Below are 72,089 nucleotides of genomic sequence, written 5' to 3'. Positions count from 1 at the left end.
GCCATCACTGACAGCTGTAAATACTGAAAGAAAGGAAAGAAAGAAATTCTAACTTTACTATTATCAGGTTCCCGGGCAACACGCCTGGTGCATATGTTAGCACTGAGGATGAAACTTGCCAACTCATAAGGACAAACAACTTAGATCCCGATGACAAAATAAAGGTAAAATTCTCAGGGGATGGGGCAAAAGTCAGCAGGATATCAGATTTTGTCACTCTATCCATTAGTTTTCCACATACCTCCAAATGCACTTCAGAAATAGGTATTAATAGGGCTGGATGGTATTCCCTATAAATATGTAAGAGATGTTGCTTCAATTATAGCTTGTCCTCTCACTCATGTTATCAAGTCATTGATTCAAGTTGTTCCTGATGATTTAAAATCAGCAAGGTTTGTTCCACCTTTTTAAGACAAATGATAAAACTGATGTCGGTAATTACCGCCCAGTGTCCATATTTAGTATTATTTCCAAAATCTTTGAACGGGTTGCGTATGACCAAGTGGAATCATATTTAAATGATAAAACGTTATTGTATAGATTACAGTCTGGTTTCAGAAAAAAGATTTTCAACTGAAACTTGTCTTGTACATCTTTCTGATTATATAAAATTTGAAATGGATAAAGGTCACCTCATTGGTATGGCTTTACTTGATCTTCAGAAAGCGTTTGATATTGTTCATCACTCTATCCTGATGAAACTTGAAGGGCTCGGTCATGCGGAATATATTATTCGTTGGTTCAGATCATATTTTCCGAGAGAAAAACAGCTTGTTGATGTTTCTGGTACATGTTCTAAGCCTAGTAAAATTACATGTGGTGTTATACAAGGGTCAATTCTAGGACATCTTTTATTTTTAGTTTACGTAAATGATGTGTCTGCAGTAGTCAAAAATAAATTATTACTTTAAGCTGATGACTCCGCTATCTTGGTATCTGGTAAAAATAGGTCAGCCATTGAAAAAGAGCTAACAGAAGATCTTGAATCAGTTAGTCAGTGGTTAATTGATAACAAGCTGTCCCTGCATTTAGGAAAAACAGAGTCAATTTTATTCGGCTCAAAGCCCAGGTTAAAGTCAGATAATAACCTTCATATAAGTTGCAATGGTCAAGCTATAAATTCCACTTCATCTGTCAAGTATCTAGGTGCAACTTTAGATCAGAGTCTTATTGGTGAATACATGACTAACTCTATTATCAAAAAGGCAAATGCCAGATTAAAATTTCTGTATAGGTAAAAGAAATTTCTTATTAATCATACTAAAAGACTTTTGGTTTTAGCTTTGATACAGTGTCATTTTGACTATGCTTGTTCTTTCTGGTTTCACGGCTTATCTCAAGTTTGGAAAAACAAGCTACAGGTTACCCAAAATAAATTAATCTCGTTTATACTCAATCTGGAAAATAGGTCCCGTATTGGCCAGGAACAGTTTATTTCATTGAATTGGTTACCCGTCTGTAAAAGAGTGGAACAAATAACATTGTGTCATGTTTTCAAAATTAAGAATAGTCAATCTCCTGACTATATGAGTCAATACTTTGGTACCCAAGACTCTGTGCATTCATATAGAACAAGGTCTAATGACAGTGGGTCTTTTATGCTGCCTAGGATGAAAGGCTTTGGTTTGATGTCTTTTTCCTTTTTAGGCTGTAAATTATGGAATATGCTTCCATCTCAAATAAGGAATCTGTCCAGCCTTGCTGTTTTCAAAAGTGCTGTTAAGGATCTTTTCTTAAAATATTAGATTACACATGCAGAAAATTGTCCTTTTGTGCCAAACTTTGACCTAGTCTTTAATTAAGTGCAATTTTTAATTAAATATCTTAAGTCTTTAATAATTAACATGGAACATTACATGTTTTATGTAATAACAGTTTCTTAATTTAGATATTTATTTTTATTAAATCATGATTCACGCCTCTCTATGTCAGAACATCACTAACAGGGACCACAATGGACATAAGTGATTTCTTCCCTTTTTGTGTTATCCCTGATATTGATTTACTGACATGGTTCATTACATATACATTTTTCATAAATTTTATTATTTTTTACCTTGCTGATAAATTTTAATATGAATGTTGTCACTGTTAACATGTTATCAATATCGCAATAAACAAACAAAATTAAAACAATTGCTATACATGTAGTAAAGTGTGCAGAAAATTACGACAGCATAAGCATTTCTTGCGACCCCATCCTCAGTGAACCGAAGTCTTTCATAGATATTGGGGGCATCACAGTGGACGGACTCGTTTATCAGGTAGAAATTCTGTTTGGTGGAGACATGAAATTTCTGCAAATTTGTTTAGGGTGGAATGGCTCTACAGCTAACTATGCATGTCCATGGTGCATTGTAAGCAAAACAGAAAGATTAGAACATCACAAATGAAAAGAACCTAAAACCAGACTGTTGACGAGCTCACGACTCTCAAAAGAATAGAATATTTGGCCAACACAGATTGCGTAAGAAATAAGCTAAAATATAACAAATCAAATTAGCAATTTTGGGAACAAGGAATTTTTGATCAAAGGCAGTCAAAGGTACAGAAAATAAAAAATGTAATTTAGAATGCCCATGCTGAGTATGTAAGTCAGCAGTCAGTCTCTGACCATGTAGAAAATCCAGAATTTGGGGATTTAGAGACAATGTCTGTCACTGAACTAAAAGAAACGTTGAAAGCATTAGGTATGACGACTCGCTTGTGATCAAAACCAAAGTTGATACAGTTTATTCAACAAAAAAAAAAAACAAAGACAAATATCAAACAGGGAATGCCACGTACCAAAAACACCGCCTCTCCAAAACGAAACCCACAGCACGCAGACCACATACACACACACACATACACATACACGCGCACACACACAATAAAATCTGGAAAGTAGATCCCTCGGAAGCACCGAGAACAAGGCAAATAGTGAAAATTGCAGACTCGGTTTGATTGAGTCTGTTCATGGGCAGTAATGGAAAAAGCATGAATATATTAAAACCAGTGTAAGACTATGTAGTGATACTGTGTGTATGTTAACTGTGCTTTAAATAATTGTCACAAATGACTTTAATATATGAAATTTTGTTACGATACATGTCATGCAATAAAATAAACGAAAACATAAATTGCAACTAAGGTTTGCTTTTTATATATTTATACAGGAGCATGTTTGTGTTTACATGCCATGCCTTTTTGTTTCCATTACGTGTGTTAGAGATTTACCTGTAGGGGATTACTTTTATTTACACTGACCCGTGTCTTTGGAACATGGTGGGGGTAAGAGTGAGGTTGGGTGCGCACCATAAGCCGGTTTAAGCTCCCCAGTGGTGTTTTTGCCACTGACCGTTCCAAGACGGTGCCCCACTGTGTTCCTTTATTTGTTCGTTTTGTCCTCGAGTGTTTGCTTTGTATGCGAGTGCGCGCGCGTGTGTTTGTGTGTGTGTTTGTAGTGTGCACGTCTGCGTGCTGTGGGTTTCGTTTTGGGGAGGCTGCGTTTTTGGAACATGGCATTCCCTGTTTGATATTTTCTTTGTTTTTTTTTTAACTAATCTTTGTTATTATTCATTGTCCTTAAGCAGTTGTGTAAATTTAATAAACACCAGGCTTTCAATAGGGTTGGAAAGACGGGTCGTGGGGGGAGGGGAATGGGAGTGGGTGGGGGACTAAACACTTAATATTTTCAGTAGTACAGAAAAACAAAGAAAAATATCAAACAAGGAATGCCACGCACCAAAAACGTAGCCTCCTCAAAACGAAACCCCCAGCACGCAGACGCGTGCACCACACACACACACACACACACACACACACACCCAAAGCCAACACATAAGGACAAAACGAACAACACACACGTACACAAAGCCAACACATAAGACGAAACGAACAAACAAAGGAACACAGTGGGGCACCGCCTTGGACGGTCAGTGGCAAAAACACCACTGGGGAGCTTAAACCGGTTTATGGTGCACCTAACCTCACTCTTACTCCCACCATGTTCCAAAGACATGGGACAGTGTAAATAAAAGTAATCCCCTCCAGGTGAATCTCTTACACACGTAATGGAAACAAAAAGGCATGGCATGTAAAACACAAAAATGCTCGTGTATAAATATATAAAAAACAAACCTTAAGAACCAAAAACGTATGTACTCAATGCCTTTTCAGAAGACAGAGCAACAAGAGAAACACCCTTAAGGGCCCGACGAAACAGGCCAGAAGACAAATATCAAAACAGTTCAGTCCTGGTAGGATTTAAAAACTGCTTATCACAGAGTCCTCCCCCTCTTCCGTCAGACGCAATCAAAGAGGGAAGCGTAGTGTCCAACTGTAAACGGGTTGAACACTATACATGCGGTATGTCTCAAAACAATTGGGTCGTAACCTCTTTTAAGAAAACGTTTGATAATCTTTCCAAATACATTTGGAAAGTTACCGTGACCTAAGATCTTACGAAGTTTGTAAACAACATCCCCATAAAAAACGGGTTTAGAAATACCTTCTCGCAGAAGTGTCTTTAAATTGCTATTGAATTTTAAAACTAACTCAGTCAAATGAGTATGCTAGTATTATGCTTGGTTATAGGCTTTCAAGAAATCTTAATTAGATTTATCTATTTGGCACATCACAATAAACTTTCTACACTTGTTAAATTGAATCAAAAAGATTTTTAAAACCTACAGTAAGTGTACAAACAACTTTTTCTACATGATCCGATATCTTCCTTTGAAACTTTATTGCGCGATATATTAAATACCTTTTAGATAAGAAATACAATATAAAATATCAATATACAATAAAATAATATCATTTGAGTAATAAGTGAATCTGCATTACAAATAAGTTCTTTTGAGATTAAAATCTAAACGTTAAACATAAAATCTCTTTAATGATTTACAGAGAACAGCGTGCAACAGTCAATAGGTCACTAAAAAAAAAGGCAAAATGACATTTCTACTCGGATAAGGTAGAATCTTGCCAAAAAGATTCAAAGAGTCTTTTCAAAATCACAAAGCATCTGTTAGGTGCTACAAATGACATCACTTTACCAAAAGCTGCATCTTCCAAGCAACTCGCACAATACTTTAATGGCTTTTTCATAAACAAAATAGACAAAATACGGACATACATAGCATTTGTATCTGACATTTCTGACGACACTGAAACACAACCACCAATAGAGGACTGACAGTTTTACTCCAGCCACACAAGAAGAAGTGAAAAATATTATTCAGGCATCTCCGTGTAAATAAAATTTGAAAAGTAGATCCCTCGGAAGCACCGAAAACAAGGCAAACAGTGAAAATTGCAGCCTCGGTTTGATTGAGTCTGTTCATGAGTTAGTCGTGTGAATTAGACCCAATACCAACTTGGCTTTTAAAGACATGCCTTGACGAGCTCCTTCCAGCTTTGACAAAATTTATCAACACATCACTGGAAACCGCGTATGTTCCAAAAGAATTCAAAAAGTCTCACGTTAGACCTCTTTTGAAAAAAAAAACAGACCTTGATTCCAATGAACTAAAGAACTACAGGCCTTTATCAAACCTACCTTTTGTCTCAAACGTACTGGAAAAAGTAGTAGATAAACGCATGGAGTGCCACCTGACTTCGAAGAACCTACATGAACAGCACCAGTCTGCATACAGAAAGCATCACTCGACAAAAAATGGCACTTCTCAAAGTACAAAATGACATTCTTCAATCCCTGGATCAAAACGAAATCACAATTTTGGTAATGCTTGACTTATCAGGTGCGTTTGATACTATCGACCATGAAACGTTGCTAAAACGCTTGGAAAAGGACTTCCAGATCACTGGCAAACCACTACAGTGGATGACTTCTTATCTGAATGACCGCTACCAAACAGTCTCAGTAAATGGCGAACTGTCTACTCCAGTCCACATGGAATACAGTGTACCACAAGGATCTGTCCTAGGACCGAAAAACTACATCATGTACACAAAACCCGTTGGTTCAATCTGCAGAAGCCATGGACTGAATCACCACTTTTATACCGATGACTCACAACTATACTTGTCGTTTAAGCCAAAATATATTTCCTACCGACATGAAGCCCTATCTCGAATTAAAATCTGTCTCAACGACATAGTATCTTGGATGCATAAGAACATACTGAAGCTCAATACTGACAAAACTGAGGTCATTTTGTTTCACACAAATCACACAAAAATACCCGAAGATATCTGCGTGAAAGTAGGACCCTCTCAGATTAAACCATCAATTTGTGTGAAGAATCTCGGTGCTAGAATGGATTCAAACATGGTCATGACACAGCATGTTAACTGTACAGCTAGTTATGCACAACTTCGGCAAATAGGCCACATTAGGCAGTACATCACAGCTGATGTTACCAAGTCTCTTGTGAACTCTCTGGTTACATAGAAAGTAGATTACTGTAACTCGCTGCTGTATGGAATCTCTAAAGACACACTGCAAAAACTTCAATGTGTACAAAACACAGCGGCCCGCATCATAACCAAGACTCCACGATACGATCGCATCGCGCCGGTCTTGAAGGAGTTGCATTGGCTTCCGGTTCAGCACCGAATTGAGTTCAAAATCTTGACTCTTACATACAAAGCCATGCACACTGAATCTCCCAAGTACATTGTCGATATGCTGGACATGTACAAGCCTCGTAGAGACTTAAGGTCGGCAAATGGTCCGGTGTCTTTGGTTGTACCGGGGAGTCGAACAGTAAAGTATGGTGACAGAAGTTTCAAGCATGCAGCTCCAAAGCTTTGGAATGCCCTTCCAGCAAGCATCAGAGATTCAAGTTCACTGTCCGCATTTAAAAAATCTTTGAAAACGCATCTCTTTCACACATGTTATATAAAATAACAAAATCTGAAATACTGTTGAAAATGGCGTTAAACCCAAAACAAATAAACCGTTGACAAAGGGATTGCTCGCGTAATGTAATTTAACGTTGAACATTATTTATGGATGATATTGTTTTAATTACTATTCCTTTTAATCTTTTACCAATATATTTACATGTATGTATATGTATGTATGTGTTTTTTTTTATATATTTTTGTGAAGCACTTTTGAACGCACATATTTTGTATGAAAAGATTTGTTTGTTCGTTTTGGGTTTAACGCCGTTTTTAACAGTATTTCAGTCATGTAACGTCGGGCAGTTAACCTAACCAGTGTTCCTGGATTCTGTACCAGTACAAACCTGGGCTCGTATTCATAAAGAATCTTAGAATCAACTCTAAGATATTTCTTATCTTATTTTTTGAGACTTAGCTAAGAGAAATTCTTAAGTTCTTATTCATAAAGCGACTTAGAAAAATCTTAGCGAAAAAAGGATAAGAAAATGTTTTTCTTAGTTTCATTTATATGTCTATATTTAATATGAAATTAAGTGCTACCTATGACGCGGAAAGCCCGTCACAAGTTAAATTAAGCTTTATAAAGTCTATACAGTAAAGATGCAATTCATGAAAAACTGTTAACTGCGGTCATTGGCGTCCATTTCATTTTTACTATTCTAAGATAATTCTTAAAAGTTAAGATAAGTGGCCACCTGTCTTAAATTTTAAGAGAAAAATCACCTACTTAAGATAATTTCTAAGCCAGATTTCGTTCTTAGAACAATTCTTAGGCAAAAATGTTTCTAAGACATATTTTAAGTCAAAAATGAGAAAAACTTAGAAAATGGTGACTTCTAAGATATATTTCTATCTAAGATTCTTTATGAATACGGGCCCTGTTCTCCGCAAGTAACTGACAACTTCCCCACATAAAAAGAGTACTATATAAGTGTGGTATAATAATAATAATAATAATTTTAAAATAGTTCAGTATTAGGAAGTAATATGAAATTACATTAAGATCTAATATTTTATTGCTATTTTCAGATATTGTATAATGACTTGCTGGAAAGTATTATTTGTTTTGTAACACATTATTTATTATTGTCATTATTATGACTTTTATCATAATTATACACTGAACAAATCAAAATATAACAAAAAGAATAAACATTTCAGTTCTTTCTTATAGACTATGATATTTCTCTGTATTTCCTGAAGGCCAAGTAGTTTAAGGGAGGCAATCCTATTAGAGAGAATTCCTTTATCGTAACAGATAATCAAGGGAGGGAATACTTGATATTTCTCGTTAAAAGCTGACCTTGGTCTACATCTAAATTTCAAACGAAGATGACCGGCAACAAAACTCTTAGAATTTGAAGGCGGTGAGGTTGGAATCCAAGGGAGGCGTTAATTCTCCATGATGATTGGCTTAATGTCATTTGTTCTTCACCTCTGATTCATGTGGGGAAGGTAACTTGTGGAGAGCAGGTCAATACAATGTGCGAATAAAGAACCTAGGAACAGTTTGATAATTGCACAAGTTATGGGACGGTCATTAGAAATTCAAGATGAATAAATGTGTTAATATTTTGCCGGTTCTTCTATTTCTTCAACTGTAGACCGATAATGTTCTTGCTTTGAAACAAACTATTTATTTACAAAAGTCAAACTTTTAATAAATGATAAGTAAGTTAATAAATAATGAATCACTTTGAATTCACTTCCTAATAAACACAGCTCCATATACATGTGCAGGCTGGTCTTGGTCTGCACTGGTCGCATAGGCAGAATCACTTGCCGCCAGCAGGCTAAAGGTTAAAGGGTATGCCCTAAAGAACGTCAAAACTCCTTTTTTTCATAATTTGTTTCCTGGGTGACTAACAAAGTATATAGTTTAATATATAGCAGGAAAGAGGTTTTAATACAAGCTTTTAGCTTACTCCTCAATCCTATCAAATTAATATATGTTTGTATGATACATATTTGGAAAATAAATATTGTTTAAACCAAAGTAAATTGGTTTTTTTTAAAATATAAATAATATATTTTACAGACGACGTAGAAATAAATACTGCCTAAAACTCACTGAATTTTACTTTACATTTTCTGCTAAATGTAAGTGTTCTTTTGATGTTTAGACGAGCCTCTTTATAATACAGTGGTGTAACACTAGTTCGTAATCTCATTCGGTCAAATGTCAAGTTGTCGCCCCTTGTGACTAACTCAAAAGCACGACATGAATAAATAATGGACGGATTAAATCCATTCTCTCTTAAATGTTCTACGAGAGTCTCAGAATCCTCCTAACACGCAATGCAGCTTTACATACTGTTAATGCCTGTGTGCTCAATGCAGCATTGTCACAACGGGCCATCGCAAACTCACAACTGAAATAAACATAAATGAACAATATATGACCATATAATTTCTTTATGAAAGTAATTTTGTATATTAAATAAGTGGTGATATTAGTTAAAACATTATTTATTAAAAACCCATATTCAGTAATTACTTAGTATCTTTCAGTTATTTTATACTTTGATATTTACAAGATATTAAAGAGTTTCCGTTCTAGCCATACAAGTAATCAGCCATTTGAGGTCAAAGTCAAACAAGAAGAGGACAAGCGTAAGCTGACAAAGCTTTCTGTCTAATTCCTAACTAATGTTCTGTAAATATTTCATGTATTACTGAAATAAAATATGTTTAAACTAAAGTCAAACATTATTAAACAGTTGTATATCTAATCTCGCTGACCTATTAGTGCAACGAAACATCTCAAACATGAAAATAGGTCGTAAATAAGATATATGGTCTAGATTTACTTGTTTTTGTAGAATTGGTTATCAGTGCCACATATGGGGTCAAGGTCATCCTGACACACAATGACGTCCTTGTTTGCACAGAAAGCGTCAAGTACTGGGTCAGTCGGGATGGCAGTAACCGTGTCTTTGGTGTCGTTGTACGTAATATCCGAGGTATTGCCAAGATCAGGAGCCGGGGTCGCAGATACTGGGACACAATGACCGGGGTAAAGCACGGTCAATGATGGGTCCTTACACTTTTGCTTTGCAAAAAAGCACCTGAAAGTACAGGGTTCACGTAACATGCCAAATATTTCATTTAAATTCTCTTTTCAGTTATTTTGGTTTGGAAATCAGTTGTGTGAGGTACGTAGATTCTGCAGGAATTGTTTACATGTTTTAGCAAATGTCGTATTTTCCAAACAGAAATAAATATTTTTAAAGAGAACGATGTTTGATTTACTCTCATTAGGTTCACAGGATAGTAAAGAAAACAAACAATCGAAAAAAGGACAAGTATCAATTTAAAAGAAAAAAATCATCTACGTGAAATGTCAAAATATCACAAATAACGACAGGAAAAAGGTGTCTAAGTGCAGAAAAAGCATATAATTTTATATTTGAATTTCTTAAGTTTACTAACTTTAGATAAAAGGTCAAAATTTGTCAATGAAAGTAAGGCGTGTGCCAAATTTGTTAAAGTTAATGACGCACTTCTATACGTCAATACGTTACAGATAAGGTGAAACATGACACACTGTCATCAAAATATTGTAACAAAAATAACTACATGAAAGCAAATTTTCAAGTGTTATTGAAGACATAGACCAATATGGAAGCCCTGGAGGGACACTTGACTTCCGTACTTACCACTTTTGACTTCTAACTTCTTGACTTCTTACTTCCTTCTTCTAACTTCCGAACTTCTGACTTCTAACTTCCGCGCTTCTGACTTACAACTTCTTATTTCCAATTTCCACACTTCTTACTGAGGGAAAGTTGGAAGTCAGACGTTTTGAAGTTGGAAGCCGGAAGTCAGGAAGTTAGAAGTTGGAAGTCAGAAGTGCGGAAGTCGAAAGTCAGAAGTTGGATTTCAGAAATAAGAAGTTTGAAAGTTAGAAGTCAGAAATCAGGAAGTTAGAACTTCGACGTTTGAAGATGGAAGTAAAAGGAGTGGAAGTTGGAAGTCAGAAGTGGGGAAGTTGGAGGTAAGAAGTGTGGAAGTTGGAAACTAGATGTCAGAAGTCAATAAGTTAAAAGTAAAAAGTGTGGAAACTGTAAGTAAGAAATGAGAAGTTCGCAAGTTATAAGTTAGAAGTGAAGACATTGGAAGTCTGTAGTCGGAAGCGAGGTAGTTAGCAGTTAGAATTTAGGAAGCTGGAAAAAAAGAAGTCGGAAAGGTGGAAGTCGAAAGTCAGAAGTCAGTGAATTCTGTAAAATAATGACATTTATGCATATGAACAGATTCTTTGGAATCATAGAAAGCAACCAAGAAAAACAATAGCAGACTCGGATTGACTGAGTCTGTTCATGAGAGGTAATGAAAAGTGCAACACCCCTCACGCCTCTCTAGCACCGGCTTAAGCGCAATTTTATTACATAGATATTGAATAGACTCCATGATCCCAGGTAAGGGGACCAGAAAATATAACAACACTGAATATGAAGGCGTGTAAGATTGATATCAAATATTAAAATACAAATCATACTGCAACGTGACCATCCATAAAGTTAAAACAATGTACATAATACATACAACGTAGAACTTACAAATTGTTGTAAACCTTTAAATCGGAACAACAAACGGTTTCGTTCCCTTCCGGTTTGTAACTATTTTCGCAGTCAATTGTTGACACCTGCTTACACTGGTCACCAAATAACGCGACTCCATTAGCACCTAGAAGAACAATATTATATTATGTGAATTACATCATGCGGTTTTGGACGCGGACGCTGTGGTCCTATGGTAACTTTGCCTGACTACGAAACCAGTCATCCGGAGTACGAACTCCACCTCTTCCGACTAAAAATAACTAACATTGGAATAAGAGTACCATATATGGGTGCTTTACACCTGGAACGCTAAAGAATCAGGGAAACTTCTGAAATTGGAGCGTCTTGAATATCTTGCACTATCCTCAGCACCACCTCTTACATGGATGCGATACAGTCAGACTTCTATTTAAAGAACATACTTGTTTTTGATTTACACTGTTTGTAAATGAAAGAGAACGTGGTAATGTTTTAAGACATGTTAATTAGCTATGATTATGGCTTTGCAAGGGTTGTTATCGGTGCAGATAAACAATACTTCTGTAAGTCTGTACAATCAAAGGAATAAAAGAAAGGAGAAAAACAGAGGTGCTTGGGAATGTATCGTATCAAATTGTCAGGCAAAAGACGCAGTAGGGCATATTCAAGTCTGTGTTTGATGTTTTGCATTTCAACCATACAGGTAAAATGAAATGTGACAATTATTTTTGACCCTTTGTCTAAAAGTGGATTATAAAGGTCAGTTCTGAACACCATATATGTGCAGTTTTTTCTGAATTGAGCTAGATGTCACTGCTTGTTTTGCCGTGTACGTAAGTGCATGCTATGTTTATCTAAAGTAACAGAGTACTAGAGACACTCCCTGAAGAAAACTATACATATGTGAGTGAAACAGGCGTGTACGCATTCGTTTTCACGCAAATATCATGCTGTCTGATTACCTTTTAATCAATCTATGTCTTGAAGGATAGATGCAAACGCCTTCTTTCCGCTTTTACTGGGAACAATAAATAATTATAATCTATGAAAAATTACTAAACGCCATCTCCTTACCCCCTAACTGTTATATATGAAATACCATCAGTCTTTACTATGATATTATCGTTTCGTTTTATCTTCTAGGTCTTAACTATTTTTCTTGTTTCTTTGCATGATATATTTGTCCACTCTTTGTCTTGTCAAACATGTGCATGTATGAATCCATTAAAATGTTTAAGTCCTAATTAGACTGTATAAGGTCTTCTCATTTCTAACATACCTATGATACCCTCTGGATCCTGATATTCTAAACCAGTATCTTATCGTATATATCATAGAAACCAATACCAAGTGCGACTGGAACGTTTCGCAGATTACGTAAATTATACACCTAATTCAGTAATATTTGAATCACTTTTAAAAATTAAAAGATAAGTGTTGTTAGCCTTTTCGTCAAATGCGCTAATTAAAAATGAATATATATTATTGTTTTCAAATTATTATGTAATGTTTGTAAAACGAATAAATATTCACTTACTAATAAGAGTCATGCTATAGAGCTGCAAAATGAAAATAAACAATTTGTATTCCATCTTAAGGTTTCCAATATTATTAGCCAACAAACTGGCAACTTATGATGAAATGTTGGAATGAAATGAACTTTTATCGAAACGGTCAATGGAAGACATATGTGTCCCACTTACCGATAATCTGTAACGTCAAATGTCACCGCGATTTTACGTAAAACAACGAAAATAGAAAAACAATAAACAAAACATAAATCCATCAGATTAACTGCAACATTTGTAAAAGTTAGGCTAGATAGAAATTATTATTTGGTATCCTGCATAGATTATTTGCCTAACTGTTTAAGATATTTATAGTTACGACTATGATGTCAATAATGGCAGCCAACCCGGATCAACACCGGTCTTGTATATGACAATGAAAGATGATCCCACAATAATTGTTTTCATGCATTCCCAAAATCACTCCGGATCTGCCTAATTTAAAATCAGTTAAGAAAAAAAACGTTAAAATGTTTCTTATCTTTATAATATATTGAATGACAAAAGCAGGTTACTGACTTCTTCTAAATATAACTACTAAGTATTTCGCGAATTGCGTGACTGAAAGGTCGTTGTGAAATTTTGTCAGAGAGTCATGATGGCCCTAGGTTGTTCATCTGACCTTGACCATTTGACCCGGAATGTATGCCAGCCACACAGTTTCGTGAAAGGCAACATTGGTTCTTCGTATGAAAAACTTTCACTACGAAATCTGATAGATATGACCGTGACAAGAGGGAGACAGTCAAGTGAAATCAATTGAATAAACTTGAAAATGGCCTATCCAATGATGCAACAGACCAAGTTCGGTGACGATCCATTATTCGATTCCAAAATCGCTTAAAAATCTTTCTATATATAGTTTAGATAAGTGCAAGCAAACGGAACTTTTTGAACAAACTCGAGAAAAAATCATCTGTGGATGTATATTTGTTGAAGATCAATGAAGTTGTTCATGAGAAAAAATGTTTAAAGTTTCACACCTAAGTTTAGTCAAAGCGGTCCTTAAATGTGATCAAACTATATGAACAAATCGGATGCATTCTTGGTGAAATGGCATTTACTCGTGTAAAGTTTTCCAAGTAAGTCCAAGCTGCCAGAGAAAAAAAGGATTATTTGTTAAAACAAATACCGTTACCGTTACCGTTTTGAGATAGAGCTATAAGAACTTTTTAAAAAATATATTTTAATTTTAACAGATCATTCGGTAGTCAAATCCGTTGTTTGGCCTGAAACTCAACCGAATAGACAAATATCCCTATTTATCTGACCTTTTGATTGGGCTTAATATAGCACGGATTCATGTTTAGAAGTGCGACAATGTTTGTTTTCTGATTGCAAGTAGCAAGAGGCCTTAAAATTGAAGTGGAATGCTAGGGTGTGATATTTACCTTGTCGATAAAAGATAAAAATCGCACTCTACAGTTGCTGCCCGCAAGACATATACTAAATTACATACCTGTTTGTTTACATACTAAATAACATACCTCTCTATATACATATTTAGATCAGATACTGTTATTGAAACGCGGCTTTCGATTGATTGAAAAAAAAATGTAGGGAAACCCGTAAGAGAAACGAGACATAATGTGATTGGTTAAAAAGGTAATGTTTACAATCATAAAATTTGTGTCAAAATCAAGCAAAACAGTATTTTCTGTAAAATTTGGAAATATTTTACAAGAGTCTGGCTGATGACTTTTTCAATTTTACTTTAAGATTGTAGGTGTTAGGGAGCATTATTCAACAAAGAGGGTAGTTGTGTCTGAAGAGAAATTGCAAAACATTAGATTGGCTAAGTCTATATAGAATAAATACACTTGGTTTCTGACATGTTATCTTATTAAAAGAATAATTTTTAATTGTTAGGTCTCAATTTCGAAGTATGTAACAGAGTAATATCATATAATGGAAGCCTGAGGAAAAATCAATAGCAGTGCCGGACCTAAATATACTTATATGGAACCTGAAACGTCAATATTTTTTCATATTGACGTTCAAATTTCATATCGGGTATGTGACGTCATTTGAGACGTTAGTTTCATGTATGTCGCCGCGTTTAAAAGTTCTTTTACGACTATATTTTCAATTTCACTTAGTTTTAATAACAAATTTGAATCATTTTTTAAATAATTTTAAGTGTAAATGCGTACGTAATAAAAAGGTTATTAGATTTGCATCGAGAAATATGCACTCGTTCTTTCGCGGAATAATATTGCGCTCCTAAAGTCGCGCAATATTTCCGCTGCAGTACTCGTGCATATTTCTCGATACAAATCTAATAACTTATAATTATTTACTTATTTAGTATTTACATACCTCTTTACATGCTTATCTGCATATCTTTTTATACTTAATTAAGAACTATAACTCTATATGACGCTATTTTTGAATTGCCGCCCCCTCCCCCTTGTACATTTGCTTCGTGGAGTATCCATCGGTGTTACCGGTTGCCTTGTTAATTCTGTTTCCAATTTTATCTATGCTCAAACGTCATCTGGTACTCTACTTTAAACTGTTATTCTGTGTGGTATCCGGTAAAAAGATTTACAAACCTTGAATGCTGTTTTATTAACAATTGTGAACAAAATGTCAAACAGGCATTCAAAAGGACAGCTATCAACTTACATTTTAAGAACTTGTAGTCCAAACCATTTATTAATTCATACCGTCTGTATTGATTGTTATATAGCTATGTTAACACTGAATAAGCAATAAAATATGATTATACTAAAAACCAGTTATTGTAAAGTAAATGCTGGACAAGATTATTTGAATATATTTCACATATTTTATCTTAGGATCTGTTTCGTATGACACTAGATTCTATATTACTAACAGGTATCAGACATAAAGCAAAATCTTGTCATCAAATGTAAGAACTTTAGACGGACGGATTCGTAATTTAGTTGGCATACTATAAAACATGGAGTGGAGTCATGAAGTGGAGTCAAAATTGGAGTGGAGTCGTAGAGTGGAGTCAAAATTGGAGTGGAGTGGAGTCAAAATTGGAGTGGAGTCATAGAGTGGAGTCAAATTTGTTTTATCAATAATATTTATTTATTGATATTCAACATAATAATGCTTTTGTCTTACATTGATTGTAGGTACACGGAACAGAGTTCTTTGTCAAATTGTTAATTGTCAGTATATTTTATCTCATTGTTTTTGAAAAGATTTTAAAGCATCACTAGATATGAAATACAGTTTTATTTAGTTGCCGATATATCAGATAAATTTATATGCTACATTAGACTAATGGTGGTAGTACAAAACAAAACTGACCAAAACTGTTCAACCGAAAGAGATATCCAGATGAACCCACGGACAGAACAGACACTATTGCCCGGAAGGTAAACACCTTGTGCATATCTGCATACATTTATGAACTAATTTTCATTGTCTCACTAAACTTCTGGATATATCTGAGACTATATTTGAAGGTAGGCTTTTTTTAATATTTATATTTTTTTAACAATTATTTTTAAACGAAATATAAAAGTTACGTCTTAATAGAACTTAAGTACTTTTATGTCTAATTCCTAGATTTTAGATAATAATGACAGAATTTTTAATTAATGATAATACCGGTAATAGTAAATATGAGTATGTTTTAAAATTATGTCTGGCTTTTTATAGTAGAAGTCAATTTTATCTGTTGCAGTCTCTTATAATTCATATATGAATGACATTGTACACTATATTAATGTTTTATGATCTATGTTGTATATTGATGTACAGTGAAGAGACTATAATAAAGAAAATAATAATAATAATCAGGAACAAATTAGCTTTTAAGATAGATTGTGTATGTTATAATATCAGACACTGTATTTTTTGTCAAACAACAGCAAACTGTTAAGTCCTACAAATTAGAAAACACGGAGCAAACTAATAGTTTTGGAGATGATTTCAGTTATTGTTGTTTTTTCTTCATATTTTTAAAATTAGAAAATAGGGTCCTGGAATTTTAAAAACATTACGATCATTATTCTTGTATGTATTTTTGTATAGTCAATTTATACTTATCTTAAGATCAGTATGGGATGGTACCCCGACCATCACTGACCATTCGACGGGGATAATAAATGGGGTTACCCTATTGTGGGGGCCCGAAAAGAATAGTTTTGGAGACATCGATACATTCAGTAATCTTTGTGTTTTTGTACTTACATTTTCATTTGTATTTCTTTTTTACTGAAAATTTTTATTTATCTTTCATCAAACTATATTATATTAGCAAAAGTAATGGCCTTTGATTTGCATGTTGTATATATTTCAGACAACGTACATATAAAAAAATGACGTCAATGTCACTTCTCTTCCTGTCTGTTCTTCAGCTGATCGGTAAGTTTACCGTGATTTGGTAAAACATGCAATGAAATCTGAAAAATACGTATCAAGGATAATAATAGCGTGTGCATTATGTTGACGAATACTGATATACTCAACAGACACTTGTGTTTCTAACAAATCTTATTTCAATAAGAAAACATCGTGATATACGTCGCTGCTGCTTTCATGATTTGACAAAATGTATACTTTCGCAGAAGCAACATCACAATAGAAAGAGCCTGTCCTAACTTTCCAAATAATGTGATATAAGTGTTTTGAAAACCATGATATATCACAGAAGCAACATCACCAATGAGCCCTTACTTTCCTAATAATGTGATATATGTATTTTGAAAACCATGATATATGAGTATAAAATTCGAAAATAAGAATTCACATGGGGCTGTTGTTTCGTCTTCCCAGTAGTGAATTTTTATTTTGGAACTTTGTACTTCATTCAATCAAGTGTGGCGAAACAATTACATTAAAAAAAGAAAGAAAAAAGGAAGACATAGAAAATGTAATCTTGTAGTATCTATCGCTACATTTTCTATTGATATTCAAAGAAACTTTATATTGGATGGCATATGAATGTATGGTCATAGATCTTATATAATACGTATTTCTTATCTATTTCTAATATCGCTTCTTTCCTACAGTTCAATGTTTTGCGGAAGAAGACTGGAATACTATGGCAACGCCAGGGTCTTGGAGCAGCTGGGTATGTTACTGATGCTTTTATGATTTACCAGGGCAAAAGTTTGTCTAGACCACTAGACATATAGATACACTAGATATATATATATATATACATATTGTTCATGGTTTTGATAGAACATTTGTTTGCGTATGTTTATTTTGACAATATTTTAATGGAACATGTGATATGCATGGGCCATGTCTGTTAATTTTGTTTAAATCCCTGAGGTTCTGTAACAAATCAAATATTTCATCCCTTGGAATATCAGACCAAGATACTTGTAACATTCAATTAAACAGAAGTAATGCATGGTTATAATAACGTCTAACGAGTTATACAAGACAACCAAGCGAAACCATAACATCAAATATGAATTTCAATATACCATCAAGTGATATTAGCTCACGTATTGGCTCTGTCAGATGGGGAACGCATTATACAACGCTGAAATAGGGAACAGTCTGGACATCGGACTTAGGATCATGTTTCAATGATCTTCTGATGGCAGTTATGTACATTTTGCATTTATTTATTGGTCATAACTGTCACGGAAAATTAATAGTTACAGAATATGTCGTGGAGTAACAAATGGAAACGCGCATGTGCAGACCATGACGGCTGTCATTTCAATTGTGAATCTCCTTTGTGATATTGTTCAATGATTCTAGTACATGAAAATCTTTAAAAAGATATTGTGTTATAATCATAATAATATAAAATCTTCGTAAACGAGTTCAATCACACAAAACAGTTGAATTTGTTTAATTTGTTAGTTAACAATTTTTATTTTTCAGAGTTCTATATCGTCTGCTCCTAGTAACTATTCCACGTTATATCTTCCATTGCTTGCGACAGCTCTTATCCTAGGAGCCGTCATCCGGTCAGCTACACGATAAAATGTTCTTGTGTCGGGTAGGGCAGGTGAGACCATGCTTTTGATTGTTCAGTTAAACAAACATACACTGTATGCCTAAGTGTCCGGCCAGTGGGAATACTACTGATATACTAGGAAAACATTTTTTGTTAGAGACCACAAGTTTCAAATCTACTTAAGAAGTCGTGGGCAAAACTATTTTCTGCACTAATACTTCGAACATACTGCTCGTACAATCATGTTGAGATCCTTTTGAGCTTTAAAAATAATTATCCTTTCAATACACATTTTAAATGACACAAATTGGAGTAACATGTGTGGGGTGTTAGATGGAATTTTCCAGCACCGGTGAAATTACAGGAAATCCCAGTCTGCTATGCGTGGAAAACATTCAAAGACATTTAGGTCAGAAAATTAAGGATATGTGTTTGGAAAATAAGAAATAAAAGTCAAATATATAAGATAAATTTATGAATAAAACATTTCTGTCTTTCAGAAGTTCCAGCAGTCTCGCAGCGATGAATGATGTGAAATCGAGCTCAGACTACAGTGTGCATATATCCTCACTGACACTTACATTTCTATATAATCTGAATTTGTTCTTTCTTTTCTTTATCACTATACACTGTATGATAATAAAATACTTGAAAAAAATTTACAACTAGCTTTTCTTTTTTCTACACTTTATCAAGTCTGAATAGAATTGAAGATATATTGAAATTAATTGACATCAAAAAATAAAGCTAATTAAATGATACTGTAAACTCGAATTACGGATACTACTAAAACAATTTGTGATATCTGTATTAATGGTGGCTATTTTCCGCCATGTCAATGCATGTTGTCGTGTTTGCGCTAAAGCCAGAACGACAACTCGACAGCATAAACCATCTATTTGTCGTGTTGGCGCCCCCGCCAACAGAGCAGCACGAGGACACGATAAAAGTAGGCTGACGACACAACAATGTTTTTACGTGTTGGCGCCCTATTTTTCGTGTCCTCGTGTTGGCGGGCGCAATACGACAGCATGATGTCACGACAAACTATCATTTTGTTGTGTTATTGTTCTGTCGTGCTGGCAGGTTTGCAAAGTGGTTACACGAGGACACGACAAATTATTTTGCCGTTGTTACGCCTTCGGTTTGAAATGAGCAGTTAAATTACCCATATGCTGATTTCAGTGATGTAGGTAAACGAAAGTATGTACAAGTACATGCATACATGTCAGTACGCCATTGAGCAAAGATGGTATTAATGCGCTAGATGAGCAAAAGATAGTTTCTATTGTAATAACCTTCTGCGCATTTGAACTGGAAGAGGAAAGAAATGCCGTTACCTCGTGTTGTTTCGAGGCACCCCAACTGCATGACAACACGACATTATGCAATCTTTTCGTGTCCTCATGTTGTCACATGTCGCTCCGTACGAACGAAGACAAAATCGGAGCCGCTAGCATGACAAAAATAAAATTGTCGTGTCGTCGACCTACTTAAATCATGTATAGTCATGCTGGCGGGCGCCAACACGACATGGCAAGAACAAATATCCATAGTAAATTCACTAATATTTTAATGACATAAACAAGTAATTGAGGTAGGTCTGCAAGCTTGATATACTGGAAGTCATGAAGAACAAAAATTGACACGAACTGGCATAGCTACATTTATGATTTTATAAAATTGAATTGCGATGAAAAAGAGTGAATAATCGTATGCTTGGTATATAAGCTCTACATACACAATTAATTTATATATTTAATAAAGCTAAATATATTTGATGATGTGTTTCTTCACTTGAAATAAATATCTAAATATAAACTGTTGTAGTGAAAGACAGCCATTGGCTATCTTTAAATGTTGGTGAAAATGGGCCTCCTTTGGAGTAATATATAAGTAATATAATTCAAGTAGCGTGAATATGAATGTGGTTCCGCATGTAAAATATGACTAGTCGCAAGAAAAGCTAAAATGAGTCAGTTGTAGTAATATACATGATGCTACTTTATTACCTATAAATGTTTCATTTTATGATTAACAGCTTTAAAATGCGTGCTAAATAGAATTCTTTCAGTATTTGGCGTGAAACATTAAGTAGTATTACGCGGTGCATTCTTATCAATAGTATGAGCTTTTTATTGTTTATATCAATTAAATGTTTGGCATGCGGATATTAGTTTGTTATATTTTATGGTCTAAATAGACAACAAGTATGCATAACAGAAAAGATTATACAAATGAAAAACTAATTTTGCATTTAATTATTGATATGTGTCATTTTGAAATATATTCATAGCGGATATTGCGCCTCGTAAAATCAGAATACTTTAATAAAAGATTGAAGAAGAACCGAAGCAATCCGAACAGTCAAGAGACATAAAACCGATAGAACATGACATTTACAGTATCTTTGGGAAATAGCATAATTCGGAGCTAGAAAGAAAGGGAAAATAGACACACATGTGTGAGTAACATGGCTTTAATGGTACCAAACAGTGTTAGAATCAGCATAAGTGTACATGTATACCTCTAATGAAGTAATATAAACATGATATCATATCACAAACATATAAGAAATCAAAAAAATAATAATAAATAAAAATCGTAGGCTCAGACAAGACAAATTAATCTTTCAAAAGACAGGCATTGTTCAAATTGAGACTCTTATAAATGTCGTTTGGTGTATTTCAATATATAACCTATACACAGTCTGTAAAAATATGGCATGCACTGACATATATCAAAAATCCGTATTGCACTTGGTAGAACTCCATTATCTGGACCTCTTTTAATGGTAGTCGTAACGCAAAGTTCTTTGTTTTTGACCCCACATAACCCAGTTTCGAACCTGGCCTAGAAATCATCAAAATAAACATTTTGTGCAAGTTTGTATCAAATAAAAGCATAAATAAAACCTCTTTATGACTGAAAGGGCCGAAATAGAAAATTTTGCCCTTTCAGGGGCAGTAACTCTAGAACCCATGATGAAATTTAGCCGGTTTTCAGAAGGAACCGAGATCATATTGTGACTTAAGTTGTGTGTAGGTGTGGTTAAAATTGAATGTTAAGTGTCACTTCTAGCGTGTTTACAAGGTATAAATTAACAAATTTTAGCTCTTTCAGGGTCGTAACTCCAGAAACTATGGAATCTAGGATCTATTGTTGTTAAATATATTTTTGTAAGTTTGTATCAAATAAAAAAAAAAGTGAAATTTCTATATGGATGCATAAGCCAAGATAGCAAGTTTTGTCCCTTTAAGGGGCCATAACTCTGGAACCCCTGATGGGATCTGGACCGAGATATTATGCCAATACAAGTTGTGTTCAAGTTTGATTAAAAATCGGTTGCAAAATGTTGTCTCTATCGTGTTCACAAGAAATTGTGGACGTCGAAGAAGGGCGATCGCTAAAGCTCACCTTGTCAGCTAAAAAGGTGGTGGTATGTAATAAAAGGATTATCATTACAATAGCTTATTGTGGGATATGTTAACCTCTCGTTGATTATGATCCAGGCCTTGGAAAATCCTCTACAGATCGAGCTACTACTATATTAACCCTTTCTCGTTGTAGACGAGTTTTTCAGGGTTAACTTTATGTGCCTTTTAACTACATAGAGGTCATAAAATTACTTTAAGATGTTTTAGCTATATGTTAAAAAACAAAAGTGATGCTGACGGTATTAACTACATTTTGCAAACCTATCTGCGACACTGTATATACATTCTGTCTTTTTCATAACAGTTTAGAAAAGGAAAAAACGAAAGAAAAAGAAAACAAAGAAATTAAGAAGTTTAAATTTATTTACTTTGAATTTCTTGTAGGTGGTCCGTAATTCATTGCCTATTGTCCATCATCAGCGTTTTAACTTATTCTTGCATAAAAACTACTTTTTTCACTGGTCCCGCCCATGTATTAACGGGAGAAAAATCGTGTGCAAACAAGGCAATTCACATGCTGTTAATATCCGATTTTTATTTTTGAAATGCTTTCCCAGGGACGTACATGTATTTCTGCGCAGATTGACATCAGGTATCTGCGTCTTGTTTCTTTCATAAAAACCTCTTCTTGAAGCAAAAAAAATTGCAAACTAAACCATAGAATGTTTTGCTGTATCAGTAACTAACGCCAAATGCGCTGCCCCCAACAATGTTCGTACTCGTTTCTTCCCTTGTTTACTCACCTTTTAGAACTGGGCGTCGATTCAGATTTTGTAGACAACCGTGAATATTAAAAAATCGCGTGTAACCTGTGCGATTCTTTGTTTTTAGGAATCATATTTATGATTTTGGTAAGTATCATTCGGTATGTTTTTATCTAATCTCTCGAAGAATTTATATAAACAGCTTGGAAGCTTGACACTACATTCGTACTCATCCGTACTCCAAACTGTGTCCGTACTCAATATAACTCGAATGTAAAGTTATTATTCTTGAAATTGTGCTCGAGTGCACCAAATTGTGAAGTGATATGAACAATTATTGGTAATTTTATGTTTGTAATAACAAGAGATAAAAAATCGTTTAAAAACCTTCAGGATGCGCTTTTGATAGTGTTGTTTATTTCTGGGCCCTGGATACGGATATTTAAAACATGTTTACCGTTTCCAAGAATAACAAGAATGGTAAATAAAACATGTACTGGAATCGTCAAGTCATCACGTATGAAAACAACACATAAAGTCGTCGTGTATTGTTTTTATGGAAGAATAGCAACAATACACGTTTGTTTTGTGTACTAGCGTCTGCAGAAGCCCTTGGGATATGATTGTGACCTCGACCTTTGGTCTCGGTCACAAACAATCCCACGGGCTTCTGCAGACGTTAATACACAAAAAAAACGTGTATTATCCCTACAGACACCTTCTTCTCTGAGACTGCTGGTAACAATAACATCTAATTTGGACTATAGCATAATTGGATGGACCTTCCTACGCTCAGTGGCCAATCAGAGATAAAAATAGAAAATGTTATTGACTTCTCATGTGTTTAATAAATAAATTGGTTTGACTACACTTCTGGTCAAAAGACCTAAAGTTTAAGCCGCATAAACGGGTGCTTTGATAACAATTTTGTCACTGTGAGAATACATTCTGAATTAAATGCCACAGTTTTCTTGTTTATGTTCCGGCAAAGTTTGCAGATCGAAGCCGAACGTAGGCTTTAATGTGTGGACAAGAGCAAATATGCGTCTTTATTATGACAACAGACCATAGTGGACTGACAATTCGCTGGGAAGTATTCATTCCCATAATTTCTTTCTACTCTATTTCATCGATTTGTGATGTTACTTTTATGACAAGTAGGTGGAAGAAGAAGTTATGTCCTATAAAGACACAAAAATTAGATCTGAAGTGGTCGTCTGTTATAGGAAAAAATTTAATACTCTGTCAGAATTAATATTCTTCTTACTTTTTCGAGACTTTTGCCTTTCATGCCATGCGTCATGACATAAAAGCAATAGATCAATGTTAGGTGACCGACTTTTGGTTTACAGGTAGTAATGTTTTGCCTGGTCATATGGTGACATTTCAGTTCATTTTGTATATTGTCTCCGCGTTGTTACATTTATTTGTCTTTTGATCTACACCAAATGTGTAATGAATGTATCATTTTATATAATATGTGATTTACTATTTCATACAAAAAAATCGGGTTCACCATGGTTTTATGCAATATTATTTTGTAGCACAGCTTGCAGTTTATTTTACCTGTCTTTGATGCTGAACTCTAGACATATCTGATGGTAACTATTGCAAATCTGAACGATTATATTGAAAACACAGTTGTAGACTTATACATACTTCAGCCGATGAGGAGATTTGCCAACCTGTCTGAAAGAAAACATAAACGCGAACCTAGTCGGACTTCTTTCAGAAAGGTCGACAAAACATCTTGACCGAAACATCAATCTATAATTGCTATATTATATACTCGTAATGCAATGCGTTACTTTTCTTTCAATGATCAAGTACTTCTGACGTCATTTCATGCAAATTCCAGTGGACCAGTTGCTGAATGTTCGTCTGCAGTTTAAAGTTTAAATATTTTAATGTTTTCTTTTTTTTAATTATTTTAAAACGCAATGCTTTAAGCTTTATAACTTATTATGTTATCCGTTTTGAGAATAAGGATTGAATTACGAGAATTTTTAAACATTTAAATTTAGAAGAAAAAACATATGGTATCGCATTAAACATTTTGAAAATACCGCCATTAAAAAATCTATATCTGTGAAATGATGAGTGTCTGCCTAGTCCAGCAGTTGTAAGAGAAGAGAATTTCATTATTTTACCTCACATATCCAATATCGCACGAAATTCACCGCAGATCAAAGAAATGATTCTATATTTAAGTCTTCCAATATATTTTTGCGCATGAATTATTTCAAAATTAAACATAACAAATGCTATGTAATAGGTTTTCATTGTCGTTTAGTGTATATACAAATACATGCAGTAGCATCATCTTCTAATGTTGTAATTAATATTAGAATGAACTGACGTGTAGAAAATTGCATGTAAACAACCTTCTCCGGTTTTTAAAACAGTTGTCTCGCCATTTTCATGTTTGTTAACCTCATGGGGCATTTTGCCTATAGGAAACTAAAATCTCAAAGCCATAAATTTTGTTTGATATACCATGGCATACAGAAAGATATGAAAACTGTTTACTACATTGTATATTATATATACTGTTTAGACAATACTACAACACAACAAATCTCTTTAAAAGGCATGCAAAACAAGATCAGTTTTTTTTATTTTGAGATTTTGTTTTGTAAATACACCATAATGATCACTGAACTGAAAAAAGACCACCGGGTATAGCGGAATAAATGATGTAGCAGAATATGTTATCCCTAGCAACTCGTGTAACAATTAACTGCTTCAGTATCACAACCTTTGATGTTAGTTTGACTGTACTGTAAACTGTCACTTTAAGGATTATTGTAGCATAAAACTGCTGTTTTTGTCACCTTTCGTGGGTGTTGTAACTGGAAAGTAAATGTGTGTTAACAGAGAGATTTTTGCGCTCACGTGCTATTTAAACATCTTTTCGTATCTGTGCGTTTCGTGGCAAAGCGTAAAAGTATTTCGGATTCAAAAGGAAATGACATCAATCCGATAAAACAACGCAGACATTTCAGCGGATTTCATGGAAATTTAATGACGCTCAAGAACAGTATATTCACTTATTAGTTTTTACACGTTTTATGCTACCGGGCTCAGACACCAACCAATCACTCGGGATTCTGCAGATGTTATAACACGTAAAAAACATGCGTTAGCCCTACATTTCTGTTAAAACATAATCTTCAACGCTGTGTTACTTTCCATTCTCGGTACTGTAAAATGTTTGCGGAGGTTGGTTAAAACGGTCAGTTGTCCCTCCAAAAAGGATTCACATTGTAACCTTGGTGGGCTGATGGATAATTTTGTTACTTAAACAAGATAGCAGACACATGCATTTCTTAAAGCTAATGCAATGTCGATGTAGTCTTTTAGGCTGTAAACATAAATAACTGCTATTTTGATTCCTTCAATATATTAAAATATGCTCGTGATTTTCTTGTTTCATATGACACAATTATTACAGAATCTGTTAAAAGGACTTACCTATACATTTCAGCTCAAAAATCCACCAAAAGTGGGTACTCTGAAAGTGACTAGTGGTGCAAACTTATTGACATAAGACTTTCCAGATATTCTTATAGATAATCAAAAATATTATGCAGAACTTAGTAAACAGTTGCAACGCTTATGAAACAATGCTGAACATCTGCATTCTTTTTGCATTTTTTTCCAATATCTAACATTTATTTTCACCCACTTTATTATTTTCAGTGTCATATATACATTTTATGCCAAACTTCATGGAAACGAACATGTTGAGAATTTTTACCAAAACTGTGGCCGTGTAGCTTTAAAACTTTACGTTTCCCCTTTTTCACGATAATCTATCCGTCGTGGGCAACCCCACTATAAGAATCTTGTTCATTTTAGGGGGCAGTGATGCTAATAAGGCGATAATTTAAACCGCCAAAGTTCTGCAATAGAATACAAAAATGTATACATTTTTCTGCTGAGGTTTTAACTGGTTAAGCCCTATCTATGACGGCCGTGTAAATCTTCAAAGCTCAATGAATATTTATCATAAATGTTTCTAATATTACGAGCAGACTTGTTTTTTTTTTTTAACATATACAGATGGTATAAATACTAATTTTTTAGCACTCGTCAGTGTTTCCATTGTTTTAAAAAGTCGTTTTTGAACGAGAAACCATATATTTGTGTATTCGAAGTTTATTCCACATTTCCGTTACTTTGGTGAACTAGTATATAAGAGTAAGGTATGTTTCAATATTTCCAGAATAATATAATATGTTTACTGACTTCTCTTTGATCAACACCTAAAATTCTAAGTTATTATGCTTGAATATAGGCTGTATTGACCTTGAAAGTGTACAATAGGCATCAACAATTATAAAGAAAAGTTATTTTGACTACAGGATTCTGTGGAAATGTTCCGCATATCATCGTAAAGAATTTTGAGTCATTTTGCGAATTTCCTTTTTTTGCAGTGGATGTCTCCTAACGAATATAAAAAACGTGGGTATGTTTTTCTTCTTTACGAAATTTTACAGAATTAAGAGTACAATTTCATCAAATAAAAGTTACCACAATTAATGCTTCAAACTGAAGTTATATTGAATAGCGATAGGTTTGCGTTTTCAACTCTGTTCAGTATACAAACATAGAACAAATTATTTCTGCATATTAGTTGCAATTTATGTTTAAAATTAATCTTTAGTGTACATTGGCTGTAAAACAAATCTTTCAGTACATTTTGCAGGCCCAGTGTATTTGGTTGACTTAGCAAAACCATGCCTTTGTTTTCTAGGGCATTTGAGTGAAGAATAAATGTGTCCTTATCCGTATCAATGTTTGACGACGGAGAACGTTCCATTTGATCTTCCATTTTATCACTTAACTGATTTAGTTTAAGTTCTTTGTTATTTTCAATTATGTTCTTTCTCCATTAGGTGTATGTCAGACTATATGCGTGTTCGCGCGAGGCAGAACATTTCAAACTTGGTAAACATTTAGGAAGATGAAATTAAATAGTTTCAAATTAAATCAATGAACAAAATGAATTTATGTAATTGACATAACACTACAATATGACTACGTTAAATAATAATCTTATCCGTTTTGTTGGCAGCAATGTTTTCGTCCGTCTTATTTTTTTCTTCTTATCATGTACGAATAATTCGAGAGTAAACCTATAAGAATAGAGGAAAATATTTAACCAATAAGATTTTATCACCTAACTAGCATCAGTTTTAAATAATTAATTCAATCACGTGCACTTTTTATACATATTCTATATAACCGAACATTTAACATTTAACTTGATCTTTCATTTCATAGCTTTTCTTTTAAGGTGAGTAAATACCTGATCAATGTCATTGCGTAAAAATCTATTACACATGTACTTGTATTAATTTGTAACGGGAGTTGTTAATTATGAGAACACAATTGTCATTTTATTAAGCGTTTCAACCCATCTTAACGACACGGCAGTTTTATTCATACGGTAGGGTATAGTGTATGTAGAGACAATGTGTTATTGTGGCGCGAAGTTGACGTGAACAAGACAAAGCCTTACCTGTCTACATCTTGACAGCTTAACTGACATCCAAGCACACAGAATAGCAACAGTCACGGAAAATTTAGACGCAGCGGAGCGTTGAATAAAATACAAAAACGGTACACTAGGAGTGATACAAGGTGCCATTATTGGAGGTTTACTATTCAAGAGCAGACATGGCCGTTTCAGTAGGATCCGTATTAGTTCTCTTGTTTTGTATTGGTAAGTGATTTCAGTATTTTGATACTAAACCTTTTACTCACGAAGTCACAGTTAATCAAAATAGTTTAGATTTAAACATTTGTATTTGTTGTTTCAAATAACTACAAATATTTTTGTAGATCATTTTTACAATAAAAATTCTATATTTGTCTCGAAAAGAAAGTTCAGCATAGTCTTAGAACTTGACAATTTTTTATCATAATACCTACAAAAATGATGTTTCAAATAACTTCCATTTGTTAACGAAGATGATTCACAAAAAATAAGAAGTAAAAAATGGCAAAATAAACAAATCTGTAATTGATTTAATAAGAATATATTACTAACTTTGACTATTAGCATAATACTATCATTATTTCGTAAAATAGTATATGTCTGTTACTAACTATTTCCTTTCAGCGAAAAAAAAACGCATTTCGGGATGCTACGCATTGGATGTTATCTTATTTTGAAATGTGACTTTTGTTATAATCTGGATATAAATTTATGACGATTCAGACGCTGGATTTAACAGAAATAAATAAAGGACTTATGGCATAATCAATGTGACATGAAGGTTTAGAATGTTGTTAATTTGTTTCAATGTTTAAGCGGCTTCCGGTCATAACTGGTATATTCTACAACATTCATTGCGTGTATTTCAATTACACCTACATAGGTCTCTATGCAGGAAAACTGTTATTTTGAGTACGTAATTGCGCCTACCTGTCTGTTGTGGTATGTTTGAAGGGTGTAAATGTCAGTTTTATTCAATCATATTGTCCATTTACAGTGCATCTAATCAAGTGAACTTTCAGCGTATGTATACATGTGTTACACGCATATTGTTAATTGGTTATGCTTGGCCGTAATAGTTCGCAAAGGAGATATGCGTAGTTTCGCATATAAAATCTGATTCATTTCATAAACATTTTTTTTTATATTCCATGACACCTATAATTAAATTGTTGTTTATGTCGAAAATGCCCGTTTGACTATTTTTTTTTCATTATTTTCTTGAACCATTTATCAACTTTTTTTGTAAATGAGCAGCAGTAGTAACAAAGGTCATAATTAGTGTAATATGTTTTCCGTAATAACTTTCATTAATGTTTGACATATCAAGGTCACGTGACCCTGTTATTGTTTCGACGTCAAAAACGTGTAAATAATAAATCCATGGCGACCTTATTTCTGCATATTAGAACAAAAAACCAATCCGAATACAAGCTTTACTTGTCGTGGTCAAGTTGCACTTGTTGTCTGTCATAACACTATTCAGTTAAAAAAAGAGATAAAAGGTAAGGAGAAATTTCCCCGGAAGCACAGAGCATAACATCCCAATCTCAGACATAGAGCCATGCATCGCAAATTAGGCCAACAACAAAAAATAGCTGTACATTTCGGACAAATATTGTAGACGAGTTGCTTCAAAAAATTCATCAACAAGTACATTTTAATTGTATGCAAAATACAGAAAGAGGATGGGGTGGTAAGGGGTAGATAAATAGAGGATATTTCTTTGTTTTGAGTTGATATGGTATATATACCATCGAGAAGTGATACAATTTTAATAATTTGCGCGAGTAAAAATGTTAAAATTTTATCACCACGAGATGAGATATATACCATATCCATTCAAAACCAAAAAAAAAAAAAAACTTTTTATTTTATGCTTATTCGGTGGCGAAGGGGGCGGAGCTATATCACCCACAGTGTGAGTGATAACCAGTGACTGATATGGAATTTATTTCGCTGATAGAATGCAGTATTTCAATAGTTAGCATAAAATAAAAGACCAAGTTCAAGGCAAACCATGATTTAAATGTGTGACTGCATAGGTTCGTAAAAATGGTTCCAAGCTTGTGGCCAAATGTTTGGCCATGCACGAAAAAACACGCTTTTACAAAGAGATATGCACAATCGCCTATAGCTTAGATAAAAGACAATTTCACAACACATACTGATAGATCATGAGATACTGTTTTTAACAGGTATCACTTGTAAACACCGAATTAGCTAAGATATATGTATTAATATATGGTAAACCGATATCTGTTTGTCAATTTATGTATTTGCTTCTATAAAGTTAGAGCAGTGAGAAAATGTTTCAAAGATATATTTATTTTGGTCTTGTTGGTCACGATGTATAATAATTATATTTGCGCAAAGATGTTGCACCTATCAAAGCCTATCGTGAACGCTTGGATGATATACGATCTAAGTTTATATTTATCAGTGGCATTGGTTAAGATATTACTTGTATACTGTATACGGTTTTTTTCCCCACCGTTTGTAAACTGACCTAGTAGTATCAAAGTGGAAGAATGAGTGAATAAGTCTTTTCATACGTATTTCTAAATTTGGATAGTAATTGATGTTGAATTGATAATATGAAATGTAACGTTTCTTCTTTAGTTTATACATACATATGATACAAAGCAGAAGCCAATAAATATTGCCTTGAATGCTTTAACACTTCAATTACCAGAAAGATTTGCAGGCTTTGCCCATATTTTCAATATATTGTATGTTGTAATATGCCCACTGTGATATTGCTGTACAAACTCGCATTTCCTTTGAAGTGATCACTGTTGATGTATTACAGTATATATGTATGAAACCCTGCTAATTTTTGACAGTTTGAAATGCATTACTTGTATTTGCTCTGTGCTCTCTATGCTTCAAGTCAGAGATATTTTATCAAAGTCATTTTGTATGCTAGACAAAGACTTGTCCTACTGTTAGTCCAATATTTTGTTTTTATTCAAAACACATCCAGACTGTTGATATAAACCTTAAGCATTATGCCAGCTTCAAGGACTGTATGGCCGCCCGTACTTTGACTGAGTGTTATTTCCTTTTCTGATCTTTTTTATTATCGACTCCATTCAAAGTTCCACTTAAATGGGTGCTAGGGGACGTGAGGGGTGTTTCATATTTTATTACTAGTCATTAACAGACTTAGTCAACTCGAGTCCGCTATCATTTTGCTTGGCTGCATTGGTCTCTTCCAATGGAACTTCTCATAGAATTTGTTGTGATGAATATTTTATATTTATTTATTTCAAGAGTTTACTGCTTTAACAATTCTTTCAATTTAATGATAAATATACAACATCTTCCCAAATTTGTTCGAATAGCGCAATAATTAAAACAATTATGTGACCGTTTTAGAAGACGGCCAGACATGAACTTCTTGAAACATAAAAAAATGCAACATTATAACCTGAGGCACTTCATAGTTAACTTTTGTACGCACTCGGCGGCTGGAATTCTTGAGCATGAAATATCGTTTAAGCTTTTTTGATATAAGACTTCCGAAGTTTCCTTGTCACAATTCTGACATTAAATACTTTACTGCTGAGGTGTAGTAAAATCATAAAAATATTTTTAAAATTCTACATAACAAGTGATATATGACTAGGAGTGGCATACTTATTTTTATTAATGAATGTATCTATTGTATATTTCACTTATATCAATATACACTTATATCACCTCGGACGTTTATACTGTTTCAGAAGTCAGATCTTTTTAACAGACTCATAATATAAAAGCCGTTATCTGACAAAATCGCGAAAATATGTGACGAAACGTTTAGTCAAAAATCCTATAGGTTAAAAGTCAGTAATTCAAATCCTTCTTTGTTTCATATAAAAAAACGACAACTTCAGATCGTCTTTACGTATCTTTAGAGAACATCACTTTTTCCTACACCTATTTTTCATGAAAGTTCTATCACAAACTAACGAAAAAATGAAAAGAAATTCAGGGGGTTAGTAGTCATGAAAGCAGCAGTTGTGGTCTGTCCTAAATGCGCATATTGCTCTGTCCGCGCAATAACCTACTCGTTGATCTGCAACATGCAGTGGTATATGAACATGAACCGTCTCATTCAGTAGAATGATTCTAGTAGTGAAATGGTGATTAAGCACTCGTTCTACACGAATTTGCGCGAAATGGAAAATAGGATCATTTTATGACTTCTTCGATAACACGACACATTTCGACGAATTACTGACCTTATTCTATAAGCTTTTTAGTGGTTCTTTTTTTAGTAAACTCTCTCAGAATCAATAATAATAACAATATTCAAGATAAATATTGAAATAATAATGGTTAAAAACATTCGGAAACGTAAAAAAAAATACATAAGTAGTGTATTGCAAAATATGTGTGTAGAATTTCAGACGAAATATTTACTGGCTTTATCTCCTACGTTAATTTTTCTCAGGATGAAGTAAAGCCTTAACATGTGATTTATTATATACAAATGCAGTTTCCTTATATAGTATTTTAAGTGAATATCTGTCATGAATGAAAGGTTTATGTCATCTGCACGACTACTTATATAAAGGGTAAATAAAGAATTATTTACTAATTATGTAATTTAGATACAAAACGGATCTTAAAGGGATTCGCATGTAATAGATTCATGATTAATCTATTCTGTTTTACTAAATTGATTATAGGACACAGAAAGGACCCTTTCGTCTGATGAAAACTTTCTATGATAGTCGCTATGACTTTATGAGAAGTCGCGAAAACATGTAACAAATCGTCTAATAAAAAAATTGACGACAAATCTAATCAACTTACCTTGACCGTAGTAAAAATGAGGAATGTCCAAACCGTAATGTGGAATATGTAGTATTTTTATGTAATATTCTAACTTCACATACTTAAGTCATGTTAAGAACTTGCGTTAACGAATCAACTAATATAGGTCACATTAAATATAATTCAGTTTACAGGAAGATCTTCTGGAAGAATAAAAGGCAACCAAGCAAAATAATACCAGACTTTGTTAGATTGGGACTGTTCATGAGCAGTAATGAAATGTTCAACATCCCTCACTCCCACTGACATCGTCTTCATTCTATACATGGAGGGTGACGTCACTATTTCTCTACGTATATGCGAACGTAGTGTAAAATGCACCGCTTAGCGAACTGTACGTGTTCCATCTGTAACGCTGCACCGCACTTATACTGGTGCAGTGTACGGTTAATGAAATTATTAGAAGATCCTTTAGGAAAATAGAACAAATGCAGAACTCCAAATAGCTTTTTTTCCAGTCTAGTTTTCATTTCTATTAAATTTTAAACACAATTTTATTTTCCCTTTTAGTGTTACAGCCTTGTTGATCTGGTTTACATTTCTTATTTGGCATATGGTGCTTATTTCTGTTAAGTATTATGCAAACTTTAATGGTCATTTTTAGTGTCATCCTTTAATGGTTTCACACTTTGTAAATGACACACTTTCGAAGTGATGGCACACCTATGTGTATATACAAATGTTCCATAGGCAAATAGTTGTTTCCTGTGCACAAATTGAAAACATAATTAACTAAATTGCACAAGGGCCGACATTTTGTTTAACTTGACTTATTTATTTAAGACCCACGTTTAAACAAATATATACGTGCTCATAAAAGACGGACGTGTATTTATTTTTTGTCAAAAATAAATTTGGTTATTTTCGTAAGAAACCCGTATGATTTATAAGAAGACGTCAAAACGCATGTGTTAAGGATGAAATATAATATATGTAAATCATTGTAGGTAATGAGGTCAAGGTCATCTAGATCAAGTACTTAAGAGATTCAAAAAAGCACTTGTCATCTTGCTATAAATAAATTTGGAATAACTACAAATCATTGGCTGATTTACTTCTTATTCTGTCTGCAGTGTTGTTTAAAGCCACTATTGCCACAAATCATCGGCTGATTTACTTATTTATACAAACTCTATAGTCACATGAATTAGGAATAAGGTAAGGTGTAAGTACAGATAAGAGTATCAGGCAGATTTTTCTCACTTTTAAAAGTTTCTTGGTTTGGAATTATTGCGAAATTAGGTGCAAACTGAATATCAAATTAATGCTTTAATAGCTTGACAGTCTGACAAGTTGTCGTTTATAACATTCTCATATTTGAACATTGATATTTAACTTCTAGACAAGTTTTATTAATTGTTAAATGATTAATTTATACTGCATTGTTACATCATATGTCGTGAAACATCCGGTGCAATTAGCATATGTCCGATTTGAACATATATATGTCATTTGAACAAAAAGACTTTAACCTGTCTTTACACAATTTAGAAATGCTGAAGACGTAAAACGAACATCAATATATTGCTTTAAACAGTTGGCTGCATCCAGAGATCATATTGCAGAATGTCTTTACAGTCACTAACTACAGAGATCGTTTGGCAGAATGCCTTAAAAATTTATTACATCCAAAAATCATAACGCAGAATACCTTAACTATATACAGTGACCATACTGCAGAATGTCTTGAACAACTCACTACATCCAGAGATCATACTGTAAAATGCATTAAACAAGCCATTACATACAAATATCATATTCGATTACTTCTTTTTCGGAGAAGTCGGATTTCTTTCGCCTTTAAAAGTTCTTTTATGACGATATTTTCAATTTCATTCAGGCTTTATAACACAATTGTATCATTTATATTATAGTTTTAAGTGTAAATGTGATTATTAGAGTTGCATCGAGAAATATGCACTCATTCGTTCGCGGACTAATATTGCGTTCCTGAAGTTGCGCAATATTTCCGCTGCAGAACTCATGCATATCTCTCGATACAAATCTAATAACCTATAATTAGAATTCGTGAGGTTGGTGGTGCGCCATTAATGAAATTAAATTCCCAAATTGTATTTTTCCAAAAACGGTTCCAAAGCGGTGCCCTAATGGATGGGTCCCTTTGTTTTGTCATCCTTGTCTGTATGTTTGACTTTGTGTATGTGTGTGTGTATGTGTGTGTTTTTAGTCGAGTGAAAAACAATACAAGAAACAATTCTAGTAATTCGAATGCTTTATATAACAGGTAAACACGTTTTCATTGTTGTTTCTTCAAATTCTAGGTGTCGTAGATGTAATCGTAAACATATCATAATCTTGACATTTAAAAGAAGATTGATATGAAACATTGGACAAAAATGACCTTCTGAATAGACTTGTTCTTTTGTCTTCTGTGTATTCTTATATCTGTCTTAAGGTTGGAACAGCTCGAAAAAAGGTCTTAAAATGCTTTCCTTGTCTGCTCCGTGTTTTTGTTACCTTCATTCCGATTTATATCTGAGTTCGTATAATTGTTATTATAAGATAGTTGATTGCGTTTGGCAAATTCCCACTCCTTCTTCCTCAATGTGGAAGTCATGAACGATGAAAACATGTTATAAATACTGCACTTTTTTGAACGAGTCTTTATTCCATTCCAATTTTTTTTTTATTAAACTTGGTATTAATATTAATCACAATATTGCGTTATGCTGTGCTTAGTACTCATCCGTTTTTCTACTAAGTCAAGGTTTTGAAGCTGTCATCGAGACTTTCATTCTCTACTTTTTGGTTCGGTCGTTATGTCACTTTTTTTCTGATATTATTTTAATGGTTGGTTTTAGAAGAAGTTATCAGATATAACTCGCTAGAACTTTTCTACAAGGTCAAGGTCATAAGATGTCAAACAAGTTTTTGATAACTTATTCTCTGTTTTAGGGTAAATCTGTATAGTCGAGGTGGTCAAAGAGTTTGACACTTCTGAGCTCAACCATACCCTTAATTATTAAAAGCCTGATTTTATTTAAGGCTTGCAGGAATAATTAGAACAGCATTGCTATTGATACTGCTTTCTCAGTGGCCTCTTGTGTAAAGTTCTCAACCGGTTTCCTTGGTCGAACAAAGTTATAGCCAAATACTATCTACTGTTTATACTTTTTATTGAAAAAGGTAATGACTGGATTTTCCCAAAAGTGTCCTTGTATCAAACTTGTTCCATTTGCTCAAGTCTATCAAATAGTTCATTAACTTATTTATACTGTGGCATATCCCTTAAAGGCGCATCCGATAGTTTCCATTGCGCATCTTTGTGCGCAAAGTTTATTTTAATATTCCCGTTTGGCTGTTACAGTTGGAAAATTAATATTTTTTGTAAAAGGGAAACAATAAGGATTTGACATATAATATATGCGCCACGAAGTGTAGCCTTTTGGTCTTGTTTAATAGTTGTTGTTTTGAGCCAGACGTATGTATCTGATATCAAAGCATGATTCCTTTATAGAATAATGTATTTCGGTTTCAAAATTTGTTCATCTGTTGTACTGCTACTCACATCACAACAATATAAACACAGATTTTTATCGTATTTATTTTATTTGTTATGCTTTGGTTTTTCTATTTTTTGAGGGTCTGCTCCCTTGAATGTTAGTATTATTGCCATCGTATTTATTGTATTTGTCATGCTTTGAAAGAAAATTATTGTTTTCTTTTTTTGTGGGTCTGCTCCCTTGAATGTTAATATCTCAAATTTTGTCACCGCAGAACGATCATTTTTACACTTACGTGTAGTTTTAGTATGCAGGAAAGGTACAGGGAAATTTAGAATATGGTAAAAATTTCACCTACGCACAAAACTTCATATTATCTTGACTCAACCAAATATATTATTTCCGTGTCGCGTAAATCATATAATCTTGGACAACCAAAAGTATAACTTTACGTGTTGCACAAACTTCATATAATCTTTATCCATGAACAAAAAATACTATTTTATGTAATTCATATTTATTTCAGTATTCATCCCGACCAGTCACCATTGTCAAAGACATATAAAAAGAGCACGTTAACAAATTGAATTAACAGATGAATTAACTTTGAAATCAGAAAAATCCTAATAACGGGTTGTATGCCACGTATGGATGATAGTGCACGACAGAAAGAAACCATCTGTCAGTTTTGTATGCCTTTACTTTGCTTGCATTCTCCGTCTTTGCAAAGAAAGGGACGGATAAAAACATCATTGATGCTATAAATATATGAGCGTAGACAAAAATCAACTTAGAAGTTCAAGTGCCAGTGTTATAGCTTTTGTTTATACACTGCATTTTTATCATTCATTTTTTTGTTGATATTATTTTCTACTGTTCGTTTGCCTTGAATGATTATTTTGAAAGCTATAAAACTCGGAAATATAAACATCTCCATACCAAGGAATGTCTGTTACTATAAACACGGTTACTTTATAGCCAAGATGTCTGAAAACCTCAGAAAAAATATTTCAATTCAAACATCAAAAATAAGGTCATACAAGTAAATGTCATAACATAAAAAATAAAAGCTGTATACATTTACTTTGATGATATAATTACTCATTCACACGTCATACTAAAGACAGTCTAGATATTAAGTTGACAGGTTTTCATAAAAACATATGTAGTATTTATGAATATTTGTCTTTTACATTTGTAAAGTGTGTTTATGAACAACAAGAGGTGACTGCAGTTTTGTTTAAAAATGTAAAGATAAATATTTTTCAAAAGTTGACATTTAATCTTTGTGTTGACATACAGTCTGGCACTATCTAATATAGTCAATGTCTTTCGGAAAAAGAAATGTTATTTTGCATTAAATGTGCTTGTTTTGTTAAACAAAATAAGTTACAACTTTTTTTATATACCTAAATAAATTCTGTCAAAAATACGTCATTATTTCACAAGGAAATACGAACAGGCAGAAAAATCCGTATTGTACCTTTGGTATTGTATGTTGCAGGACTACTTTCATTAAATATGCACGACCTTACGCAGTTCTGTTTAAAGTGCACACTAAAACTACACTCGTCGATAATCATTGAAAATTTCTTCATAACGAATTCTACAAAAAGGAAAGCTGATGAAATCTTTTTACAAATTGTCACAAAAAAAAGACATACAAAAGACGCACATAAAGTCTGTATCATGACTACCGTTATGGGAAAATTATTCACACACAAACAAATTACTTGGTGACAGGTGATTAACATTGTCCATTTGGTACTTACGGAATGTTATAACATCAAGCATGGGTCATTTTTTATGATTTTATACATTTGCATATTTCACGGTCATGTCATTAATAAAGACCTGTAGTACACTGTTCGTTGCTGTAGGCGGTCAGTTCTTACATAGATCGAATAAGCAAAATACATAAACAATGCCTTGGCACACACAAATCGGTAAAAGCAGTCAATAAAAAAATGCAAACAAAAACAAAATTATAAAAAGTGCAAAAAAAAACGAAATATAACGCACTTAACATAGTATAAAATTCTGTTGTTTTCTTTGATGTTATACATGTATCTAGTAATAAAAGCAAAAATATTCACACTGGTCTGATCATAAATGCCCTTTCTGTAAAAGATGTCATTCAAAGAGTGTTATGGTAGAAAATCTAGCGACTGTCAAGTGCATTCGGTATATAATAAAAAGGAATTCCGCTATTATTAACAACATTGAATTTTTTTTCTTCAGTTGTTGTTTCTTTAGCTCACCTGTCACATAGTGACAAGGTGAGCTTTTGTGATCACCCTTCGTCCGTCGTCCGTCGTCAGTCTGTGCGTCCGTCCGTCTCGTGCGTCCGTGCGTGCGTCAACAATTTCTTGTCTGCACGATAGTGGTTTCATTAATGATTTTATTTTAACCAAACTTGCACACAACTTGTATCACCATAAGATCTCGGTTCCTTTCTTGAACTGGCCAGATCCCGTCATGGGTTCAAGAGTTATGGCCCCTGAAAGGGCCAAAATTAGGTATTTTGACGTTGTCTGCACAATAGCAACTTTATTTATGATTTGATTTTTACCAAACTGGCACACAACTTGTATCACCATAAGATCTTCGATCCTTTCTTGAACTGGCCAGATTCCATTATGGGTTCCAGAGTTATGGCCCCTGAAAGGGCCAGAATTAGCTATTTTGACCTTGTCTGCACAATAGCAGCTTCTTTTATGATTTTATTTTAACCAATCTTGCACACAACTTGTATCACTATAAGATCTTGGATCCTTTCTTGAACTGGCGAGATTCCATTATGGGTTCCAGAGTTATGGCCCCTGAAAGGGCTAGAATCAGCTATTTTGACCTTGTCTGCACAATAGCAGCTTCATTTATGATTTTGTTTTAACCAAACTTGCACACAACTTGTATCACTATAAGATCTTGGATCCTTTCTTGAACTGGCGAGATTCCATTATGGGTCCCAGAGTTATGGCCCCTGAAAGGGCCAGAATTAACTATTTTGACCTTGTCTGCACAATAGCAGCTTCATTTATGATTTGAATTTAATCAAACTTGCACAAAACTTGTGTCGCTATAAGATCTCATTTCTTTTGTTGGACTGGCCAGACCCCTTAATGTGTTCCAGAGTTATGGCCCCTGAAAGGCCAAAATTAGCTATTTTGACCTTGTCTGCACAATAGCAGCTTCATTTATGATTTGATTTTAACCAAATTTGCACACAACTTGTATCACCACAAGATCTTGGATCCTTTCTTGAACTGGCCAGATTCCATCATGGGTTCCAGAGTTATGGCCCCTTAAAGGTCCAAAATTGGCTATTTTGGCTTTTGCAGCCATATAGAGACTTCATTTATGGTTTTATTTGATACAAACTTCCAAAATATCTTCAACAACAATAAATCTTGGATTCCATGACAAATCAGATCCAATCGTAGGTTATTTTATATCTGATTACCTCCCCTGATTGTAATCAAAATGGATTTATATCAGTAAGTACTTATAGGACTTATTTGAAATTTCATTATTGTCATTAGTTGGACTGAGCCAATCAGGGTAGATAACTATGGACATATGTTGTGTCAAATTACCTCCCTTTATTTCAAATTAAAATTGGTATATCTTCGTAACTAATGAAGATACTGATCTGAAATTTCATTTATGTCAACAGATTCCTTCTTTTGTTCACTTACAATAATTTTCTTTTTAATAACTTCCCTTTTACGTTACTATAAATGGCTTACTTTTAGTAACTTTTTTATTATTGGCTAAAACCGAGACCACTTTTCTGTGGTACAACATGGATGGTACCTCCAATTTTTAGGTGTATTTTGACATATCTGTACCTTTTAAGAATTTTTCTTTCTTTTTGGTTAACTTTCTTCCCTTTGTTGTTCCTATCCTTTGGACTTAGATATTTTTTCTGAGGACAAGAAGTGCAATGATAACAGGTGAGCGATATAGGGCCATCATGGCCCTCTTGTTTTTTTTTGTTAGATACAACCTTATGTAAATCATATGTATACAATAGAATATACAATATACAAGTATTGTTCAAACAATATTAGATTTAAAGGATTTTTACTCTACTTTGACTCGCGCAAATCAAAATATCTCTCCAACTTTTCAAAAATATCAAACAATTAACAACCATATAACGCATTTACCAGATTAAAACGGAGATTAATTCAGCAAATAGTCGTGAGCATTGTGTCATAAAATTGTCTTCTAAAATAGAAACGGTATAAGAGCATAATAAATAATATCATTTTGTCATAAACATGTCGTTGTTTATATCCGCCATACTACAATCTGTTTTAAGGTTTTGAGTTTTTGCCAGAAGTTTTTAGCTGAGAGTTTTATTTGTCGTTATATATTCGTAACTTTTAAGTTTGTGTAATGTATGCTAGAGAATAAGTGAAATTGTATTAACTTTGGTCTGATAAGAGAGTTAGTTAATAGCATTTCCTCTCTACTCTTTTGTAAGATACAGGCACTGTATATGCCATTTTTGGCTGTTTAGATTTAAAGACCCACCATATAATAACTTATTCTTTTATGTGCCCATGATGGTAACTATACATAATTTGCATGAACAAATTAAGAAGAACCAGTATCTATTTGATAACTGACAGTTGCAGTTACTAGGCCAAGACTGTGTGTTTAATTTCTAAACTGTTTATTGAATTAATGAAGCAGTGTGCACAGTATTTGATATTAACCCTTACCCTGCTAAATTTCTATAATGAACTTGTCCATCTTTCAATTTGGACAGTACCATTACCTGTTAAAAGGGGTGTTTACCAAAAAAGATACTGACTGAATAGGGAACAGTGCAGACCATGATCAGACTGCACGGATGTGCAGGCTGATCTTGGTCTGCACTGGTCGCAAAGGCAGAATCACTTGCCGCCAGCAGACTAAGGGTTAAGTAAGATAAATTTAGACAGTTACTTATAAAACTATACTGAAAGGAGAATGACTGAATAAGTAAGCAGAGGAAGTGAAAACGTATTTATTCAGGAATGACCTAAATTGTCACAATCAACTTGTAACATAGCTGTATTATTATTATTATTATTATTATACCAGATTTATATAGCGCCCTTTTCATGATCAATTTCACGTTCAAAGGCGCTTTATATAGTTTAAATGCAGCATCACAGTGCGCATAATTTATCCTCTACTAGTACAGACACAGAGCGATCTGACTAGAGGGACAGAGTGAGACAAAGCCCCCACGACAGAGAGATCAGAAATCAGATACAGGCTTGTCCGGCTAACTTAGCCTAGCTCGTTGCGAATAGACAGCCTGGTTCTTTAACGTGCCCAGTGTATAGCACTGATACACGCAAGGATTGCCTGGGTTCCTGACCAGTACACCTCTAGTTGGGTGGGAAACACTGAAAAGCGTTTCTGAAAATTCCCGAGTAACTGCCGGGAATCGAACCCCCGACCTCAGGATTGGAAGGCCAGTGTGCAAACCACTGAGCTATCCGTCCATTAGGTATTATACTTGTATTAACAGAAAATGATTTTCACGAAGTTCATTATGGTTAGAAAAAGTAGGTCATTATGTTGTGGTGGGTCTTTAACACGCTCTAAGACCACTGCTGGTTAGTATGGATATTCTGCGCATCTCTATGGCAGGAAATACATACTTTAATATATTGTTTAAGCGGAAGCAATCACTCTGTTGTAGCCTGAATAGAAACTTTAATCTGAAATTTCATGATACTCTTTAATTAACAAACATCCTATGATGAAAAATAAATCTTAGTTCCCCGGTTTGTTTTATCGATATCTAAATAAGCATTATACTGATATAACCTTAATTGCATTGAATTGTATTGTATTGTATTGTTTGTATTGTATTGTATTGTTTGTATTGTATTGTATTGTATTGTATTGTATTGTATTGTATGGTATGGTATGGTATGGTATGGTTTGGTATGGTATGGTATTGTATTGTATTGTATTGTACTGAACCGAATTCAGTTCAGTTCTATCCTGTTCTATTCTATTCTGTTCTGTTCTATTCAGTATACGTGCTCATCTACATGCTTAAACATTGCTTTGTTATTCAATTTCATACAGAGCAATTTGTTATAATAAAATAATAAATTCGTTATGTCGAATACCTTTACTTCTTCACTGAATATCTTCCACTGGACCACGCATAAATAGCAAAAGCTATAACGTATTCTTAAATCATAATTATTTCTGACTTTCTGACTTAATTATTCTCCGCGTCAATCTTTTGAAATGATCTATAGTGTGAACTGTCGCTATAATTTTTCATGAAACAAAACTAGGACAAACAAGAATATTGAAATGCAACGTGTTTAAATCATCCCTGTACAATGCAAAGGCCATTTGACTGTTTTAGTTGAACAAGCCAAGTAGAAATAAAAATTCCTAATAATACTACATTTATTTTGGAACTCTGCAAAGATCTGCAATCTTGACTGTATACAAAATATGTCATATCATACAAATGCCCTGGTAAAACTAAACAGGTGTTTTTCTCTATAAATTACGAGTTACTTGGGGAGGTAAAAGCAAAGATAATCAAAGCATTGAGATGTCTGGTGGTTGCGGGTTTTGCTAGATTTATTTTCACTTTAAATGCCAATCTATAAATATACATGTATAAGAAACAAATACTAATATGCCTCATATCTAAGATAAACTCTTCCTGACCTTACATGAACAGCTGGAAGTCAGTGATGTAACCATGGCTGGAATACCTAATCATTGACAGATCTTATATAATCTAAATGGCCAGTGTGCATGGATAGAGGATGAATAAGAACTGCTTGATCATTGATAATTCATCCGCATTGTTCATGAATGGGACTACTTTGTGTAGCACATGAACATCCTTTGGATGTGATTTGGAATCAAATAAAGATGCTACATGATTGTCAGAAATACACTTAACTTTGGTAGCGGGATAAACCCGCAACCAAAAGTAAGACAGTACTTATTGCTCTTTAACTGTGTCCTACGGAGAATTCGTGTCCCGCGGGGTACTTTTGTCCCTCTTGGTGCTCGTATGATAGCTGTATTGATTTTTCAAGGGAACTAACTCTGAAATAATTCAAATAAGTGTCAGTCGTTTTTGTACAATCAAGCTTAAATAAAGTGTAAGACTCACATTTAACATTTCGTCACCTTAGCGCAAAAAGTGAGTAAGTCCATCTTTAAGTCAATGGAGTTATCCACATTTCGCACTGAATTGACGATTTGTTGTCATAAAAACATATGTCGTGTTGTGTTCCATAGTGTAAATAAAGGCTGCGGAAAAAGGCAGAATCCCCCGAAAGTTACGACATACTCGTATATATTGTGGTATTTTATAACAACATATAAGCACTAACATATTGTTTGTATTTCACCTTATATTATGTCGCATTTTCCTTGTGTTCAGATAATAATAATAATAATAATAATTTTATTTTAAGAAGGTGACATATTAAGAGTACATAGTATACATACAACTTATTTCCAATATGGCCTTCTGTTTGATGAGACCCGATAATTGCTTAGACCGGTTGTAAACAGTTATTGATTTAATAATATTTTATTCTATTTCAACAACTTCAAATAACTACATACACTGTAGAAAAACGTATAAACACATATGAATAAGAAAGCTTGTCGTATTTTCTTTACTGGTTAGTAAATTGCGCTCCTTGATCATGTGTATACATAAAGGTGAGTGGGGTCTCTATTTCAGCACTGACTGTCAACTATGTGCGGAGCCAAGCTGCCAAGTCAGCAACTGGTAAGCTTGGAGGTGATGGCTACGGAAAAAAAGAGATTTGAACTGACACAGACTTTTTTTGTGCTATTTATTTTAAGCAGTTTTATATTTCAGATGGCGGTGGCTGTTAAAATAATTATAATAAGCTTCCCTTTAACGCTTTTAATTATGCTTTCTGTTTGGTTCTCAGGATTAAAACATGTTACTTGGTGAATAAGAAAGAATCACCAGGTATATGTCCTATTCGTTCATATTCTGCAATTTGGTGATTTCATAACGTAGCACGATTGAGCATTGTTAACGTGCAGTAATGAATTCTGTCACCATGTAATTTGTCTGCAAGAGCAATATTGTGTATCTTTTTTAATTTTCAATCAGGTGTTGGGTCGTCATCGTTAAATGTGGCACTTCCTGTCCAATTCGGTATCTTTTAAATAAGCAAACCTTTTGTCGAAGAACTCTGAATCGGCTTTCTGATATTTGTGTTCTAACGAAAAACGACGTCTTTCCATTTTTTCTAACATAGAAAATACTTTTCAAAAACGAATTGAGTTTCTTTCAAGGAAGGTGAGTAAAGGAATTCTTCTTTTTATAGATTTGCAGGCCTGTTTTACCTTTCAGCCACAACAGATGCTTAATGCGCGGCTGACACAAACACGTTGGTAAGATTAAGGTAGCCTTAGTGGCGGTTTCAATGTTTGATGACGCAAACACATGCTAGAGATTTCATTTTACAGATTGTTTGTACTGAGATAGGAAAATCTTTAGGACTACTGGTTGTGTTAATAGCTATACTGATTGTAGTGTTTCGCCTGGAGTTTGCAATGAAATTGTCAGGAATGGATACATGTGCTGTGTCAAAGTCTGTGCTTTGGATTTGTCAAACCTTTCTTCCTGTTAAATACAGTTGCGAGCGCTTTATTGTCAATGAATCGTAGTTCTGGTATAAAATGGCAAAGCGAACAAAACCAGGGTGCTACTTTCGTCCAATGCTTTAGTAAAACGGCTTTCTGTCACTTTTCAGCAATTCAAGAGATAATTTGATTACTAGTATTGTTTAGTTGGTTTCTTTTTTAATCAGGCTTTACATCAAGCCTACCCAACTGCTAATAGTTATGAATCAACACTTTGCACATTCGCTATTATGATATAATTATGATATAAACGCACGTCAGTTACTGACGTCTTTTGATAGATTACCCTTTAAGTTGACAGACAATGATAGGGTTTTTTAACAATTAATTATCAGTATTTTGGCAAATATAATATGACAGTTGTACAATCGTGTTTCTTGAAGTTTTATCTTACGTCAACAAATCAAATCGCTTTATAAAGCCCTTTAAAAAGCAACTGGTAAGAAATTGTAATGGGAAACGAAAATGAAATGAAATCCACACGAAAATGGATGTCAGCAAGGTAAACTTCAGTGTTGAATGAATTATCGGGTGTTGCATATCATTGGTAACTAATCAGGATGCCAGCAAGGTAACCTTGATTATTTTATGAAATATTAAGTCCAGTACATCAATGAATATGAAAGCAGATTCCAACAAGACAGACTTTATTATTGAAAGAATCACCAAGTCCAGCACATCAGTGGATATGAAAGCAGGTGTCAGGAAGATAGACGTTGCAGGAAGCATCGAGTTCAGCACATCAATAGATACGAACGCAGATGTCAGAAAGATAGACTTAGTATTCAAGGAAACATTAATGGATACGACAGCAGATGTAGGGAAGACGTACTTATTTACCTAAACCTAACCCTAAGCACCGAGTTCAGCACATCAAAGGACACGACAGCAGATGTCAGAAAGATAGACTTAGTATTCAAGGAAGTAAGAAAGATAGACATCAGTGGATACGAACGCAGATGTAGGGAATACATACTTATTGTTCCAGGAAGTATTGAGTGGATACGAAAGCAGATATCAGGAAGACATACTTATTGTTCTAGAAAGTACTGAGTCCAGCACATCAGTGGATACGAAAGCAGATGTCAGAAAGATAGACTTATTGTTCAAGGAAGTACCGAGTGAAGCACATCAGAGGATACGAAAGCAGATGTCAGAAAGATAGACTTAGTATTCAAGGAAGTACCTAGTCCAGCACATCAATGGACACGAAATGAGATATCAGCAAAGTAGATTTTTTTCTTGCAGAAAGTATCGAGTCCTGCACAACAATGGATACGAAAGAAGCAAGGTAGACTTTTGTGTTTAATTGAGTATCAAGACCAGCATATCAGTTGATGCGACAGAATGTAGGTTTGCATGTGGAATGCAGTATAAAGATAAGCATATAAGTGGATAAGAAAGCAACTGTCAGCAATTAGACAGGTGCGTTTAATGGAATATGTAGTCTAGCACGTCAACGAAAGGAAAAGCAGATGTCAGCATGGTAGACGTGCGTGTTGGATGAAGTATATCTAATATTTCTGTTGTAGAAAGCAGCTGATGTATAAGCGGTTTTAGCTTTTTGTAGATTTACAGTGTAATGGTTTATTTATGTTGGTTTGGAATGCATTCTCCAGACTTTGAAGCTTTGCAAGAATGATGCTTGTGTTCGACATGCACCGTTTACAGGTATACCTAATACGGTATATGAACTTTTGAAAACTCCCGGTGTATATAAACATCTAACACTTTATTTTTCAGCCGTGACAGTCGACCAGGGCCAGGCACAAACAACTGGTGAGCGAGAGAATGAGTGGGAAGGTAACGGGGAATCATGTTCAACAACACAAAGGAAAACGAATGTTTTATTTGCAAAAATAATAATAAATTAGATTTTTTCTTTCATTCATGCATTACAACTTTTTGAATACAAAGTATACAATTTTGTGTGTGAAAATGTGTTGGTACTTGCACATAACAATCAGCAGTATATCTGTGATTTATAGACTTTTCTTAAATGAAAGTTTGCATTTCATTCTAAAACATTTTATTTGATAAAACAAAAAGTATTTATACTATTTGGTTTTCCATCAGTTTTCCTTTGTTTATCAGCGTTATTTTTCATATTTTGAGTGGACATCCGTTGAATGCAGGACATGCCCTTCTCGTCGGCGAAGACCATTACACTGTATAAGACCAAATATCTGTACATGTATATTGTTTTCTCAGTCATTGCTAAACAAATGTATTATGTAAACTGCCATTTAAAGAATTTTCATGTGAGATATGTTGTACGCAACACCATTAAGAACGCCATTAAGAACGCAAATATTTGCGTATTTCGTTATTTTATTCACTGTGTAAAACAATTTACCGCAAATGGTATATAAAAATTTCCTTCAAAAAACATTTCTGTGTAAAACTGATGTTATTATTGTTGTAATGAGTGTTTTGGCATGAGATTAGAGATGTGTTAACAAGGAGATTACGTGTTTAATTAAAAGAAGTCTGCAAGGAAACCGCTTTCGGGCATACGTTTAATTTAACGTTGTTCACGTTTACGCTAGAACAGCGTTGACTCATGTTTATTTCATGTTAAAGCATCTGAAACAATCTTTTCATTTCAATAGCAATAATTTCAATAAAATATATCTGTAAACTATATTTGAAATAATTCTGTTTAATACGGAAATGTGAAACTTTCGTTTTTTATGGCGAGAAGTCTATATGTAACTTTGATTGCACTTCATTTTCGTACTGGTACGAATGCCTTCGTACAAATGCCTGAGAAAACAATAACATGTTATATTGGTCGTATGAGAGTTTTTGACTGACCCCGCTGATATTTTGGACATGATAAGATATTATAGTTTAACACATCGGTGTATATTTACTGTGTCAATGAGGTTGTATATGCACTTTTTGTATACCTATCACTTTGTCTGAGATATCCTTAGCCGAAGGGTGATCGAAATGTTGGCGAAATAAAAAGTTCTCCTTTTAAGGTTTTTACAAAGTAGCGTGGGGTGTTGCAAATGTTTTAGTCTCCCATGAGCAATATCAATTTTCCGTGAACCCCATAGTGTAGAATGAATACGTCTAAAGGCAATTCGAAGTGTTATGTATTTTATCATAATCATGGACACTTGGTCTCAGACTTGGGGTTAGAATACGCACAAATATACAGATTGGTCGGAAACAACTGGTCGTATTACGTAAGAGCAAGGTCTCATTTTTTGGGTGGAACGATCAATGAAATTTCATTTTTAAAGAAGGTCGACCGTTTTAACGTACGGGTAGTTTTAACGCAGGGTTCTACAGTATTTCGTTACGTTTTAAACAAGCAAGTACATTTCACACGAGTGCATATGCCCTCATACAGTCACAAAGAGCTTGTTGTGCCTAACATTAAGGTGTCTGTACTTTATTTTGGTAGAAAAACATACATTCATAACATTAGCGTAGAACAGTACCACTTAATGGTTGAAAATATAACAATATAACTTGTAAAAGAAAAAATGTAGAATGGTTAATGGAAAATAAAGGTTATGGAGCGTAATATTTGATACAAGAGCAAGTTTAGGTGTTAGTAGTAGCTGCATTATTGTATTAACCTAGTAAAAATGGTTCCACTTACTGGAATTGAATTGTTGTCCTACATACAGTAACGTTAACGACGTTACGGAAGAAATATTCAGTGCTGTTGGAGGAGATGGGATGTGGGTGCACTTTTTTTCAAAAGGTTTTAAAAAAAATATTCATATATACTGAACACGTTTTGTAGGCAATCGAAAAAATGGAACTTTGATGATAAAGTTTGGAAAACATCTATTCACACCGTTACTTTTATAATAAAATGTATTCAGATTAACTTGATCCCCAACTAACGTTGCTTTTCTTTAAATTTATTTGTCTACAAGGAATTCAGTTTGAACGAAAAGATATTTGCCACATAGTCTCATGACCTCTTCCGTCTAAAGCAGTTTTAAATGTTGAAATAATGCATAACATGGCATTATAAGCGGCTCATTTATTTGAAAGATTTGTACATAGGCGGTAACATAAATAATCTGATAATTTAAAGGTCCATTACTAAGGGAAAGTGAGGTGGCAATTTTTTTCATAGCCAGTGCATAGACTTCTGCGAGACACTAAATAATGAAGATTGGCAGGTCAAAATTTACAGAAGGTCTTTGGAACTCAAAGAAATGTATGTGTATTATGTTGAAATTTCAGTGAATCGACAGAATGACCCCCCCCAGGTCTTTTTAACTTTCTTCATACTTCATAGAAAAATAATTGTACATATACTGCGATTTATTTCGAATTTCTACATAACAACTTTCATTTTCCAATAAAATGAAATAGTTTCTGTGCTTTTTAAAAGAAATTAAAATGTTCACTTTCCTTAGTATTGGACCTTTAAACAGAATACCAAAGAAGAATATTTTGAAATATTTTTTGGTCAAAATAAGTTGTGTATTTCTATGATTTTCTTTAGCGAATATAAAATGGTGGTTCTTTATCTATGCAAACTGTTGATATACTGCTATCTTAACTTATTCATATACCCCTGTAATATTTCGAATATTAAGAATATGTATCATTTGTAATATATGAGCTGCACCACGAGAAAACCAACATAGTGCATTTGCGACCAGCATTGATCCAGACCAGCCTGCGCTTCCGCGCAGTCTGGTCAGGATCCATGTTGTTCGCTTTCAAAGCCTATTGCAATTAGAGAAACCGTTAGCGAACAGCATGGATCCTGACCAGACTGCGCAGATGCGGATGCTGGTCACAAATGCACTATGTTGGTTTTCTCACGGTGCGGCTCAATTATGTACTGAATGTTCGTTTTATTTAAAATCATCAAAAACAAACATTTTGACCGGCCTTAATGCCGTATAAACATTTGTAATATTGTTGTAAAATATTGATAACTACCTTTGTTTTGTATCATTATTGTAGGAACAATTCATTAAAACATTTACTGTGATTTATCGTCCTTAGAAAATTGTAGTGTGCAGTTCGTTTTGAAATTTCAAGCCTTACCTTGCTAAATTCATAATGGACGGGTCCATCTTCCAATTTGGACAGTAACTGTTAATAGGGGTGCTTACCAAAAAATACTGGCTGAATAGCGAACAGTGCAGATCATGATCAGACTGCACGGATGTGCAGGCTGATCATGATCTACACTGGTCGCAAAGGCAAAACCAATCGTGTCCAGCATGGTAAGGGTTAAAGGGGTATATCAATAAGTTAACGCGGTTTAAGATATAGAACTCTTAGCGTGAATACTAAATACAAAAAGAATGTTGCGGATTTCTCATGTAGTTTTGCATTTCATTTAGTGAAAACACGACAAACAAATATCATTTGCATTTCATTAAGTGAAAACACGACAAACAAATATCATTTGCATTTAATTTAGTGAAAACACGACAAACAAAAATCATTTGCATTTCATTAAGTGAAAACACGACAAACAAATATCATTTGCATTTCATTAAGTGAAAACACGACAAACAAATATCATTTGCATTTCATTTAGTGAAAACACAACAAACAAAAATCATTTGCATTTAATTTAGTGAAAACACGACAAACAAATATCATTTGCATTTCATTAAGTGAAAACACGACAAACACGACAAACAAATATCATTTGCATTTCATTTGGTGAAAAATCAATCATTTCGTAAGCAAAAATTTTGAGCAGCCTTTGTTAAATTAAATTCGTTTAGACATTTTAATACCAGGGCGTGGTTAAAAGAAAACATTTATGTAAGACAAAATGTAAGACTATCAGTCTAAATTTGACTGAAATAAATACATTTTAATAATGCATAACATTTTACAGAATGGCCATGCGTTTAATATCCGGTTTGAAAGTTTAAAAAAATGTTCATGCCTGTTTCAGACATTCAAATTAAATATTCTATGATAAGGTTACTGTAAATATTTAACAATTTTTATTTCTTTGTTGTAAGCATAGAAAAGACATTTAAGATTCATGCTGAATAAGGTAAATAAGCAATGAAATGTGCCGTTGTATGACAATATTATGTATTTTCCATGTCTATGTGACATTTATCATTCAACAGAGGCCTGTAATTTTGAATGCAGTAAAATTATATGAAAATTTTTATTCAGAGTTAAAACGGCAACAATTTTGATAACGCCGTGGATTGTTTTCAAGATGACAGTTTTATATATGTATTTGAACTGAAAATAAAAAAGTCTGGTATTCCAGTCTCATGATACAAATAAAATGCAACTGTCCCGTGAAGACCAGTTAGAACTGAAATTAGAACATGCCTATTTCATTGCCTTAGTACACTAAATAATGTTATGCGCGTATTAGTACATCTATGTTTATTTGTTTCATCATTTTTCTGTGGTATATAATTTAATCAAACCCGACATTTGTTTTTTTTTTGTTGTTTTTTTTTCCCCATTTTACAGCCTATATTTTTAGAAACTAAGATAGAATTTGAACATTGTGGTCATCATCAAAAGCATTACGTGTGTGCAATTTTAAAAACATTTCTCAATTTATATATCTTATAGTAAAATAAAACAATCAAAAGCAAAATTCATCATATTTTTATAATAAGTTCTCTGTTTTAATGCAAATCTAGAACTGTTCATATTGTAAGCTTTATAAAATGGTTGATAATTGTAGTTTCTGCTTAATTAATATAACTATTACAATGTTAACAAGCTCCAGTAACGGAGTAAGCGATAACGCAATTTAGAAGCAAAACCATTTGACAGTTAGTAATTGTTTAGGAATGTTTCGGGAAATGTATACTGTCAAATAAAAAGAAATATATCCAACATTAACTGTATTTTTTTCGACGACTTATTACCGCAGTATATGTTGAACACACATGTTCAAATATTACACATATAGATGTTATACCAAAGACTTTAATGCGTTAAGGTTTATGTAAAAGTGGCCTGTTACCTCTTCTCATGCGATGTTTAGGGCAGTTGCTAAATTATTTCTATGGGTTTTTGGACCGCAGATGTTCAGGACAAATAGGTGAAGCATTCAAAAAATGTTTCTATATTTAAAATATAAATGTTCCCTTTTAGCTAATGCCCATTTTACGTAATTCGTAGAAGAAATTTCCTTGTCCTATTTTCACATAGTTTATTCTTATTTTGTATCTAATTACGTACTTATAATTCTTTTTATTTTTCATTTAATTTTACCACAGGTCGTACTAACTTTTAAAGAAATACAATACAAACCAAGAAAAACATCTTTGACTTGGCCGTGCGATACCGGAATACTACGGGGATGTAATTAAATAAGGAAAACCAAAAAAAGTGTCTATTATTATCAAAATTGAAATTTTTACCGTCAAAAGTTTATTTATAGGGGGTACAAAGCAAAAATAATTCTTAAATTACAATGCCTGATTGGTAATTGGCCTTTCAACATGTAATCTCTACGCTTTCTTACTTTGAATTTATGGTGTAAAGTTGACATGCTGCAATGCATTTTAAGCACAAGTTCCCTTTAAAGGGTACTGAAGACTTCAAGACAATGGCTCTGTTTTCAACTTGACTGGTGTTGGTACCGTTATTTATTCTGCTTTTTATGTTCCTGTTGTTACGTCACCAATTTTTATATTGTTTTCATATAATGAAAGATTATCATTTTGAACACTCCGTTCGCTCTTATGTTCCAATACAGTATCTGTTTTTGTGTGGTCTGCGTGTGTGACTGTCCCCACTACTGCTTTTTTCACTATTTCTTTTTGTTTCTTATTTCAAATATAGCTAGAGTACCTCTTTGTTCTGACATCCTGCTAAATAACTTTTGAAAACGAGAGGAATTTACAAACTACTTTACATGAACCTTAATGGCTTACTACTAATGCGGTGCACTGTCAATTTTCCTGTTTAGCGATGAAAATCTTATACTAGTACAAAACTTTATTAGATAAACATTTTATGTGTATTTACTTTTACTATTCATCCGCCGCTGAGAAATGTACAAAAAAAAGCCACTCATACTAACAATAGGATTTCCTGTCTGTAAACGTGATTAAAATTTCTAGAACTAATGTTTTACATTGCAAGGCAAAGTTATCATGAGCATATTGCAAATGGGTTTGATGGTCCAGCAAATTTTCTCGTCTGCTTGAAGTGTTTATATAACAACTATCACTTTATTTATTGGTAAAAAGATAACATTAATATTTATTCCAATAATGTACTAGTAAAAACCATCACCAATTTCAATTTATTGTGTACATTAGAGGTAGTAAAATGGTCATTTATCTGCTTGCTTTTTCCAAGCTTGCATTTTATATGTTTATATACACAGAAGTTATTCTTGTGGTGCAAAAAATAATTATATTCCAGATTTAGCTGAAATACTGGTTTAGGTAATTCTTATCCAGGAATTTTTATGTTTAATTATATCTTATGCTGAGAGAATAATAATTCCCATTCTAATATATATATGGCAATAACAATAACAAGTACTTTGTGTCAAATCTTATTGTGTTTTAATACTTGTTTTTACAAAAATACTTCTCTCACATGTTGTTCCTCGTTATTCTGTACCTTTGGGCTCATACATTAAATGATGGTAGTGCACCTGTAATGAAACTCGGCATTTTTCGTGCGATTTCGCAGTTACGGAGAATGCCGAACTCGCAGTTACGGAGAATGCCGAACTAGCAGTTACGGAGAATGCCGAACTCGCATGCGGAGAATATGGAAACGAACGGAAATTGCCGATTTTCAAAACGTGGCCACTAACATTATATACAAAACGGTTCGAAGAAATCTGCATGAGTTATTTACCACCTAAAAGATAAAAAACAAGAGCCCCGCGTACTTTCTGTGATATATTCATAAAAGCAAAACCAAAAGAAAAAACCGAGAGCCCCATTTACTTTCAGTAATATGTTGATAAAAGTGGCAACTAGACTGAAAAGCCAGTTTTTTTTGATAATATGTTCATAATTTTATGTTTTAGTATGCGATAGTTCTAATTAACTTTGTTTCTGTCTGAGAACCGAATTGGAAATACTTGTACTTTGTATTTGTAAAACAAATTGCCACGTGTATTTATGGAGATATAGCCACACATCAACTCAGATAATACTGCATTTGTGAGTAACCAAATTGATGTTGATATCAAAAGTAAGTTAAAGAAACAGATAAATAGAATGCTCTTGCCCACAAAAGGTCCGCCTGGTGGAGGTTACGCCGGGACAACGGATATGATGACGGCAGCGGTACCGACGACTGGAGAACCCGCCGAAGCGCCCGAAATGGAGGAAATGATTACAACTACTACCGTTAAACCTAAACCAACCAAACCAAAACCCCGAAAGCGACCGAAGTCGAGAAGAAGACGACCAAAGAACTTAAAACCTAAACCAAAGTCCAAAAAGGCAACGCCAGGTAAAACAATTTTTACTGCCTTTCAACTAAATATTCTATACATTATTTTAATTGTTTCTTTCTATTGCAGTTTTAAATGCTTCGTGTAATATAACTTTGTAAGAATTAAAACATTTTCAGGTGTATTTTGTTTAAAAGGTTTTACGTTCTCTTCTCTAATTTGTTTTGATGGTACACCTATCAAATATCGGCATTTATCTAAATTTTGTGAAGGCTACTTTCGTTGTGTATATATTTTAATGTACAAAGTGAGAGAGAGAGAGAGAGAGAGAGAGAGAGAGAGAGAGAGAGAGAGAGAGAGAGAGAGATATATATATATATATATATAAAATGTAAAAGTTTGTACCGGATCAAGTATATTATAAAGAAAAAATAAACAACATTACATGAGTAACATTATATTTGCCTACCGGTTTCGTTTATACTCATCAGGGCAAATAATTGTTTTATTGTTTTATTTGCCCTGATGAGTATAAACGAAACCGGTAGGCAAATATAATGTTACTCATGTAATGTTGTTTATTTTTTCTTTATATATATATATATATATATATATATATATATATATATATATATATATATAAACAACTGAATATTCAATGTTCACGTATATTTCTAGTAATAGAGATGTTTATTGGCATGAAGGTAATTATCATTTCCTATCGATTTTCTTTTTGCTTCTAGTCTTGGGATTTTACCTTTGGGATTTCACCTTCTTTCAAAATACAGAATAATCGTTATACTAATCATGACCACTTTTTTTGCAGCACCAACGCCAGCACCGACCCCAGCACCGACGACGCCGGCGACCACTCTAGCACCAACACCGGCAATGACACCTGTGCCAACACAGGCCCCTACCCCTGCACCGACCAAAGCGCCGGTGAAAAAGACGAAAGGAAAGGTTTCGAAAAAGGCAGGCCTCGCCAAAGGTACAAGGACAGTGGATATTTAATAAAGCCGAAGTCACTCTGCCACCATATGCGCAATAATCTGTGGTGCCCATCTGGAAATGCGTGTGCACTGAATATAGCCCCCTTGTTTATTAAGGTGGCATTACATCGATTCAACTGGTAACCTCACTGTTGATGTTGAATCAATGTAGCGCTACCAGTCACTATTGTAATTATGCACGCGGTGTTTATATCAAAGTCCGTGCATGAAATTAGAGATTAGCCGACAGGAACTGCCACATTACACCTCCATTTAGACACCATTTCTAACTTGCTTTTAGTACGGTTTGTTTTCCACTGGACTGTTTTTCTGTATTTATACTTTACATCAAAGTTAAAGTGAACAAACATTTTTCTATGCAAATCGTGCTCTTTCCTTCGATCTTTCCTTCAAATCGCATGTTTACCAAAACTGTGAGCATCATGTTCAAAGTTCTTATTTAAAAGGCGCGTAATTCTAAAGACTGTGTTCGAACAGATGTCCATTTCTCCAATAATACATAACTGAATTTCCATTAGTATAACTGTTATATACATATACTGAGGTTTAATAAATGCGAGGGAAAAACTGTCTTGTTTTTCGGATATACCAAAGTTCGTGAATTTCTGTCATATCTGTTTACTTTATATTTCGTGTAACTGAAGGCAACATTGAACTAAAGGGGACATGTCGTATCATTTGTAATTATTTGTATAATAAACTAATACTCAGTATAAGAAATAAGGTTATACACCAAATATAATCTTTAAAAGTTTGTTATATTTTCTTTTTCCTGGATTGAATTGGGTTTGCATTTTTGCAACATCTTACGGTTCAAGCAAATGAAGAGCATGATTCAATCAAAATTCCTGTTTGCATTATGACTTTAGTGTACACACTTTTACAATTACAAAGAAAATCAGATTTTAATATAAAAGTATATACAGGAATACTACACTGTGGGAAAATCGTATATGTGTTTGTCACCTGGTGCTTCGTTATGCTTTTAGATAGCACAGCTGTTTTGTGTATTAACATGTTTGTTAACTCGTGTTAAAAAGTAGTTTTGTACCGCAAAATGTACTAGCAACCTATTATCCAACAAAATAGTGTTTCAGGATACATTTAAAAAGAAATTTTAAAATGAGTTTTGTTTTGAGACTGTTCTTTAAGTATACACGTAATAAATACCTATTCTTTCAGAATTATATAAATACACTTAAAGTATGTACAACTTGATAATGATTTAAGTAATAAACTAAAATGAATTCGTGACATGCTTTATTATATATATCTTAAAATAGCTGATATATGTCTTGTTTATTTTGTAGGAAAAAAGGCCAGACAGGGTTATGCCGCTGGGGGTGGTGCTGCCGCACCTGCCCCTCATATTGTTCAGCAACCGGTGTACAAGCAACCTGTTGCTACAACAACACCAGCGCCTTTAACCAAGTCACCAAGCCAGTATCTGTACGAACCGCACTCCTGTCCTAAAATGGACGTGGCAACATGGGAGAACGAAGTGGTGATTTATGACAACAAAAATTGTGCAATGTAAGTTAATTTTTGACTTATGTTACTTATTTTGTGGCAACAAAATTTTATCATGTTTACTAAAACGGTAGCGATTCTGTTGATCTTCAACGTGTGTGAATCAATAATCAGTCTATGAAAAACACAGTTCTGTTTGAATTAAAAATAAGATGAGCCGTGCCATGAGAAAACCAACATAGTGGGTTTGCGACCAGCATGGATCCAGACCAGCCTGCGCATCCGCGCAGTCTGGTCAGGATCCATGCTGTTCGCTAACAGTTTCTCCAATTCCAATAGGCTTTAAAAGCGAACAGCATGGAGCCTGACCAGACTGCGCGGATGCGCAGGCTGGTCTGGATCCATGCTGGTCGCAAACCCACTATGTTGGTTTTCCCATGGCACGGCTCAAATAATGCTTATTGACATCATACACGCCGAGTGATGCCAAATATAAACGTTAAATGCTTTGGGACAAAGTTGGGTAAATACGTTAATATTAGGACAAAGTTGGGTAAATACGTTAATATTAGGACAAAGTTGGGTAAATCCGTTAATATTAGGACAAAGTTGGGTAAATCCGTTAATATCAGGACAAAGTTGGGTAAATACGTTAATATTAGGACAAGGAGAGTTTTTGTGTTCGCTTTTGTCTATTAATTTCTTTACTAGTACAGTTAAACCTGCCTTTGTGGCCACCTGCCTTAAGCAGACAGCAGGATAACTTCCTAATTTGACCTTTTGTTTTAATTACAAGTAGTCTTGAACAGCCACGTGCCTTAAGCACCTAGATTGTGTTGCTATTGATACAGACTGGACCATAACTACTGAATACTGGATCTAATGACGCCATACTTGAAATCGTTGTTTACATATAGAACCGATAATGAAAGTCATTTAATATGGCTGCACTTTTTGATAATTATGTAGTAAGAACTACGCGTCATAACATTTGTTTTGAGAAAACCAGTGGGTTTATCGATGGAACAAAATGAGAGAAAAAACGTCTGCTAGGGTTATATGGGTAAATAAAGTTTAAAGTTCATTTAATGAGGTATTCAGTGATTTAATTGATATAAAACAGTAAAAAGTTTCCAGTACAAAGGAGAAGGTTCGCTTTTGCCTAAAAGTGGTCTAAAAATGGAGTAAATTCTAAGTGTTTTCTTTTTATATTAAGAACTGTTGTTTTATCAAATTGCATGCAATATTTAGTATTTTTTTCTTATCGAAGCTAACGTTTGGCGTAAACAAAAACGTTGTTTTTTTCACATAACGGGTATAGGACGCCCTATAAATTCACATTTCTTAAAATCCCGTGATTTCAACGACATTAAATCATCTGTAATGAACACAATTATTATTTTGTTAAAATAATTCGCTTCAGGGCATAACAATTCTCGAAGGAGAGAGTATATAACTTTTTCAGATATCATCAATTTTAAAATTTTCCAAATTATGTAGATCATCTAAGGCTTAGGCGAATCTGGTCGTTTCATCTCATTCCACTAGGATGACTTGCTGTTTTGACGTTATTTGTCATTAAACCCAAATAAAACATTCTTATTTCCTTGTATACACATAACCAACATATATATGCATCAACACAATGTTCAAATTATATGTAATATATATGATATAGCCCAACAGTTGATACAGGAAATTTTCATTTTGAGGTACTAGAACACAAAATGTTTTTGCATATCTTAACAATTAAAGTCTTTGCTACGTGATATATGACGACTTTAAAGCTTAATAGAGGAAGACCGTAGGTGAAACTCGGTATGGTCGGGCACTTAGGTAGAACCACCAGAACAACATACCTTCCACAAGGAAACTGGATGGCATCCTCGCACTAAAGAACTTGACTGTAGCGCTCAGCAAACAATTAGTAGTCAGCGACCTTAACCAATAGGTGAATTAGGCTTCATTGTTACTTTTCGGCTACAACATGGCCATAATGTCACAACATCAAACTATGATTGCTTGCATGCATTATAATTGATTTGTTTGGGGATTTCCATAGGAGGAACACAAACATCATCTAAAACATTTTTTAATTCTTAGAAAGGATTGACAAACTAATGTTGTTTCATCTGACTGAAGAAATCGTAACAGTAATTGCATGAATATGATATTAATAATAATTACCAGTAATGAAAGCTGTATCGTAAATAAAAAAAATTCACATGGACATCACTAGCCTTAATGTCTGGTGCCATGGAAGCTCCATAGCATTGGCCATTTTTTATTAATATATAACCTTAACTAAAACGTTTTCCTTTACTTTTAAAAGCAACCACACTATGGCGTAAACATTAATTTTGCTTAAATTATTTTATCTCAAACAAGACATTTTTCAGGAGATAATGGTTATTTCCACTTGCACTATATAAAAATATGTCTTTTTTCCATTTTGCAGAATTGTGCGGATGAACCCGAGACTACGGTAGGTTGTTTTCAATTAAATTTATTTGTTAGGATAACATTTGAAAGAATGCGCCTATAAATGTTACCACAAATTCAAGTAAAAACACATTTCCCTTTTTCCTGTAACAAACATTGTTACTGGAGGAAAAGCAGAACCATGTGACTTGAAATTTTAATAAGAATATGTATACCGACAATGATTAATGCAAGCTTTCCACATATGTCACTCTAAAACAAAGTCGGTCTTGTCTAAACAGTATTTCATTACTTTTAAAATTATTCCCTAAATAAACGGGCTAGTGAAAACACTATTAATAATCACACACCACCAAATGTTTTGTTATGTCCATAAAGTTTTAGCATGAGCTAGATTTTGTTTTCCTTCAAGTAAATAAAATACTATACCGCAGTGTAGTGCAATCTGATTAAATCCAAATTCAAGTTCTGGGATTTTAGACTTTGAATCAGACTGTAAATATATTGTACAAAAATATGCTACTTATTATATATATAGGGGTTCTGTTAATCAGCAAGAGTGAAAAAAAATGAAACATCAACATGACCGTGAGGAAATATTACTGAATTCTCTTGAAAGCAAAAACAATGATCGAAAAGGTATAGTCACGTGATATGAAGCAGTTCAGTCGCTTACAAAAATACGTTTGTATTCATTACATTATGAAAACATAATGGAAACAATGAAATTCCTCCTTAATTCATGACATCTTTTAGAAATTTAAAGCGATTATGTAACAAATATTCAAACACTGTATGTATTACAATATATACTTTCTTTCCGTTACAGAAGACCAACAGTAACAATGCAGGCTCCATATTGGTGACCGCTGATCATACTTTTGCAAATGGCGACGTCATTGTTCTTCTTTGTTATTTCGGATTCAATGTTTTGGCTGTACAAACTCATTTGCTATTGTACTGGTCCCATAGAAATCCCATTGCACCAGCAGATTTCAACTCCTGATTTATTCAATCGAGTGCACCTTGCACACATACCACGTGACACAAATAACAATATGGTCACCGGAGTGTCACGTGAATTTTTATCAATAAATGGAGATGGTGAATTAAAATCATAAATATGTATACGTGTTTATAATATGGCAATATCGGTTGTTAGTGTTATTTTGAATAAATTTTATGTGGAGAGATATGTGTGTTTGTATTGTATATTTATCATTCGTTTGTGAAAGAATAAAGTTATGACAGCACTTCTGGCCGTGTGTTCCATTTATCCAACAAATTGTGTTTTAACCTTCCAATTTTACACTTATTTGTCTAACTTCTGGAGCGAACTATTGAAACTGTCCAAGTACAGTAATGGTTTTGAGGTAGTTCTCCATACCCACAAGTTGGTGTAGGTTAACGCATGTTATTCGTGCCATGATATCTGCAGAATCCAGAGGGATTGGTTGGTGCCCGAGCCCGGTAGGACGAGGGTATCAACGTATCCCTGGAGATTCTGCAGAAGTTATAACACGAAACGAAAATTCACTACAGCTTTTCTAGCATAAATCGTGTAAAAATCTAAAAAATGAATATAGTGTCCATCATCATCATTGAATGTCCGTGAAATGCGCGGGAATATCAGCGTTGTTTGATCACGTTGATGTCATTTCCTGTTGAATTATCCGTTATGTGACCGTAATACGTTTACGCTTCGACACGGAACACGCATACGCTAAAAGCACGGGATTATCTCTGTAATAAGTTTACTCTCCAGTTAAAACACCGTCTGAATACGACAAAAAAAAACAGTTTTATGCTAGAAAACACGTTAACGCTGCCTACAAAATATACGGTTGATTTTAACTCATAGATGGACCTACATCAGTGTTTTGCAAAATTAAACGTAGTTATATCATGATCAAAGACAGATTTCTCTTTCCGTAGGAATTGTTTTCCGTATGGTCATGATATGTCCTTTTATGTAGAAGGATATTATTATGTAGGTGATACATATGAAAACAGAATGCACAACATAAATTCAAACATGTGTGATAAAATATAGGTAGAATATACATGGCCCTCAATAACTGGATTATTTATGCACACGCTGTCACATAAAAACATACACTATATGCTTTAAAGCTGTAAACCTGATTACCTTTATTAGAACATGTCATAAGGAAGACCCTTAAATTCTGAAATAAAAATTGGCACTAACTAAGTGCAAGAGTTCCAGTGTAAGATCTGGCTTTAACGGACGAAAAATACATGTAGGTAAAAGAAATAGCTTTTCTTCAAATAGCTAAATATATATATGAATGATACATTCCAATAATTTCATGAAAACATTTAATAAATATTTACATATATTTTTATATGCTTGTAAACTAAGTCAGTCAGTACAGAGCTTATGAACAGATTGACATGTTTTAATATTATATTTTGTAATAAGTACGTACTCGTTTCGATCACTTACAATCATACACAGGCTAGCCAAAATGTTCCAAACATCATTAACGCGATGTGTTGTTATTTGGAAAAAAAACCCAACCCATGTCACTAGAGAAATAGCATTGTCACTAGAAGAGATAACACCACTAGATAGAGTAAAGAAGTCATATGTACCGACTGAAGAAACCTTGCAATTGATAATTTTATTTTTTTTCTAGGATTTCGCCTCATCTTTAATGACTGCAAAGGTTTTTACCAGAGTTTGCTTATACATTGTCGCAATATCTTTTTATATGGGGTTTAACGGCAGTAAGACTTGAAATTCTACTTCCGTTGATAAGGATCGCGCCTAGTGTAAATACATCTATATGATTAAATAAATTAATGGTTGTATAAGACTAATAATTAGATATTAAAACGAGCTTAATGCGATTGTTAGTGTAATTAAGAAATCTAGTTAATATCGGGAACTTTAATCTTGCTGACCATCTATGCGAACTTTGAAAGTACAAACTTCAATAATGTGGTTAGTGACCAAATCCTGTTCAGAGAAAGAACTAAGGTGAAAGTTTTAGTACTAGTTTTAGTAAATAACAGAAGTACAACCAATAGTTATATGATTACAAGGGAAAACAACAGGAATGTCACTATATCAACGCACAATAGTAATGTAAAATGATAATGTCACTAGTTACATAAAAAATCACTTGATCGGATAAAAATATTTAAGTCACTGAATATACAATAGAAGCTTCACCACATGAGATGAAAATAGCAATGCCAGTCGATCCATTAACAATGATACTAGATCTTGATAAGATGAAAACAGTTTTTCAACAGATCAAGCAACAACTGTATTGTCACGACATCAAATAAAAATGGCAATGCCACTACACCAAATATCAAGAGTCTTTACAACAAAACATTTTTTAATTCTGGTCAAAATGTCTTCAGTGCTGAAACCCTGTAAAAAATGCTGAATTTCAATACACTATAAAATATTTCAAGTTTTTCCTATTTTGAGGACATTTTTACATAATTTGGCTGGTTCTGTTTTTGCAATTTTTAAATTTAGAAAATGAAATAAATTTAGAACAAACCCGAAAACCTACATTTTTACCAATATAATGAGTAAGTTCGTATTTCAGGAAAAATCATTAAACGATTTAAACGAAAATCATCTTTTAAGTCGGTAGTACAGAAATAGACAGAATCTCAGATTCTTGGGAAAGAACTTAACTGATAAGAACAAACCTATATACTCATAATTTTGGACATATCTAATAATTGTATTATGCCTAATTAATAAATAAGGAAAATTTCCATAACCTCTCACTAACATGTAACTTATATGTATAATTGTCACTACAAGAGAGCTACAAACGTCATACGACATACAAATAACAGCTACAGACATCAAGAGTAGACAACTGTTCAGGCCGAATGTCACATTATTTAAATAAATATTTTATTCCTCTTAATAAAAGTATATCTACATGAGACTTAATTTGCATATTTTTTCGCCACAACCTTTTTTGAAAATATAAAAATGTTTTAACGTTTAAAAATTATGACACTGGTGAAGTATGATGATAATGATAATAATGTTTTATGCATTTTACTTTAGGTACTTTTTAAATAAAAGCTTGTTAGAAAAACTAAAGATTCATATTTGAACAGATGTTTAATATAGATTCAGTTTTTTGTATTTTTGAAATATGATTCAGACGATAAAATATTTTCAGTAGATATATTGTTTTACTTTGTCAGAGGAAGTTTTACAAGCTTTGACCATTGTGCATGTACTCTGAACGATGCCAAAGAGGATCTGAAGAATTTATATTTCAAATGAGATTTACTCAGAATGATTGAAAGGTCGGACACAACATTAGGGAAACTGGTGGTTAGATAGTCTCGGTATCCTGTGGTAAAGCCCCGCTCCGAGTGCGGGAGGTCCCTGTTCGCGTCATACAAATAAGCTTTCATTGCATCTCGGCAAGACGGAGTCCATTTTGTTTGGTTTGAAGCCCAAATTTAGGTCATGTGATAAAGTGGAAAATTTATGCAATTAAACTTCAATTTCAACCACCGAATCTGTAAAATACCTAGGTGCGGATCTTGACCAAAGCTTATCTGGCGGGTCCATAGCTAATCAGATTATTAGAAAGGCAAATGCGAAGCTGAAGTTCCTATTCAGGAAAAGTAAGTTTCATACTTAATTTTAGTGTTCGTACTAATATTTGGAGGGCCCATTTCGAGGAAGTTGGCTGGTTACCTGTTCATTTGAGGGTTGATTCCTTGTCCTTGGTCATGTTCATAAGATACATTATAATGGTGCACCTAGCTATTTACATGAGCAGTTTAATTTAGCAAGTAATGTTCACACTTATTCAATTTGTTTCAGGGATAGTAACAGTTACTCCATTCCTAAGGTTAAGGGCTTTAAGAAGAAATATTTCGCTTATAATGGCTGTCAGTTTACCGTCAAGGTTTAGATCTATACATAATCTTAATCGTTTTAAAAATGTTGGGAAGAAAATTTTATGCAAAGTGTGTCAGTCTAGTCTTTTTATCTGGTCAATATTTTAATTCTGGCATATAATACTTATTTCTTAAGTATAATGTATGAGTCTTAATATTCAATGTCAAGTAACTTTCTGTGATATTATGATAAAAATGTTAAAGTCATGTGCTATGTAAATTTAATCCAACATATGCAATACTTTATTTAGCATAATTTATATGATCAATTCAAAGGACCAAGATGGAAATAAGAAAGCTTTATGCTCTCTTTTTGTGTTATTCTTTGTATTGATTATATGGCATCTACAATTGCACTTTAATGTTCACACTTATTATGTTGACATTGAATTTGTATTTGTTTTATGATATATTGTCTATTTTACCACAATAAATTCTATCTATCAATAGACGTGAAAAAAGTATATTTTTTGTACTAGTAGCTTCCTCGCTTGGTCCTCAGCATTAAGAAGATAGTGCTAGCACTGGTCGGTCTGGTGTCAGTAATGTGACTATGTGGGGTATCATGCCACGTGTTTAAGGCGTAATATTCCATTGAGTCAGCACTTTGAAGTTGGCCATTGTGCTCACTGTTACAAATAGACATCGTCATTTTTATGATTGAAACATTGTTGAAAAAGACGCTAACCCCAAACACACGGACACACGCTAATTTGATATAAAGAAATCATAGTATGTAGTCAAGTCAAAGTTACTGGTCAATAGTATTCTATCAAATGTATCAAATGATTATGTGAAATTAAACAAGTGGCGTCTAATATCGGGTCATCGCTTGTGTTGGTCTTAGCACATATTTTTAAAACTACATTCATAATACTTGTACATTGACAAATGTTATTTCTTGAATTGCTTGAAATGATTTATTTTTTCGTTGCTTATATAGCATATAACATGTGATACATTTCGTATATGCGCATATATATTCGCGTGAATTTAAATTTCTAAAATAAGAAGTGCTTTTATTAATAAGTAGTAATACAAGTACAGAGTATTCAAAGAGGTATTTTTAAAAACATCCACAGTGTTGGCTGTATAAGTAAAAAAGCTCTCAAGCAATAGAAATGTGATGGAAAATAGTAGTGTGATGGAAAATAGTAGGAATTTAGCTGTACCACATATATTAATTAATAAGATATTAACTTATCAACCAGTGTTAATGATTATTAATATTATTTTATATTTATATTCAATGATCTCTGGTCATTTGTATTTTTTCTTATGAAGTGACTTCTTTAAAACGTAAATTTGGGTGAAACATATGGTTATATTTTCAAGCTTCACCTGACCTGGTACAGTTGATGAAATGGTAATGCAATAAAATCATTTGCAACGGAGGGCCCTGATGGCAAGTTGGCTTCTTTCACATGGCTGTGGCATAGAGTACTGTGGCACTGGCCATAAAATTGTTGCGAGAGAAAGTATACAATAATTGTTCCATCATAAGCGTGCCGCATCCATTTACTAGTATTCTTACTAACTAAATAATTTATTCATTCATTCTTTTTTTAATCAAAATATATTATTACAGTCCACTGTATGGTTTCATACCACATGTGCGACCATTTGGACCAAGCATGTAGATTATATTTCTTTGAGAGAAGGATTGAGACTAAGACGAACGGACGGGTTACCAAAGGGGCGAATGTATGATTGGTGTTCGCATAGAAAGATGAAATAAAGAGAGTATTTCTTATAACCAAGCACCATTTATTTGAAATGAAAAACAAAGCATATTATATAAGGTTTTTTTTTTGTTATATATTTTCCTTAGTATGTCAAAACACCCTCTATAACAGTAAAACATTAAGATATTTACCAATGCATATGGCAGCACTATGCATCATACATAATTATTTAAAGATATATATCCAGCCTTTTTAAATTATTTTCCTACAAATTATTCATGTTTTTCTCATGACGCTAGTAGATTTTCTTGCTGACATGGGATAAAACCAGTGTACAATTTTGAGGCCCTGCATCAGACAGTGTATCCTCGTTATAATTTTAAACAAATGCGGTTTTTAAGGTAAAGCAGTGATCACTGGACATATAGCTTCCGTTATTAAAACTATATAGTCATATCATTTCGGTTTTATATTTATTTTAAGGTGATGGTGAAACAAATTCTTCTAACCTACAGATACTTTTTAGAAAAACATTTATCTCTATGCGGGCCTAAAAAATAACTGATTTGTCACTTGTCTCACACTTGCTGTAATTAGGTAAATTGCCATGTTTTCCTTACTGCATAACTGATTTCTGAAGCCTAGAATTTAAGTCTCATTTGTTTTAAAAGTAATATCCATATCTAGGTTACATCCGTGTCACTCAGTACGGATGTCGTAAATGTACACACAGCATAACGTAAAGTATTGTGCGCATCTGTAGAATAAATCTTAAATACATTAAGACAATTTCCATGCTTTTATTCGCATTTTTCGAGCAACGATTCTGGGAACCGCTGTTTAAGCCTCCAACTTCCCCTCCATGGACGCACGCACGCACCCACGCGCGCGCGACTATACACACATACTTAAAGGTCCATTACTAAGGGAAAGTGAGTTGGCAATTTTTTTCATAGCCAGTGCATAGACTTCTGCAAGACACTAAATAATGAAGATTGGCAGGTCAAAATTTACAGAAGGTCTTTGGAACTCAAAGAAATGTATGTGTATTATGTTGAAATTTCAATGAATCGACAGAATGACCCCCCAGGTCTTTTTAACTTTCTTCATACTTCATAGAAAAATAATTGTACATATACTGCGTTTATTTCGAATTTCTACATACCAACTTTCATTTTCCAATAAAATGAAATAGTTTCTGTGCTTTTTAAAAGAAATTGAAATGTTCACTTTCCTTAGTATTGGACCTTTAAAAAAAGGACGAAACCATCTTGACCATTCGTCCTCGCGTCAAAACAAAAAGAAGCGTAACACCTAGAACCATTTTCAAAAGATGTGGCCTAAACTTTTACAGAACTGTATTAATATGAAATGAACAATGTGTGCTCATTTGCGTGACATGCATGTACTAATTTAAACTAATTCTTTTCTAGATATCTAATATACTAAATATCCTTTACAAATTTTAAGTTTAGACAAATTCAAGTTTAACTATACATAAAAACAGTCACGGATTTGCTACTATGATGGTATCATTATCTCTTCCTCATTTCTTTTTTAAAATGAGTCTCCCTCCACCGTGACAAACTGGAAAATTGTCTCTATAATTGTGTCGGTTTAACGTTAAACCCAATGAAAAAGGTTGATTACTGATTCGCTAGTCACTCAGTATTCAGGTTATGTAAATTTATGATAAGAATTTCGCAGCCGATGTGAGATTTATTATATGACACTGAAATAAATACAACAGAGAAATGAAACCGGCTAGCCCGAAAACCTTTGTTGGAAGTAGTTTTAAACTGATTGTCAGAGTATCATAAAAGTGATGTTGTCACGAAAACATATATGATAGTTTTAATTGCTAGTGAACCATTTATGTTTAACAAAATCTGTATGTTTTTTTTTCAGCACTTTAAAATCTGGTAAATGAAAATAATTACATAGATGGTATTTGTTTGTGTCAAATACATTTCACTGAGTGAACACCATATGCAATATTTTAAGAGTGGTGGGTGAAAATGTAAATTATAATTTTCACGAGCAATCTTACATGAGAAACAAACAGAGTTTCTTTTTATTTTATTTTCAATTTTAGTTTTTTTATTTTAGTTTTAAATTCTAACGGTATGATCGATTAATTCATCTCCATATCGTCGTGGTCCATCCGTTGCCTGTCCATCATATCCACCATCGCCGGAACGCCAGTTTTCACACACTCCCCATGTGACATCTGATGTCAGTTTTGCACGCAAGCAAAAGTGACTCTCGCCGATAACAGATGATAAAAGCTTATAAAATGCCAGCTGATGCCAATTTCGGAACTGTAGATGTGCGAATCTATGAACCCCGGAGACAAATGCTGAGTGAACAGCTGTAACGCGGCAAGATGAATGCGCTTCAATTGCTGATACTCTTTCTACAGTCACTTCACCGATGATAGTCATGTAGCGCTAACTAACTCAAGCCTGACACAGTTAACAATATAGATGTGCCCTCTCCTCGGTGGCTCCGGAGAAGTAAATATTAGTGAGAGGTAAAATAAGCCCATGTACTAATAAACTTTGATAATGTATCAGTTGACCTCAATACAACCGACACTGTTTATTTTCCAGTACAGGTAAATCCAATAATTGCTTTACAATAGATCTATGACGGATTATCTTTGAACACCCCTGGACTTATTGGACTCAACTGCCACATTATCAAAGCTTATTAGTAAGTATCTATTACAGGGTACCACGTTTGTCGCACAAGAACTTTGTGTAGTTGATAATAAAGCTTACCTTGCATTTACATACAAGTAAACAATATACAGAGGGTAAGAACACTGACTGGCGATGTAGACTGTTCCTAATTTGGTAAAATTACTATGGATTAATTCTGAATGAAAAAAAAAACTATGGTACATGTATATTGTTTATATACTGACATGCAAATGATAAGTGGTCTGGGTTGGAAATCGAGCATCTACTTTGCTAGTTAGTTAGTTATGAATATATATATAGACGCTAGAAAGTTAGAATTTTATGATGGACAAAAAGTGTTGATACATTGTTATAATTTAAGTAAGACCACCGTCATAGCACTGTATAACTTTTGAGCAAACTACTGATATAGATCTATTAATTGTAGTCGCTTAAGTTACGTTTATTGTAACATGTATATATGCATGACAATATATAGAGGGTAAGAATACAGACTAATAAATATAAAAATATGATATTGTTCAAGAAGAATAATAGCAGACGCGGTTTGACTGAGTCTGTTCATGAGAGGTAGTGAAATATGTAACACCTCTCGCGTCCCCTAGCACCGGCTTAAGCGGGACTCTAATATACACCTTTTGAATGGACTCCATGATCCCAAAGGACGAGAAAATATAACACCAACGAATCCAAGTAGGAGGAGACTTTTTACAGCCGGAACACAGCACTTAAAGATTGCTGTTGTGATAGTTAATAAAATCTATAAATAGATCCTTCGGGAGCATAGAATGCAACTTAGAAGAATAATAGCAGACTCGGTTTGATTGAGTCTGTTCATGTTTTACAAAAATAAAGTACCTACAACTGTCAAAAACTTCGATCCAAAGAAAGGACCAAGTATAAATTTGAAAGGCATACAGCTTATTCATTACAATACCTCCGCCCACAAAAGTGAAATTGTACAGTCTTCCATAGAAAAAGGAAAAAGAAATGGTAATTCAGGTTGACTCTCCTTGTTTTACTAAGACATTTTCATGATTTTCCAATCTCCTGTGCTAAAAAAGGTAAACGCTATACCACTATAGAAATGCCAATGGTTATGCAATTTTTAGTGGCTCAAAAGTGTATAATTTATGTATACAAAGACCTATGGCAGAATTTAATGAATTTTCCTGTGACATTTTTATGATTTTCCAATCTCCTGTGCTAAAAAAGGTAAACGCTATGCCACTATAGAAATGTCAATGGTCATGCAATTTTTAGTGGCTCAAAAGTGTATAATTAATGTATACAAAGACCTACGGCAGAATTTAATGAAGACCCTGGTTTATTCACATAAAACCGTAAAATTAAATATATTAAAACGAAAGCCATAAAAATATAAAAAAAGTACTTTTAAACGTAGATAAATAAGAGAAACATAGAGTCGCATTGTACGAAAGGTGATGCGAGGAATGTCACTGTTTTGCTCAACAGAAAGTAGAAACAATAAGATAGATACATTAGAAATACTTATAGCGTAAACGTATATAAAATTGCAAAAGAAGGATTTTTAAAAATGTATTTGATGATACCCTGTAATTTGAGCAAACAGAAAGAAAGTGATATTCGTTTTCAGTTACGTTCATAAAAAATATGTATATGTTTGTTTCTCCGATTTGATTTTGCTATCAACAAGTAAATATTTATGATGGTCCACATTAACTCTGTTCAAAGCTTCCTCATAGATCACAAAGGGTATGTGTATGATTCCACTTCATGTTTGCATAAATCATGCAAAATATTGAAGATGCCTTAAATCATTTTTATCACATGTTTTGCGTCGCGGGAGTACTTAAAAATGATATAGACAATATTAGGTTACTGCCTAATAAATTTAAATTTATTAGGCGAGTTGAAGAAAATATATTAGGCGAGGCTGTGCCGAGCCTTATATTTTTTGGTAGACGAGCCTAATAAATTAAAAAATTTCAGACAGTAATCTAATATTATATTTATCCTACCTGTTCAGAAAATACGGGGTAAAGTCGTCGGAAAGAGCAACAGCGTGCAGACTTGATGCCATGTATGACGTTTGCAAGTGCAATTCTATTTGTGGATAAAATTTAAAAAATGCAATAACTTTTTATTTCTGGATAAAAACTTTTGATATTACCACTTATTTTCTTAGTTAGAACATTTCCAATACAATGATAACGGTTTCTATGAAAAATTCGGAAAAAAAATGTGTTTTCAAAATTTCCTGCTGAAGTGCTGTAAAAGTGAAAAATAGCAATAACATTTTTGTTTCTTGGTAAAAACCTATAATTTGACCACTCATTTTCTAAGTTTAAGCATTTCCAATACAATGGTGACAGTTTCAATGCAAAATTTCGATAAAATATGTGATTTCAAAAGTTCCCGCAAAAGTGATATCTTGACACTGACTAGATAAAGCAAAGTTTATTAGGCAGGCCGATTTTGTGCTATATCTTGTATGAGGGTAGGATAAAATACACTTTGACGGCGACGTCGTTTATAGTATAGGAGACGTTGGTCAAATATACTTGTTTACAATAGTACAAGAAAAAAAAGATATTACATTTGTGACTTTCCACATTGAATTTATTAAACGAGTTGAATAAAATTAATAAAATACTCGGCAGAGCCACGCATTTTATTAATTTAATCAACTCGTTTAAATAATAAATTCAATATGAAAAGACACTCGTGTAATATCCTCTATATATTACTTTCAAACCTAAACTCAGTACGTCGGCGTATCATGCGTAAAACCATATATTAACAGAACGAAACAATACAACCAATTCTTATATTATTTATAAATGCTGACTTCATAATATGTATATTCTAAAGGCGCAGAAACCAACCATCAGAAATTATAGGTAACCCTATCATAATTCAGCTTGAAATGTTTCAGCCCAGTATGTTTTCATAAATGCTCAGTGCCACATTTTCTCCCCCTTATCATGCAGAATAACTTAGTCAC

At 33.7% G+C, this 72,089-nt stretch overlaps 2 protein-coding genes across 5 annotated transcripts; one reads left to right on the top strand and one right to left on the bottom strand.

Moving 5' to 3' along the window:
• Nucleotides 1-7,865: 7,865 nt before the first annotated feature.
• On the bottom strand, nucleotides 7,866-13,082 carry LOC123560540 (agrin-like). Its single transcript, XM_053516704.1, has 4 exons — nucleotides 12,937-13,082; nucleotides 11,418-11,544; nucleotides 9,669-9,926; nucleotides 7,866-9,230 (listed from the first exon to the last, which is right to left on the bottom strand). The coding sequence occupies exons 1-4, from the start codon at nucleotides 12,989-12,991 to the stop codon at nucleotides 9,125-9,127; spliced, it is 546 nt and encodes a 181-aa protein (XP_053372679.1). The 5' UTR covers nucleotides 12,992-13,082; the 3' UTR covers nucleotides 7,866-9,124.
• A 15,492-nt stretch (nucleotides 13,083-28,574) lies between these two features.
• Nucleotides 28,575-60,980, top strand: LOC123559881 (proteoglycan 4-like). 4 transcript variants are annotated; one of them, XM_053552162.1, is made up of 8 exons: nucleotides 28,575-28,744; nucleotides 44,558-44,605; nucleotides 47,242-47,301; nucleotides 54,703-54,921; nucleotides 55,689-55,853; nucleotides 57,186-57,408; nucleotides 59,804-59,830; nucleotides 60,617-60,980. In XM_053552162.1, the coding sequence occupies exons 1-8, from the start codon at nucleotides 28,699-28,701 to the stop codon at nucleotides 60,651-60,653; spliced, it is 825 nt and encodes a 274-aa protein (XP_053408137.1). In that variant the 5' UTR covers nucleotides 28,575-28,698; the 3' UTR covers nucleotides 60,654-60,980. The 4 variants fall into 4 exon arrangements, with proteins under 4 accessions (XP_053408137.1, XP_045207938.2, XP_053408138.1 ...); XM_045352003.2 differs by having other exon boundaries at nucleotides 28,578-28,744; nucleotides 47,242-47,277; XM_053552163.1 differs by lacking the exon at nucleotides 44,558-44,605 and having other exon boundaries at nucleotides 28,578-28,744.
• Nucleotides 60,981-72,089: the final 11,109 nt, after the last annotated feature.

This window comes from Mercenaria mercenaria, chromosome 10 (assembly GCF_021730395.1).
Source record: "Mercenaria mercenaria strain notata chromosome 10, MADL_Memer_1, whole genome shotgun sequence".
NCBI classification, from domain to species: Eukaryota; Metazoa; Mollusca; class Bivalvia; order Venerida; family Veneridae; genus Mercenaria; species Mercenaria mercenaria.
The sequence above is the reverse complement of the archived record's forward strand: the minus strand, read 5'-3'. Positions and strand labels throughout refer to the sequence as shown.

Coding starts and splice junctions, on each gene's coding strand:
- LOC123560540 (XM_053516704.1), bottom strand. CDS start 12,991: ATGGAATACAAATTGTTTATTTTCATTTTGCAGCTCTATAGCATGACT. Junction 9,927..11,417: donor TTAAAGGTTTACAACAATTT/GTAAGTTCTACG, acceptor CTGTACTTTCAG/GTGCTTTTTTGCAAAGCAAA. Junction 9,231..9,668: donor AACCAATTCTACAAAAACAA/GTAAATCTAGAC, acceptor TGTTTATTTCAG/TTGTGAGTTTGCGATGGCCC.
- LOC123559881 (XM_053552162.1), top strand. CDS start 28,699: ATGGCCGTTTCAGTAGGATCCGTATTAGTTCTCTTGTTTTGTATTG. Junction 57,409..59,803: donor GACAACAAAAATTGTGCAAT/GTAAGTTAATTT, acceptor TCCATTTTGCAG/AATTGTGCGGATGAACCCGA. Junction 59,831..60,616: donor CGGATGAACCCGAGACTACG/GTAGGTTGTTTT, acceptor TTTCCGTTACAG/AAGACCAACAGTAACAATGC.